This window comes from Cynoglossus semilaevis, chromosome 11 (genome assembly GCF_000523025.1).
Source record: "Cynoglossus semilaevis isolate Cse_v1.0 chromosome 11, Cse_v1.0, whole genome shotgun sequence".
Classification (NCBI taxonomy): domain Eukaryota; kingdom Metazoa; phylum Chordata; class Actinopteri; order Pleuronectiformes; family Cynoglossidae; genus Cynoglossus; species Cynoglossus semilaevis.
Window position 1 is genome coordinate 14,302,116 of NC_024317.1, and position 68,614 is coordinate 14,370,729.

The 68,614-nt window shown below is 40.9% G+C and overlaps 4 protein-coding genes across 6 annotated transcripts in view; 3 read left to right on the top strand and 1 right to left on the bottom strand.

Moving 5' to 3' along the window:
• dag1 (dystroglycan 1) overlaps window positions 1-8,334 on the top strand; it is a 32,837-nt gene extending 24,503 nt beyond the window's left edge. Inside the window, exons 3-4 of the mRNA XM_008320779.3 lie at window positions 3,300-3,776; window positions 4,418-8,334. Coding sequence (XP_008319001.1) covers window positions 3,300-3,776; window positions 4,418-6,244 — 2,304 coding nt within the window. The 3' untranslated portion in view covers window positions 6,245-8,334. The remainder of the gene's footprint in view (window positions 1-3,299; window positions 3,777-4,417) is intronic.
• Window positions 8,335-28,639: 20,305 nt separating this feature from the next.
• Window positions 28,640-56,433, top strand: pcbp4 (poly(rC) binding protein 4). 3 transcript variants are annotated; one of them, XM_008320778.3, is made up of 14 exons: window positions 28,640-29,215; window positions 41,661-41,944; window positions 42,032-42,055; window positions 43,051-43,083; window positions 44,620-44,736; window positions 45,195-45,326; window positions 45,564-45,692; window positions 46,103-46,177; window positions 47,281-47,352; window positions 48,792-48,833; window positions 48,933-49,011; window positions 49,727-49,782; window positions 51,965-52,134; window positions 53,044-56,433. In XM_008320778.3, the coding sequence occupies exons 2-14, from the start codon at window positions 41,798-41,800 to the stop codon at window positions 53,471-53,473; spliced, it is 1,506 nt and encodes a 501-aa protein (XP_008319000.1). In that variant the 5' UTR covers window positions 28,640-29,215; window positions 41,661-41,797; the 3' UTR covers window positions 53,474-56,433. The 3 variants fall into 3 exon arrangements, with proteins under 3 accessions (XP_008319000.1, XP_016892305.1, XP_024916054.1); XM_017036816.2 differs by lacking the exon at window positions 53,044-56,433 and adding an exon at window positions 52,434-52,813; XM_025060286.1 differs by lacking the exons at window positions 28,640-29,215; window positions 41,661-41,944 and adding an exon at window positions 44,293-44,324.
• A 3,070-nt stretch (window positions 56,434-59,503) lies between these two features.
• rbm15b (RNA binding motif protein 15B) lies at window positions 59,504-66,039 on the bottom strand. The gene is made up of 3 exons (XM_025060481.1): window positions 65,192-66,039; window positions 63,104-64,103; window positions 59,504-62,983 (listed from the first exon to the last, which is right to left on the bottom strand). Exons 1-3 carry the CDS (start codon window positions 65,737-65,739, stop codon window positions 61,961-61,963), a joined length of 2,571 nt encoding a protein of 856 aa, XP_024916249.1. The 5' UTR covers window positions 65,740-66,039; the 3' UTR covers window positions 59,504-61,960.
• A 65-nt stretch (window positions 66,040-66,104) lies between these two features.
• Window positions 66,105-68,614, top strand: part of LOC103386484 (DDB1- and CUL4-associated factor 1) — a 21,652-nt gene continuing 19,142 nt past the window's right edge. Inside the window, 4 exon segments of the mRNA XM_017036569.2 lie at window positions 66,105-66,722; window positions 67,772-67,935; window positions 68,019-68,095; window positions 68,202-68,275. Of these exon segments, the coding sequence (XP_016892058.1) occupies window positions 67,778-67,935; window positions 68,019-68,095; window positions 68,202-68,275 (309 nt within the window). The 5' untranslated portion in view covers window positions 66,105-66,722; window positions 67,772-67,777.

The window sequence follows — 68,614 nt, forward strand, 5'->3', positions numbered from 1 at the left end:
ATGACCGCGCAGCCGGTGTCCGCGCGTTGTGAGGGGTGGGGGGGGGGGGTGAAACTCACCCTGTGTGTGTGTGTGTGTGTGTGTGTGTTTTATATTTAGCCTCTGTGATTAAAATCTACTTATCATCACCTGCAGGTTTTATTGACACTCACTGGCAGTGATTGAAAGGTCAGAGGTCACGTGGAATTAAAGGCTAAGTTTGGATCTTTTTTCAGCTGTCACTACATGGCGTGCTGACACACAGCCACAGGTGACAGCGGCGAGGGCCGACGCCAAAGACGCCAGGAATATTTAAAAAATGTAAACACTGAGTTCAAACACTGACTGCCAGCTGGAAAACATCTGTTTCACAAAATATTCCACATTTTCTCTAAAAGTAGAATCTCCCACTGTGCGCACACACACACACACACACACACACACACACGTCCTCCTTTGTTGACGCTCCTTAATTTTTTTTCACTGCAACGTTCAGCATCGTGAGGGCGCCACTGAGACGACCGCTGTGAGCTCACCTTCTGGTCGTCCTTATCAAACACCACACACACACACACACACACACACTGTTACTATTCACATCTCAGAATGAGCGAGAACGATGGAGAGACATAGAGAGACAATAGTGAAAGTTTTATGGGTTTTACTGCAGGTAACATGGGCCTGTCTGCGCTCTACGTGTGTGTGTGTGTGTGTGTGTGTGTATTTTATAGCTACCACCTCATTCCACTATTGTACTTTATGGACAGTTTAAAAGGTGTGTGTGTGTGTGTGTGTGTGTGTGTGTGTGTGATTCGCCCACAGGGACGAATCAACAGCCTGGTTTCTTTCATTTCTGCTGCTGCTGTTGGGACTCACTGAAGAAACAGTTCCATTTCTATCAGTGGCTGAGTTCCACTCCCTTCACAGGAACCCTGAGTCAAAACAAGGACAGAAATAAAATATAAGGAAGCTGCAGGAGGAAAAGGAAGAGAGGGAGAGGGAATTAAGAGGGAGGGAGGCAGAAAAGGCAGAAGGAAAACGAGGAAGAAGAGAGGATGGTGTCATAGAAAAATAATAAATGAACCCAGGAGGTAGGAAGTGGAGAAGGGAAGGACGCAGAAAGAGGAGGGGAAAAGGAAAGGAAGAAGCAAAGGAAGGGCAAAGTGATGAATGAAGGAGGTGGAGGGTGAGATAGTAAGTCTGCAGCAGCTTCTTCCTCTCCTCTTATAAACATCTCTCCTTCTACTGTTTCCTCCTCTTCACATTTTCCACTGGAAACTCTCCACTCTGCCAGAGTCCCCCGTGCCCCCCCCCCCTTTCATCCCCCCTTCCCTGGTTTCACTGGTTTCCTCGTCTCCAACTTTTCCCCTTGACCACCACCACCACCACCACCAGGCCCATTTTACCCCGTTTACAGCCTCAGACCTCCACTCCTCTTCTCTCTTTCTCCTCCTGGAGAATATGAGTGTTATCAGAGGAGCTGTGCCATGTAACAATGGCCTCCTTTCTCCTCTTCTCTCTCCTCACTTCTCTCTTCACCTCCACAATGAGCTGCTTTCTTCCCCCTGAGGCTCTGCATGCCTCCTTCTCCTCATCATCATCATCTTTCTCCCCAACTCATTCTTGAATCCTGAAATTTTGAGGCAAAAGTCTAGAAGGGAATCATCCCTGCTAACCTTTAGCTAGTTCTGAGCTAACTCTAACTCACACTATGTTGTGTCCTTGGGTCCTTGTTCTCTATGGTTTACTTTAGGTTTTCAACCTTTGTTTTGCCTTTTGGCCTTTTTACTTTGGTCTAAGAAGTTTCTATTTTTACCCTTTTGCTAATGTCGGTCCTTCTTTAGCAGCATAATGGTCTTTGATGCTGCGTTTGTTCTTTCCAACCCTGGACTTTACAGTGTCTTTAACTCGTTGACCTTGCTCCTCCTGTTGAAGCTCCTGAGCAGAAATCAGCTGACTCCCTGCTCTTCCTCTCCACATAAATCTTCAGAACACAGCTTTCCTCTCTGGGTTTTTCTGGGCTCAGCTGTAGCTCTAACCTTGGCCCTGGCGGTTCCTCAGAACTCCAGGGATGAAGAACCTGAGCTCTGAAGAAGCAAGATAACCTTTAGGTCTCAAACATCTCCTCCTGTTGATGCCAGGAGGAGACCGGAAACATTTGACCTGACATTTCACACCATGTGAAATGTTTTTGTTTTTGACTCCATGAGGAGGTGGAAGGAACTGTGGGTTTGTTTTTCTTTTTTTGCCAATTAGTCTGGAAGCTTGACGTTATGAAACTGCTAAACAGGATCAGAAATATTCTGTTATAACAGTAGATGTTTTGATACTAATTAAAGGGACATTTTGAATCTTTTCTGTGAATCAGGATCATCAGAGTATTTTATTTATCTGTATTTATCACTAAATTTGGGCTAATTTCATTGTTTTTGCTCTGTTTTTAGCTCATTTTATTTGTGCTAAATTATTATATATATTATAAACATACACAGTGAAATAAGTGATTTAAAGTCCACCGAAATTAAATAACTCTAATTATGCATAGCTCTCTCTCTCTCTCTCTCTCTCTCTCTCTCTCTCTCTCATTCATATTCACACATAAATCCACACAGACGAGCAAATGTGACCTGTGCCGTTCGGCCTCTTCAAGTTAATTCTGCGGCTAATAAATCCTATGTGATAAATTATGCAGAGGGGACCCTCCCCAGACACATCATTAACACAGATACACACACACACACACACACACTTGCCAACAAACCACAGAGACAGACAAATAAACCCTTCCAGAAAACAAACATTTACAAAGTTCCTAATGAGGAAAAGGACACTCTCTGATGATGTCACCGGATGATGTCATGTCTCGAACAAAGGTTTCTAAATGCAGAACAGCAACGTGTCAACAATGATGTTAACTAAACTTACTTGAAAAAGAGTGAAACAAATACTAGCTTCGTGTAGCCTAGCCTTGATAAAAAAACATTTTTAAACTTGATTAAAATTACAAAAACTGCTCAAATGTCAGCCAAACGTTTTACCCAGGAAGGAGCTCAAGTATTGACCAGAATGTTAAGCCATACTGTAAATTAATGAAACGTCAGAAGAAAATACATTTTCTTTTTATTTCATTTAAAGTTTCACTGCATTTCTTTTTCTGTTCCCATACTCTTGTTTTATTTGTTTTATTAATACAGATGTGTTAATGTACATTATATATAAAATGTACATGTCCATATATATGTGTCTACCATATACAGTATATGGACTACTACCACATGTTTTTCAAACATCCCTGTACTTCCTGTTTCCTGTGTCTGCAGATCTCAGAGATGGGAAAAGACTCCCTTCCAGCCTGGCTTCACTGGGACTCCAGCACAAAGACCCTTCAGGGTCTTCCTCTGGATGAAGACAAAGGTGTCCACTACATCTCCGTCTCCATCTCCAACCACATCAAGTCCTCCTCGTCGACCGAGGTCTTCTCCATCGAGGTCCACCCCGAAGATTATATGGACGCAGACACGGCCCAGACATTGTCTTCCAATCAGACCTCATCTGAAAACGACAACTACAGCGACGTCCAACCGTTCATCTGCAGGAACGAGGAACCCGTGACACTGCTAACGGTGATCTTGGATGCAGATCTGACCAAGATGAGCTCCCAGCAGCGGGTGGAGCTACTGGAGAAGATGAGAAGGTTCTCAGAGGTGGGGCTTCAGCACATGAAGATCCTCCCTGTGGTCAACAACAGGCTCTTTGACATGTCAGCATTCATGGCCGGACCAGGAAATGCTAAGAAGGTGAGACACCTTAAAGCCACATATAAACTTAATGGAACCAGGAGCTGAAGTACTGGGGACCAGTTTGTAAAATTCAGTCTAACCTAAAGAACCTAGACGACTCTACAAGACAAGTTGCTGGTTTTCATAGCTATAAGTTAACAAATATTTTTGAGCTAATTAATCTTTTGATTGTTTGTGCTACTTTTAGCTAAATGCTAGCTGTGTTTGCCTTTCTTTATTTATATTTTTGATCTGTACTTAATTTGTCTTTTGCTAGATATAAATTACATTTTATTTTTGAACTATAACCAATTTATAAATTATTGTGCTGTTGATGATATCTGATTAGCATGTAGTTTCGGAAAAAGCTGTTTTATTTCCTCAGTTTTTGCCTTATATTTTTACTATTTTAATCCCATATTTGTCTTAATGTTTAACCTATTACTATTCTTACTTTTGAAGTAAGTGATTTATAAAGTGATTTATCTTCAAACTTACCTGCGGTTCTTTTAATGACCTCTACCTTTTTGTACCCTTTAAAAAAGAAAACCAAGTCCACCCATACTTGTTGTTATAGTTCATAGCAATCATGGATCTAATGCATCACTTACGGATAATTATCTGATGAGACATAAACCTAACGAATTGTTTCTCTTCAGGTGGTAGAAAACGGTGCTCTGCTGTCCTGGAAGCTTGGCTGCTCTTTGGACCAGACCTCGGTGCCAAATATCAAGAATGTTCAGAGTCCAGCAAAAGAAGGTACCATGTCAGCCAGCCTGGGCTACCCAGTGGTGGGCTGGCACATCGCCAACAAGAAACCCCACACGCCTAAGAGGGTGAGAAGGCAGTTGAACAACACTCCAACACCCGTTTTAGCAGTGCTGCCTCCAACAACAGCAGTGGAGCCCCCTGTCAGAATTGTTCCTACCTTGTCCTCACCATCCATTGCTGCACCCACTGAAAGCTCTGCTCCCCCTGCAAGAGGTCCTGTTCCACTTCCTGGAAAGCCTACGATCAGAGTCCGTGACCCGATTGCCCACACCCCAACATTAGGACCCCCTCAACCAACAAGGGTGATGGAGACCACTAGCACAATCCCTATCCAGCCAACAGTGACCAGACCTACCTATGTTGAGGCCACAGCTACACCATCCACACCTACCAGAAGACCTACCAAGAAACCCAAAAGACCCAAAACCACTCCTTTCCCAAGGGAGCCAAAGACTTCTACAGTGAAACCCTCAGCCCGTACCATTCCTCCTCTTGTCGTCATCCCTGATCCGTACAACCAGAAGCCAATCTTGAGTAACCCCTTGGACCAGGTTGATGCTCTGGTCGGAACCTACTTTGAGGTTAAGATCCCATCAGATACATTCTTTGATAAAGAAGATGGCTCGACCGAGAAGCTGCGTCTCACCCTGAGGCAGAACCACAACGAAGCAGTGGGAGAAGGCTCCTGGATTCAGTTTAACACCACCAGTCAACTTCTCTATGGCCTTCCTGATGTCCAACATGTAGGAAAACATGAGTATTTCATGTACGCCACTGACAAAGGTGGCCTTAACGCCATCGATGCCTTTGAGGTCCGGGTGAACCGCTGGCCCACAAATGACAAGACTCCAGTGACCTTCACGGCAAGATTTGATGGTGAACCACGGATGGTCACTCATGACATTCATAAGAAAATCCTCTTAGTGAAGAAGTTGGCTTATGCCCTTGGGGATCGCAACAGCAGCACAGTAAGTCTCCGGAATATCAGCAAAGGGTCCATCGTGGTTGAGTGGACTAACACCAGCCTCCCACAGCATCCATGTCCAAAGGAGCAGATTGCGATCATGAGCAGAACATTAGGCAATGCTGATGGAAGGCCCTCACAGACCTTCAGATATGCATTAGAGCCTGAATTTAGACCACTGGACGTAAAGGTCAAGGGAAGGGCAAGCTGCAGGATGTATTCGTTTATCCCACCAGGAGAGGTTGACCTACCAGAACCTCCTGCTGTCACCCCCGGACTTGGAACGAGTAGGCACAGCACAGATGACGTGTATCTCCACACAGTCATTCCTGCAGTTGTGGTTGCCGCCATCTTGTTGATTGCAGGTATCATAGCAATGGTCTGCTACAGGAAAAAGCGAAAGGGCAAACTGACTATTGAAGACCAGGCAACCTTCATCAAGAAAGGTGTGCCGATTATCTTTGCAGACGAACTAGATGACTCAAAGCCGCCTCCCTCTTCTAGTATGCCCTTGATTCTCCAGGAGGAGAAGCCCCCGCTCCCGCCACCTGAGTACCCCAACATGGCCACACCAGAGACCACTCCCCTCAACCAGGAACTACTGGGGGAGTACACGGCTCTGCGGGACGAGGACCCCAATGCTCCTCCCTATCAGCCACCACCTCCATTTGCTGCTCCCATGGAGGGCAAGGGCTCTCGCCCCAAGAACATGACCCCCTACAGATCACCACCACCCTATGTGCCCCCCTAAGACTTACCCAAGCCTCTCCTGAGAGAGGGGAGGATGGAGCGGATGCCTGACGGCTTCCATTCTGGTAACTGACTGGACATTTACAGGAAGTGACGACAAAGAGGTGCTAAAGTACAACTACAGCTACAAAAGTGGGAGGGAGGGGTTGGTCTGGGAGGGTCAGTGATGGAAATGGGCGGTGGGGGGGTTAAAGTGGACACTTGGTGTCATGGTTTCAGACAACTGGGTGGGACTACTTTTTTACGTGGTAGCCCAGCTGCTACAGTGGCCTAAGACAAACAAATTCTCGTCAGCACTGGCTTTCGGGGTCGACCACTTGGTCCGAAGCAACAATTCAAGAGATGTGGTCTCTCTTCCCAGCAGCATTTCACTTTTTGGATTTGGAAACCGGCTTTAATTTTAACTAATTTCTCTTCATTTTTTGGACTGAACCATTTGCCAAATAACTCCTGTTTTTTTAAGGAGGTTCTCTGAAAAGACACGTTTACCAGGAAGTTGGATCGGATCTGCAGATGGTGTGTTCACATGTATGAATGAGTGGGTGTGGTTTATCCAGATTCAGTATGTTTGCCTTTTAACACTATTATCCTTCGCTAGCAAAGATGAGAGTAAAAAGTAGCCTAAAAAGATTTAGAGTTAATTAATATTTGGTTTGTTTCACTTTATTTTCTCTATCTTTATTATTTACTGTATTTCACAAAGACGTCCAGATGGATTGTCCTATATTTTGTTTGGTGGTGGAAGAAAGGGATGGCGTAACCTTGTTAAACCTACTGGTGCTTTTTAATTTCCTGGTTTTCATTTATTTGGTACTTTCCAAAACTCAACTGCTGTCGAGGACATTTCAAATTAGATTGTTTGTATAAATAGAAAAAGGAGAAATATTTAACTTTTGATTTTTTCTGTTAAGACACGGACACAATCCCAGTTGGTTCCTTCAAATCTCTGTTTCCTTTTAAGTGACGCGTCCTGATGACTTAAATGCTTGTGACACTGTCGCCAAATTAATGAAGAATGTTACACCAATTTTAGTTTATACAAACAATTCATGCATCAATCCGTCCTCCTTCACACGGTGCTAACAAGAAAACTACAGCCAGCGTTTAGTTGCTAAATATTTATTTAACTTAGGTTTTGTAAAAATCACTGCTTCCTATCCATAAGAAACTTGTGGTTTCTGCTAACAACCCCCCTAACATGTTCATGATTGATTTACTTATGCAGTCTTTCTGACATTACAGTGTAGCATCAACAGTCCAGTAAGGGGCAGTAGTGTATTTTCTGGCTTTGTAACGACTACGACATGAGGCTAAAGCTAGCTGACAGGAAAATAAAGCAGTTTATATTCAGACAATATTTCTCAACACCACTTTTAATTTGTCTTGGCCTAAATTTGGTGACAGTGTTGCTCGTTGATCTAATCAAATATTTTTTTGATTTCACATAAAAAGTGTTACATCATCAACATATACAGGGAAAAAAAGTCCTGAGGTTAATTTTCTTCAGTGAGATATTTATTTTTGTAACATTTTCAGGCTGTTCTCTTCTCACAGACTGAGGGAAATTTTGATGTTGTTTTTAAATCATTTTAAAGGTAAAGACGAAAAGTACCATGAAATTTGTAGTAATTGGACCTCAAACATAACCATTTCATTTTTCTTTAACAATAATCCGTATTTAATTATTAAAAGTCACATTTAATGATTAGTCTTCAGTGATTTGTAAAATCGTAGGCTAGAAATTTACAGATTTTGATTCAATGATATAAACTTATCCTTTTGTCCTGGGTCACAAGTGTCACACGTTTTTATTTGATTGTATTTTATTTGACCTGGTTTGTGTTGTTGCATATGGAAACGTATCTGCACAGAGACTGAAAGACTGGTCTCTTCACCTTTTACACCTTTTATTTGACGCTTTTATCGAACCACCAGTTTCTACTCAGAGTGACCCTTTGCAATAACGATGATGACGTATGAACTTCTCTTGTCATGTTGTTGTTTGTTTTTTTGGAGGATGCCAAGGCTTTTTTTTTTGCTTATCGAGTGTTGCATTGTCATAATAAAACCCACTGGTACGAATTAAATAAACGCGCATCTACTTATTCCTGCTCACAAACCAACCATGTTTTAACAGTCGTACGTGACCTTAAGATAACAGATACAACGGCTGCTGTGATTATTAACAATAGTTGACCAGGGCTTAATCTGTAGGCATGAAAATGGTTTTAACTCTGTTATTTTGTTATAGCAAAACAAAATAAAAAACTTTGGATGAAGTAGCCAGAGTCCATTGAGAAAATCAGTGATTTAAGCTCACATGGAAACTGCTCCTTCTTCTCTGTGGGGTCTTGTGTGTCTTCACTGCTTGAAATATTTTGATCTGATTTACTTCGTTGACACAAAGAGACCACAGCAGTCTAGCAGCAGTCTAGCAGCAGTCTCCTGTGAGCTAAAATCACAGATTTTTTTTTCATGGATTCTGGTCTGTGAGCTGCCGTTTTATGAACGTCACTGTGTCTAACGGTGAGATGAAGCCGATGATTTTCTGGCTCCAGTATCTTCAGCCTAGTGCTGTGAATCATTTCACTACATTGTTACGCTCTCCTCTGCAGGATATTTTATCGTGAAGCACACATGATGGTCCAGAATCTGATCTCTGTTTTTTATGGCAGCACAGCAGCTGATTTTTATTTTGGGAGTATTTTGGTGGAAGCGCCGACATTCATTCAACCTGCACTTGGTGTCAGAGGAATCGTTTCTGAGGAAACAAAGAAATCTAAAATGACTGCAGCGAAGGAGTCATTAGAGGGGCCTGTTTTCAAATATTCACTCATCAACTGCGGGAGCACAGAGACACTTTCCTCCAACTGAGATGTTTCTTCAAGAGGTTTTACTGCAATAAAACCTCAGACAATCTCAGACCCAAGAGCTGCAGGGAAAAAGCCATCTGCAGAAAACGATGTTCACAAACTGAACAGCTGAGGCTCAGATGTTCACTGACGTGTCAGTGGGAGTATATATACAGTATATATGTACATATATATATAGCCGTCCCTTGCTGTATCTCAGTACATTTTAATATTTTAAATGTATTGCAGATTTTTCACTCTATCGTGGTTTTTTGCAGAATATAACACTTTATATATTATAAATGTAGGCATTTTCTAACCTAAGTAGAAAAAAACAGTAAAAATAAATTAAATAAGTTAATTGCAAGAAATAACCTGTACGTATGGGTAAATGAGATTTGTGAACATTTCGTTTTTTTATACATATATACAGTACATACTGTATATGTATACATATATAAAGATATATGTATACATATTAGTCACACTTAAATACAAAGTCCCAATTTTAAGAACAGATCTAAAAGCCAAAAAAACTCAGAACATAGTTTCAGTAGAAATTACTATACTCGTCAATTTCTATTATAATTAACTCAACTAAACGTTAGCTGCCCTTAGTGTTAAACATAGCTGCAGTACCAGCTTACACCCTGTGGTGTCTACATGAAGACGTTTCAGTTGCCTGCCATCGTGTCTGGCTTTGTCTCGTCGGTGTTGGCCCTGTTTAAGGAGCACGAGCAGCGCTGGGACTGAGCTTCTATAAACATTAGTAAAAGGCATCAGGAGGTCGGTTAGCTCTGCTCGCGTCACCGCACATCACATTTGTTCTTCTGCTGCTGCTGCTGCTGCTGCTGCTGCTGCTGCTGCTGCTGCCGCCACATCAACATCAACACATTGAGTGGAATAAAGATGAGACTGAGAGGCAGTGTGGAAGAGAAGGAGCAGATCTTAGAGCCACACAGCTGATAGAACTGCATCAGAACCCACAGAGCCTTCACCGAGTCAGACCACGGCAGAAGTCTGTGGCTCTCAGTGAGTGACAGTCTGTTGACTGATGGAAGAGGAAAATCCAGAGAACCACAGGTGCTTTTTACTCCCTGGCTAACATTTAGTTATATTTTACCTGAGGTTAAACAAACATTATGAGTTTAAAAAGCTAATGAAGCTATTCATGGTTAGCATTACCAGCTAATGAAGCAAAACTGTTGATGATTTAGCGTTCCTTTAGAACTCACTGCTCCTGGTCCTAGCTTAGCTAACAGAGCTGCATCGGTGTGGTAAATAAAATACTTTATTCTCTCTTCCCTCCTACATCCTCAGTATCATGAAGTTTATTTAATTTGAGTAAAATATAGAGAGTCAAGTCAAACATTGTGAGAGTTTCAGCTACCTACCCAACGTTAGTTAGAAACATTAATAAAAGGTGGTTTCCTTCTTTTATTTGTACTATAACGTATAAATGTCTTTGCTATACATCAGACAATTTTATTTTTACTCTTCATGACATCACTTCCTCTGAATGAAATGACTTCCTGTTGTTGTTTTTCCTGTTTGTTGGACCTGTGAAGCAGCTCTGATTGTCAACGGTAAAAATGTAAGTTTGGAATTGGATTTCACTCACATTTACAATCATTTATGAAAAGGTTGTATGTGAAAAAAAAACAGACAAACAAATAATTTGTGTTTATCAAAACACTGCACCTGCTGACTGCAACAACTAAGCCGCTAGCATGCTAATTATCACACACAAGTGATACGATAACAGCATTTCGAGGCAAAATAAACAAATAACGTTATTAACAAATTCTATTTTGACTGACTGGGGCAGTGGTGGCTTAGTGGTTAAGTGGACTTGGGTCCAGAAGTCTTCAGGTTCTAGTCCACCAGCTGCCAAGTCACCACTGAGGTGCTCTAAACATGGCCCCGTCCCCCCACACTGCTCCCCTGGTCCTTAAAGCTGCCCACTGTTCACTTTGGTGATGGGTTAAAGCAGAGGTCAGAGGTCACAGTTGGTTGTGTTTGGTTGCAGTGGTGAGCTGTGTCACAACGACAAGGAGTTCACTTTCCTTCCATTCGTTTATCTGGCTGACCTTGAGTCATGTTTGCTGACATTTAGCTTCTTCTAGGACAAATGGATACTAAATATTTTTTTATCCAGTCTAGAAATCTTCTTTTCCCCTGAACTTTAAACTGTTGATGACACACTGTTATTGTTGTTCTGTAGATCATTTATGTTGAAGGTGCTTTTAAGTATTTTGTTATCTTATGTTCTTTTTCTATTTCTTTATGGTTTCTTCATGAGGTTTCACCCTGGGTTTTCATTGTTTTTATGTAGCATTTGTAGACAAATATAAATATATGATTGTGTTATCTGAATATATAAATATATGAATAAGTGGGAGCAGGTTTGGAGCTGTAGCGGTTAAAGAAAAGAACACCTGCTCTGGACCAATCAGAAGAGAGGAGAGGAGAGAGCTCCTGAAGGAGAGACTCAGGAGAGAGGAGAGAGGGTTGGGGGGTTTATTTGAGGTGGTGTTGTGACTGAGCTCAGAGACAGAGATAAGAGGATGAATCTCCAGAGGAGGAAACTTAATTAAAGATTTTTTTTTTAAAAAGAGTGTTGTTGAACTGAGAGGAGTGAGGAAAGAAGGAGTGAGGAGGTGTGGGCAGGATGCCCAGAAAGAAGGAGACAAAGCTCGTGTTCCAGAGGGAGCAGAAAATATAAATGAATATAAATAAATCATTTAATTCAATGAAATAAAATCGTTGGTGTTTAGGTAGAAAGACCAAAGGAGCTTCTGGCCCACTGCTGCCTCCTGTGGTCAGTTTATGTCACTGAGGTTATTGAAAAAATATTTCCAGCTAGAAAGTCAAAATATAACCCAGTTTACCTTAGCGGTGGATCAACAACAGTCGTGTTCCAATGGGATCAAATCAATGTTTTTCTGTTTGGAACCAATGGAATCATTTTGTTTTGTCTCTTAAAACCACTACAAATACACTTCACTTGATTAACTACCATTATTGCCTCAAAGTCTATAGAAAAAAAATCAGAACTGACAGCAGGGGGGCAGCGTTGCGTCAGCCGCTCATGTGTACCTGTTAGCTAAAATCACTGATGTCACTGACTTTGGTGCGGCAGAGTGAGTGTTTTTTTTTGTTTTTTTTGATTATCAGTCATGTGTACCTGTTAGCTAAAATCACTAAAATCATTTGATGCTGAAAATGTCCTGATGATGAGATAAAATCATCAACAAATATTCACATATTTTTGCTTGAATTGAATTAAAATGACCCACTTTTTTGCTAAAGGTGCAGTGCAAACTTTTAGCTTGTTTTGATTAATATCAAGTACGTTTGGGGTAAAAACACATGTGCGAACATTTTCTTAAAATATCTATTTTAACTATATGTTGTCTGTCTAACAACTGATTCTTAGACAATAGGAAACTAAGATTCCTGACCTCTTGGCCCTGTGTGTTTACAGGAATTTCCTCCTGAAGTATCAGGTTAAGAAGTATTTGAGTATAAATGTATAGTCAGAGTGTGAGCTGTTGTTGACTCAGTGATTCACCCAGGACTGTGGTGACATTTACACTGTCAAAATGGGTTTGGAAGAAATGTTGAACTGGCTGATGATTTATGAGCCACTCGTAAATAAATTCTGAGTCAAAGTATCCCGCTGCTGCTGCTGATGCTGCTGATGCAACTGCTGCTGCTGCTGCTGCTAAAGGAACTGCTGCTGCTGCTGCTAAATGTTATTGCTTACTTTGCTGCTGCTGATGTTATTGATAAAGCTGCTGTGATGCACTGCTATTGCTAATGCTACTGCTGTTGCCAAAGCTGCTGCTGATATTGTCACACTTGCTGATGCCCTTGTGAAATTTTGCTGTTGCTCAGGCTGCTGATGATGCTGCTGCTGCTGCTCGGCTCATTATTTACTGCAAACGTCTCCATTAAAAACGTCTTTGCAGCTGTCACAACACAACACACACACACAGACACACACACACACAGTCCTGATGAAACTTTCTGGGTTTATTTCTCATCTCACATTTTGTGTTGCGTTATTCTGCTGAATTTGGGCTGAGGCCCAAACTTTCTTGTCAAACTGTAGCTCTTCTTCATCAAACATCAGTGACTTTAGCTCCCAGACCAAAGTCCATAGAGAAAATCAGTGGTTTGAACTCACAAACACACAGTTGATGATCCACTCCATCATCAAGTTCAAACATGTTATTCTGTGACATCGCTGTTTGAATTCCTTTGTCTAGATTTACCTTAGTGACTCCAGTTGACCACAAGAGGCAGCAGTGGGGTGGAGGAGAGGCGTTTTTTATCACCACCAGTTTTCTTTTTAAACCTTGTTTATTTATTTTTTTATTGGAACAAAGCATCCATTCGCTGAACTGCCTTTTTTACACTGAGTAGCAGCAGCAACAACAGCAGCAGGACCCGCGTGTGTTCCTGCTGAACTCTATTATCATGCTAATAGTAAAATTAGAATGCATTTGTATTAGTTTTGTATCTGCTCTCCCCGGCTCCCTGATCTGTTCTGTATGAATATGAAAATCCACTGATCCACATGGAAACCAGTGTCACAGCTAAAGTGATTATTCTGGTCTGTAAGCAGTAATAAAACCCACCACCGACTGAGATCACAGCACTGATTTACATACTGTTTACATTCTCAATGTCACAAACAGGTTAGAGCAGAACCAGAGGCACCACAGGCCTCAGTGAGCCCACAACAATGTTCTTCTGAGGAGTGTGTGTGTGTGTGTGCAGAAGGTGCTGCTCCAGAGGCCTTCATCCATTTTGTTCTTCATTAGTTTAATAAGGCCTGGGACTTGAACGTTTCATGGAAATAAAGCCGCAGCCAGGGCTAACTTCAATAAATGTCTAAAAAAGGTAGCATAATGTTGGCTACAGGAGCTCATCGTAGACCAGATGACAGTGTTCAAATCCAAAAGAGTTTTCACATGATACCTCAGTGACACAAAGTGGCCACAGGAGGCAGCAGAGGGCAAAGGCTCCTGGTTTTCTCTACGGACTTATGTTAGGTGGAGTGTTCTAAACATACACTCTGTCACTCTGCTCTCTGCAGCAGGGCTATAGAGTTATAAAGTTTTTGCACTCTGAAAAGTTCTGACACAGATCATACCCCAGTTTTTTTGGTCCAGTCGTGGTCAAGGAGAACCCAGGAACATACAGTTCCTTCACTGTATATGATTTTCATCTTCCTTATTTTTCCCATGTTATTTTAAAACAACAGCTCAAATTTTACCTTCCCAAATTAAAGAATTACTCACAGTGACACAATCTGACCACAGGGGGCAGCAGTGGGCTAGAAGGCAGTTAGGTCAAGTGTTCTGTATATTATACCGTTTGTTTTTCACTAGCACTAGAATGTGCTAACATCTTCAACCTCGGCTCCAAAGCCCTGGTGTCAGAGTTAAGACTCATTAGTAACTGAGCTAAGATGGTTTACTAGGACTGACACTGGCATTTCGACGTGTCAACCCTCTCTCACTTTCTGTCGGTGTCACTCCCCCTTCGCCGTGAGTGGTCACATGAGAAAACAGATGAAGCGAATGAAATCAATCATTCATCATCACATCTGTTGTTGATTCGGAGAAAACATTTTCATCGTCAGCGCTGTGGAGAAAATTTACTGCCGATGGAACCGCAGCAGCTGTACGCACTCACACACCTCTTTAATTAGCAATGGCTTTGCTAACTAAGCTAATTCTCTGCTCAAGGTTCGTCATCACTTGGCTTCTTTTATTTATCTATATTTCTGTGTTTTTCTCCACTCTTGAGCAAAAGTGACGGTTTTCGTTTATGTTTGGCAACAATTTGTTTTATATTATTTATTTTAGATATTTTATCCTGATGTTTGATTCGTCTGAATTTAAATGGCAACTCTCTGTCCTTTGGCTAAACATTGCCTGTCACTTAAGCTAACATCTAGATGACTTTGTTGATCTGGGCTCCTCTTAAGTTATCCCTTAATTTACCTTTCACTTTCAGTTTGCTATCACCAAATTGTTTTCTATCATAAGTAAACTTTTAGCTTCAAGTGTTAGCCACATTTGTCTTCTAACTTTGTAGTCTTTGTAGTCTTTGTAGTCTTTGCACACATTTAATAATGTATTTATTTTTCTATTTTTTCTTTTAGCCTTTTCTCTGCGTTTTGTCTTCATTCATTGTTCATCTTGCCTCGTTAGTTTCATCCACATCGTATCAAATGAGTATGAAAAACCAAATGAATATTAGCCACTGTGGTCTCAGGTTACTGCCCAGGAATACTCACAGCAGTATTTCCTGCTGGGTTGATTTGTCGTCTGCATCTGTTTCACAGCACACAGGGATTTTTTTTCTTCAGTGTGTGATGAAGATACAACACTGAGCAGCAGCAGCAGCAGCAGCAGCAGCAGCAGCAGCAGCAGCAGCAGCAGCAGTGAATAAATCTCTGCTTCATGAAAATCAAATTTCACACTGGTGTGAATAAAAACATTGAGGCTGATGTTCTATTATCACTGTTACCGTCAGATACGGAGCTTCATCAACAACATCACCATCATCTGTGTCTGTGTCTGTGTGTGTGTGTGTGTGTGTGTGGGTGTGTGTGATAAAGCTGCGATTCATCAATAAGCCATTTTTCCAGCGTCTCCATCCCGCCCCGTTCTTTGCAGCGGGGATCCATGATATTGAGTCGGTTCCTGCTTGAAGCTGGACAGTTCTGACACTGATCGGTACCACACTGAGATACAGTCTCTGTGGCCCAATAGAGTTCAAGGAGAGCCCAGGAACATCTAGTTCCTTCATCTCTGCTGGGCCACTCTGGTATCTTTACCAAATCTCAGTCTCTAAATGATTGAACTGGACCACAGTTGTGATCCCTGACCATCAGCTCAGTGGAACCGACCAAAGTACAGGGTTCTGCTGTGTGGAAGAGTTTTGAGAAAAGTTTTAAAAACAACTTGGAGGTTTGTGTTTGTGTTTGTGGATGTAGTGCACCTGTGTATACTCTCTGTCTGTGTGTGTGTGTGTGTGTTTATAAATGGTGTACTGTACGAGTGTGTGTCTGTGTTAATATGTTGTGTGTATGGATGTACTGTGTTTGTACTGTGTTTGCATGGTATGTGTAGGTACAGTATGAAGTGTTGTATGTACAGTGAATATTTGTTTGTACTCATGCTGTTATTTTAATATCCATTTTATTTCCAAAGCATTACTGCCACCTACTGGGCTGTAGTGTGTGCATCAGCGTTAGGGTGATACTGTAGCCTGGGTTGTTAGTGGCTATAGCCCAAAGAAGGACATGTACACTGTATATGACTATATAAATATAAATATATAGTAGCGTGTATTCTCTGTATTCTCTGTGTACTTGGACCACGGACCAGTGTCTGCGTGACTCAGACTTTAGGTCGCTGTGATCGCTGAGCTTCTGAAGATAATCGTGTTATCAGTCGACGGTGACCCTGCAGGACGGATCGTACGTGTTCTGTTTGCGGAGTTAATGCCAGTGATGTGTGTGTGTGTGTGTGTGTGTGTGTGTGTGTGTGTGTGTCCTGATAGAGATTCTTCACAACTGATGTCGTCTGCGGCTGAACTGGAGGAGAGGTTTGAGGGCAGGGCAGATTGACTCTTTCTGCTCTGACAACAAGTGACTGATATTTATTATTGTAGATTCCTATTTTCATCAGGAAAACACACTCTTCCACAGCCAGCTGCTGGTCCACTGCTGCCTCCTGTGGCCAGTCTGTGTCACTGAGGTAAATCTGAGCAGAGGTTTAGGAGGAGGATGGACGGGGCAGTGGTGGCTTGGTGCTTGAGGAAGTGGACTTGTGTCTGGAAGGTTTCAGGTTTGAGTCCACCACCGTCCCCCCACACACTGCTCCCCTGGTCCTTAAAGCTGCCCACTGTTCACTTTGGTGATGGGTTAACAGCAGAGGTCAGAGGTCACAGTTGGTCGTGTGCAGTGGTGAGCTGTGAGTTCACTTTCCTTCCTTTCCTTTTGTTTTTTGTGGCGTTTCACTGTTTAAAGTTATTTGATGTCATGAAAGCCTGGCATCAGCCCCTCACTCACCCCTGTGATGGTCTCCATCAGGTGCCATCACAGCACTGAACAGTGGGCAGGTCCTGTTCCAACTCTTGTTTGGTAATAAAACTCCACATGTCTGACCTGATGGGACATTACTGCCCCCTCTGGTCCACTCCAGCATCTGTAATGACCAGCGTTGGCTGTTCACAGCTCACTGCCTGGAAATGTTTGATGTTCCTGCTGCTGTTCTTCGTCCTGCTCACACACTGATCCACAGCTTCATTAAACACACTGTGGTTTTTATGAAGCTGCAGAGAAACATAACAGCGTTTGATTACCCCGTACTGTAAACCAATTCAAATCATGCTAACTCTGATTAGCATGTCCATTTATAGTCATGGTCACTGTGTGTGTGTGTGTGTGTGTGTGTGTGAACATGTTAATGTAAATTATAACAGAAGCTTTAAAGCAGCGTGAACCTTTATTTTGGTTTCATTTAAACTTTTCATTTTTTCTTTTAGTGAAATCTTGTCCTTACCTTTCTGTGACAAAACCCTTTTCTAAAAGACATTTTCCCACACCTGTCTCAGTGTGCTGTCCACCATCTCCTGTCTTCACATGACTGGCCGTAAACCTTTTCTGCTTCAACTCATTTTGTGTTGCACTGTGGTTTTTATCACGAGCCTCAGCCCCGAGGCCTTGACCTGTGACCCGTGACATTATTTCCACGGCGTTCCGGCGCATTCCTGTCCCTGGCTGACTCACCTTTTCCCTCGTCCAAATTCTATTTCCTGTTTTTGTTTCCAGGTCACTCGTCTCATTTGTCTCACGGGTCAGGAGTCTGTGAAAATAAGGGAAGAACTGGGTGGGTTATGTGTGTGTGTGTGTGTGTTTGGTTTTTGTGATGTTATTTAAGTTAAGTGTAAACTCCTGCTGTGATGGTGTTTGATGAGCCGTCACGTAAACATCGTCTACAAACAGGAAAATGCTAATGATTAGCATAATAATAACCAGGGCAGAATGTGCAAAAATCTGACAAATATTTTGTAAATATTGGCAACATTGGCATTACAATTATTAGACAACAACAGTACTGTACTGGTTACGTACAAATTAGCTTAACCAGTCACAGGTTAGCCATAGCGGGTCAGCAGCTCTTTGAAAGTTTTCTCATCCTTCTCTTGTTTCCTGCTCGTTGATCTGAGCTGAGAGTCGACGAGGCTCAGCTGCTGCGGACACCTGAGCTGCAGACACGTTTTCACCTCCTGCTGATTTATTCCTGTATTTTCTGACGGGCGGTTGTATTTCAGATGGATTATACACAGTGAAATGATTGTACTTTAAAAGTCAGTCACAGAAAATGATTAAACCAAGAAAAAGATTGAGTTTCAACACGTCATTAAAATTTATAGGGAAATAAAAAAGGGACAAAGCTGCAGAGACGGACCTTAGAAGAGATCCTGCCCACAGAGTGAAGGTCAAAGGGTCAGCGGCCCAGGTGTCACAGGGCCACGTCATTAACGCCAGAAATTCATTAACATGTAAATGTGCCCCAGTATGACTTCAACCACCCCGTCCTCCTCTCAGGGGAGGGAATCAAACACCAGAAGAAAACGTGACTGGGCTGACTCTCCATCGAGAAAATTGCGAAATTTAGAAGCTGCTGGTCCACCGCTGCCTCCTGTGGTCAGTTTGTGTAACTCAATTAAATTTGAAATAAGGAATTCTTGACACATTTGAACATAGTGTTGAGGGTAGCTGTGGATGAACCACTGTTTTATCCCGTTATCCCTGCAGTATTTCATGAGCCAATTTTTTTTTTTGTAAAACTATCTGGTTTATTTGCCATTATCAATTTATTCTGAAATTTAGAAAAACGTTTGGGTAAATATTATCACTGCTTTTGCAATTTGTTGGCTTCTTTAAAATCTTGTAGCTAAATCAGCCAAGATGGTTTATGATTTCTTCAGCAGATATCACACTTTGTCTGTCTTTAGTAACAGCGTTACTAAAATGCTGGACTAACAAAAGGTACTTTTGTCTAACTCCACACACGTTCTTTAGTTCCTCAGCTGATTTCGGACTCTGCCCAGAACTTTGAGGAACTGCTACAGTTTAGCAACCGACTCAAATCACTGCTCAAATATCAGCTGTTTTACTTGGATAAACAACGAGACTCAGATAAAAGAGAAAAACTGTGAAATGTCCTCCCACAGGGAGCGGTCTGCAGAGAGACGGGAACGTACAAAAGATCAACACGACATCTTAATTTCCCCTGTGTGTTTCCTGTGTCTCCTCTCTGGCCGACTCCTGCTCCATCTCCATCCTGTCGTCATCGTATCCCTGCCTCCCTCCCTGGTGTGTTGAGCCCTGGCTCAGTGTATTTAATATAAATCCACACTCTGGATCCTAACACTGTGTGTGGATTTATTTGACTCTCTAAATGTCAGCGTGAGTCTGGCTGCTGCTCCTCTTTACATCAGCTCAAATACCACTCACACAAATTTGCCCCGTGTGTTTGCTGCATCTGCCTGAAACATCGTCAACACCTCCACCACAGCCTGGTGACACCTGGACAAATAGAAAAGACCTTTAACCTCAATGCAGAGGTGCATTTTCACAGTCACTGCCCTCTAGAGTCAGAATGAACGGTGCACCTGCGCCTGAGGCTCTCACTGAGGCTAACTATATTCATAGGAAAGTTTGAAGGCAGTCCTGCTGTGAGACAGCCGGTTTGAATAGACCTGTGGGTTTTCTAATCCACTCACAAAATCAGTGATTCAAGAGCTGCTGCTTCACTGCTGCCTCATGTGGTCAGTGTGTATCATTGAGGTGAATCTAGCTATAGCTATTAGTTTGACTAAAGTAACGTGACATATAAAATATTTTACTTTTCTTATTAAGAAAGTTTTTTTTTTTTCAATAATATGATATCTATTTCTTTTTATTTAAAAGTTTTGGACTTAAAGTTTCCAACCACTCCTCCTGTAGTGAAGTCCATGCACAAAAATGGTGATTTAAGCTCAACTGGACTAAGTTAACGTGTAATCTTTTAGTCTTTGGTCTACACAAAGTGACCACAGGAGGCAGCAGTGATCCAAAGGCTAGACATTTTCTCAATGCATCTGTGTTTTTACTTTTAGCAGACGCTTTTATCCAAAGCGACTTACAGAGGACGATCAACCTTATCAAGTATGTGGTTCCTCTGGGAATCAAACCCAGGAGGCAAGCGTGCTAACCGCTACACTATGGAACCACTACCTACAGTATATTGTATTGAATGGAGAGCGGTCAAAAGTGTCTTTGACGAAGGAGCCTCAGGTTGAGTCAGTATGTCCTGGTCCAGTCTGGACAGAGTTTGTCTCCTGCAGGGTGAACAACAAACCGTTTTCAACTCTGTAGAGATTTTTCCACCCACTTGAATCTATCGCTAATTAACAGTCGGATTCATTTACTGTGCAGTTAAAGAGACTTCTATTTGATGTTTCTTCTGTCAAAGTTCCTCCACCACAAACAGAGGTAATCAGCAGCAGAAGAAAAAAATATAAATACATAATAATAATATTTAACATTATTACTGTTATTATTATAACAATTAATAATAGTTATTATCATATCTACTCTTATAATAACATCATTACTATAGGTACAATTATTAAATGTATGAATTAGTATCACAGCATATACCTTTACTTTAATATAATCAGACCTCAGGCTGTGCGATCCTCTCTTCATCAGACACACATGAAAAACCTGGAGTAAAGAAACATGAGGTGATGTCTTCAGACCTGGCTTGGGTCCTGCATCTCTTCAGCGAACACGTCAGCTGACGTGTTCTCTGAAGACCACAGTGAGGTGAGATCATGTGAAACACAGCTAGTCCTGCTCTGATGCTTCACCTTAAAGACCTAATCTGCTCAGAGGTGATCTTCACTCTGGGGTTTTCTTAAGTCTTCTGTTCTAATCACTTCTACGACCGTGACCTGGAAAAATGAGCAGAACAGAAAATGAGGCAAATCCTCCAAGAAGGACCTCACAGATGGGTTTTAAGGAGGTCAGGGTTCAGACAGGAGCTCTGGAGTCAGGAGGCACCGATTGTGTCTGCAGGTGCCCTGTTTGATCGGTTTTAAAGTTTACAGGTGGAAAAAAACATGGTGAAAATAAAAGATGATAATATAGAATTATAATAACGTTTGAATCTGAAAACTAACAGAAACTTACAGTTCATTTTACTCGAGTTGATTTCAGCTGATCCGAAACCTGCAGCAGTGGCTGTGGCTGCGTGAGCATGCTAACACACCAGGGAAAGGTCAGCGCCTGCAGACAGGAATCGAACGCCAACGTCCTGCAAGTTTGTCTCCAGCTGCTGCTTTGTGTCAGAGATTGAGCCAGAGTTTTTAAGTGCTGAGAGAGTTCAGTGTAAAGGTCACACAACAGTTCTGTCAGAGAGGAAGTGTGTGTGTGTGTGTGTGTGTGTGTGTGTGTGTTTACCACTCCTATGTTCCAGAGACTGTAAGGTCATTTTAGCATCATTGTTTCGCTGTTGTTAGCTATTAGTGGCTATTAGCTTAATGTCTGCTTCTGTTGATACTGTGGTTTAGGTTTTGGCTAACTGACCACCACCTTACTGGTGGGTCACAGTGTGACCTTTGACTCAGCCTTGATGACGGCTGGGATTGAATCCATCGCTTCTTGTGACCCTCACCGGACGGTCCGAGATGAAAGGATGGACGGACAAATGAATCAGCAGAGAAAGAAAGAGACGCAGATGTTGCTCAGACAGTCGTAAACAGACACAAAGAGAAGGTTCCGGAGGATGGAGTCAGAGAACAGCAGTGGAACAGAGTGACTTTGTAAAGACTGTCAATCACAGTGTGATCACAGTTTATTTGAAAAAAAAAAAAAAGGTTAGAGTGGAGACAGGAACGAAACAGAAACAGCAGCAGATATTCAATTAAAGTCCTGTTAAAATGTAATAACACACCCTCTATCACCCTGTGTGTGTGTGTGTGTGTGTGTGTGTGTGTGTGTGTGTGTGAGCACGCTCGTTTTTATAAGCTCTATTCGCCGCTTTATGTGATGGCATTGGGCCTGCATATATTTCAGCAGGGAAATGGGTCGTTACACTCAACACCAAACACACACACACACACACACACACACACACACACACACACACACAGAAGTGTGATGCTGCAGGTTTTAACAGCGACTATTGGAAACAGATTTCTGTGTTTATATGAAGGATCATTAAAGCAAAAACAAACACCAGCAAAACAAACACACGCACATTGAAGGAGGGTAGCTGAACATATCACACAGCTTAAGGTTAGCATATAGTATTGATACAGTCAGCATTAGCCAGGATCATTTAACTTTGGCCTAATTATTCAAATCAGAATTGGAGAGCACCAAAAAAAAACCCCACAAAAGATAAACAAAAATATATCAACATAACTGAAATACAGTCAAAAACAGCGAGTGTCAAAACCAAAAACAAAAGTTGTCGTGAGGTCAGATTTTCTAAAAAATACATTTGAATTCAACTTAAATACACATACACTTATAGGTTTGCATTTGGAAAAAGTAGAACTTGTTTTTCCCTTCTCGTCTCTGCTTTTTTGAAGGTTCATTATTGACCACCAGGTGAAGAGCAGACGCCGGAAACGTCACGTTCACGACCACATGATTTATTTCTGCTCTACAATGATGTGGTTCACATCAGGCCGTGAACAAAGAATTCCAAACAAAAACATCATCATCATTTTTTCCTTCCTGAATGTTTGTCACCCGTCCGTCTCTGGTCTCGTTGTTGGCGTCTTTGGTCTCAGCATCTTCTGGAAAGTTCTTCCACAAAGCCCTCTGTTGTTGATGTGGCCTTTACCCACACAGTAGGACACTGTTGTCGCCTCTGCTAAGACTGGAATGTCCCCCTCTGCTGGAATGGAGGGGCTGTGGGACAAAAACAGGCATGGAATGAAATGAAAAGCAAATAGAGTGGGAGAGGCAGAGAGGAAGGAAAGAATCTGAGAATCGGACAGAGGAGAAGGAGAGGGTGAGGAGGTGATGAAGAGCTCCAGGGACACGACAGAGTCCAGGAATGTGGAGAAACAGAGGGAAGGGAGGATTTAATGTCAATGTTGGCCACCAGGGGGCGTACGGGCTTGTGTATATGTGTGCATTCGTGCATGTGTGTATTTGCATGGACATGTGTGTGTATTTAAGAATAAGAAGTCCTTTATTTATCATCCAGAGGAGTTGTCTGCAAAATGTATTCAACTGCGTATGTGTGTGTGTGTGTGTGTGCATGGATTTGTATGTGTGTTTGTATATATGTATATATGTATTTGTTCATAGTCTAATCACCTCCTCAGTCAGAAACCCTCTTCCTCGTCTCATCTGAAACCTGTGTCTCTGTGCTGCTGGTCTCAGTCTCACCACTGCCTCTGGATCCGACTGATGTTTTCACCAGTTTGATCCAGACTATAGACACATCTGCTGTTTGTCTGTGCTCTGCTGTCAAACAGTCAGCTTAAACAAAGTGAGCATCTAACATCTCCAGAGCTAAGGGGGTGGGGGTGGGGGTACGGGGGGGCCATAAACCTCACCTTCCTCCACCTGTGTTTCTTCACGTCTGTTGTCCGTCCTCCCTCCTCCTCCTCTCACAGATGAGAGGTGACAGCTGCTGTCAGCACCTTCTCTCTTCCACCCACACTATCAGCCCTGCTCTCAGCTCGGTTAAAAATTCATTCCAAAGTGTCACCTCAGTCCAGAGAGTCCACTCTCTGCTATCTTCACCTCAAACCTTCGTTTTCTCGTTTTCATTTTCTTATGTCTTAAGACAAACTGACAAGTTATTATCTGTCACTCTACCTCCACACCAAAGTCCATGGAGAAAAACACTGTTCTTACCTCACAGGACGCAGCAACTGCTGGTTCACTGCTGCCCCCCGTGGTCACCATTGTGTCGCTCAAACAAGCAGTAATGAATTAGTGAAGTCGCAAAATAACACACTGGAAAGTTGAATGGTGCCTCCATTACAACGGTCCATTTTAGGATTTTTAACATTTCCAGCCATCCTGGCCTGTTACAAAAATCTATTTTGTATTAATTCAAATGTAGTTTTAAGCTCTGGGCTGGAAGCTCCTCCAGATGTGCTCCAAGGGCTTTAGGGTTGACAAAGTCCATCAAGTCAGCAGTAAGGGCTTTAGGGTTGACAAAGTCCATCTCAGCAGGGGTGAAGATAAAACTGTCATATAATAATAAATCCTCTGGTTGAAGCAGGACGACTGCAGACAAAAGTGAACCGAGGAGAAGAAATGATGTTGAGCTCCTTCTCCTGAGCAGAGAGGATGCAATGGAAATAATATCTTTAATGATAATGAGCTCTGGCTAAAGTACCTGGAAATGGGTTTGAGAGCGGCTCAGAGGAGTGTTAAAAGCTAACAGCAGCAGTCATTAGAACAAATGTATTAGAACAAATCCATTATAAATCCTTATAATCTGCAGCAGGCTGTAAGCAGCTGGCTGGAAGTGTTCAGGAAACCCCACAAATGTTCAAATACAGAGGGAGGAGAAGCTGCCCATACTTTTAACTTCATTGATTTCAACTGTGAAATTTGTTCCCAGGCTGACACCATGTTTTCACTGAAAAAACCTTTGCTACAAAAGGCACATATTGCATTCACCTGGGGGCGGCATGTAGCCATCGTAGAATTTAAAATTGAGACTCTGAAAGTGTCTGATTTACAGGAGGCAGATTGTTCTTTGTGACTACATTAATGTAGCACTGCCTCAACAGCTCCTCAAAAAGTCCTTTCACCATTTTCTGCTCTCTGACTTTTCCAAGACTGTATTGATCCACTAAAATGACATTTTTTCTTTTATTCCCCTCGGTTGGCCACTGTAGTGCTGCACCTCCAGCCAGCAGGGACCAGAGTCTCATTCAAAGACTGTTTCTGTCAAAACAAAGGTTTCGAACTCTGCCCTTCAGGTTGAAAAATGGCCCCCCGTCTGCCATCACCGCTGCCTTTTCAATTACTTACTGCTGTGTCTCTGCAGGGCCGAGGCTGAGCCTGGGTCTGGGTTAAAATGAGCTCTGGGTCTTGGGCTCAACATGAGGTCAGGGGGAAAGTAGCGGACAAATACAGGAGGAAGAAAAAAAAACTTCAGGTGGAGGTGAGTGCACAGCCATCAGTGCACTGACTGAACCAAAGAGTCCAACCACTGGAATGAATGCACAAGTCAAAGAGCTACGAACCAGGAGTCAGGTATTTTAAGCAGTCAGAAGCTGTTGTTAGCGGTGCTAGTGGTCAGTAGAGACAACTAAAAGTCCAGGAAGACTAACTAGGACAGCCAGGCCTCAATGTCCATTTAAAGTCAATGACTAACTTTAAGACTTTTAGATGGGAAGCAAACGATTGCAACTGCTGGAAAAATTGTAATATTGCTAAAGAAAACGTTTAAAGTTTATATGTAAATATAAAAAGGAAAAACATCTAGAAGCTACAGGCAGCTACATACTAGCTACAGCATTTGGTGAGACATAATGAGTGAGCTAGTTGTAATGAGCTAGTTGTTAGCTATTGGTATTTGTGTATTAGTGTCATGTTAAAGTGTCTGGACAGCATTACAATGGTTGATTTATAAAATTCCATCAACAGAACAAACAAAGGTGATAACGGCTAGCTCATCTGGTATTGGTTTGTTCGCTATGATCAGCAGTAAAAGTAAAGCTGTAAAAGCATGTAGCTAAAGTAGACTGTATTGGTATATATCATATTTCATGCCTTCAATGGTACCTTTAGCAGTTAACGCAGCTACGGTAGTTGTTAGCAGTTATGCTAATCTTTCCTCTTGAGTCCATTGACATTGAAAATTCACCAAATGATATGTTTAAAAAACATGCTCGATTAGATGCATGAGCTGTAACGACTCAGACATCGTCAGGTCTTAAGAAGCTAGAGATAAGAGAGCTTTAACATTAAAGCATCAAAAACAAGGCTCTTCCACCTGGTTCTGCTTCCTGCACAACCTGAAAGAGTTGATCTGCGTCACAAAGACCAGCAGACAGTCAACACGTGTGCAGTCGCGTCACATCTTTGAAGGAGAAATAATGAGTTCATAAAGCTTCAAAAATGAGAGTAATCAGCAACAAACATCTGAGGATCTCCTCTGTTTGATCTCTGATCACACTTAGATTCTACAGAATTATTTCCCCTCAGCTTCTTTAGCTCTGCTTCTGGTTACGTGTTGTTTTGAAACATTCAAACTCAGTTTCAGTATTTAATCCTTTTCCATTTCTGGACATTTCTGGACACACTTTTATCTCCTAGCTTTCGTTTTTGATTTCTTTAAATATGTGTATTATTTTTGTGTGTTATGACGTTTTTTATTGGCTTTTTTAAATGTGATATTTTTCCAGAGCCCTCACTGTGTTTGATGGATATTTGACCTTATTTTCCTATGATTTCCTGTAGGTTGTGCCGTAGTGAAACGGGTATAACACGTGCTATCTTTTTGACATCTACATTATTCCAAAATTAAACTAGGACGCATTAGGTTGGCAGTACTAAACCAGACCGTGTGTTTGGGGTGTACCCCCCCCCCCCCCCCCACACACACACACACCTTTCAGCTGAGTAATTTTCTAAAACCATTTTTATCTGGTTGTTATCGTCAATGAATCCTGTTTCCTCAGACATGACAAATAAATTCTTTTTTCCTCCTCCAGTTCCTGCTCTGCTGTGATTTACCTTCTCTTTGTTCCTTGTTCTCTTTAAATCTTTCTTGTTTTTGTTTTGACGTGTTGACATTTCTGTAATTTGTTTTCTCAACCGCTGTGTTTGGAGATGATTTTTTCCTTATATTTCCATTTGTTTCCCACCTGTTCAGACAGATAAATAATCCTTTGTGCCTCCTTTGTTTTTCTGTCTTTTTGTTTTATAACCTTTCAAATGATGACTTTTATTTCTACACAAATGCACGCAGCCTTTAACTGAAAATGTTTTGTAAAAAAAAAAAAATCAACAACTTTTGACTTGTAACCCCAAAAGTTTGCTTCCTGTAACTGAGATAATAAATACCCTGTGATAAATGCACTTCCCTCTGTGGGAATTGCAGGGTTGGGAATTTTAGACAGGGGTTTAATAAATCAGCTGACAGTGGCAGTCAGGTCAAGAAAGCAGTATGATGCTATCTATCCCAAGGAGAAAACTGTCCTACTACTGTCCTCCAGGGGGGGCATGGCAGAGAATAATTGAGGAACACTCCTTTAACCTATCACCTTAGTGAGCAGGGGGCGCGTAACTTCCTTAACCACCAGTCCACCACTGCAACGCCATAATGGAATCGATTGATATCAGGATCAGAAATGAAGTGTTTGGACGATACTGGCATATTGAATATCAGATGTTAATGTCCTTAATTGACATTCATAAACTGACCAGAAGAGGCAGCAATGGACCAGAAGCGCCTGTATCCCTGTGAACAGTGAGTAATGTGAGTCATTTTCTTCATGGACATCGGTGTAGAAGTTCTCTGACATAAAACTTAGCAGTTTTATGTCAGAGATCACTGTATTTTTGATTCTATCACAGACTTAGACTTTACTGCTTTGTGCTCTCAGGACATTTACAGCGCACCAGCTGCTGCCGTGTCTCTGTGAGATCAAATCGGTGGTTTTCTTTATGGACTTTTGTATGGGGAGGTGGTTCTTAGTGGATAAAGTAGTCTGAAGACTCCTGACAACACGTCAGGGTGAATTATGTGACTGCATTGTTACCACCGTCTTTAGTCAAACACTACCCTCTGCTGACAGTTAACTGAACTTACACCCTGCGTTAAATGCGTTTGTGTTCCCGAGATGTTGCAGATCTGCTGTGGATGACGCAGTAGTGGGATCAATGGATTCATTCAAGAAAACAAACAAATCCAAGGATTCGCCAATTTCATTCAGGAAAACAAACAAATCCAAGTATTTGTACAGTAGTATTTTTTTTTTTTTTTGGGGGGGGGGGGGGTGATTTTACTCATTTCATGTATATTTTAACTGAATGTGATTAAAAGACATTTTAGGACTTAGGAATATTCGCTGAGTATTTATTCTTACTGCGCATGTGCACACGGGAACGGGAAGATGGACCTATAATAAAGGTATTGGCACGGTGCTGAAGACAGTGAAGTTAGTTATCACGGTAGATCTAAGAAGAGGAGGAAGCGCACAGAAAAGAAAACAACGTCTGAATCGATTCTATAAAATGTGTTCCTTACTGTGTCATGATGACGCCTTATGTGAGAAATGACCAGTGCCGCAGCCACGGAGTTCACTGTTCATTTCTCACGTTTTCAGACATAAGACAGAAGTAAAGCATTTAATCAATAATATGAAATCATCGAGAACAAAGTAAAAACAAAATTCCAGTTCTTTTTACTCTTTGTTAGAACATCTTAGAAGGATATTGCCTTAAATATGAACTAAAGACTTTGCTTTAATTTCATGTGTCCTCTTTACCTGTAGGTGGCAGCAGTAGCTTATGGAGCACCGAGAAAGCTGCAGAGTAAGGAGTAGTGGAGAAGTAGATAATGGAGGAAGAGTTATGTTAGGAACTAATAAATTAAGGGAACGGATTGAAGAGAGGAAAATGAACAACCACAGCTCGAGGCCATTAGAAGAAAGGAATGAAGAGTGAAATGTATAAATATATAATCAAGACAAAATGTCATCGTTAAAGGGAGTATGGATAAAAGAAAAAGGGAGGGTAGAAGACGACTGGTTTGATAACGACTCATAAACAGGGCAAGAAAACAGGAAAAAACTAAGGAAGAGAGATGTGGAGGACGGGTGCATTAGTTCCAGTCCGTGTTTATTTCCTGTAACAATCGATGTCTCTGGTTGTGATTGGACAGACTGGATCCCTCCTCTCTCTCTCTCTCCCTCCTTCCTTCACAGCAGTCTCCTCCTCTCTTCTCTCCTCTCCTCCTTTTCTTCTCTCCCCGCTTCCCAGGGTGTAAAGATGCTTCCTCCCCAGACTAAGGATTTATAATTCTCTCCTTTCTCCTCTCAAGGTAAGCTCCACGAGCCCTTCTTCCCTCTGTGTGTGTGGGTGTGCGTGTTGAACTTCCACAGCTCCTCGTTGTGCCACACGCACACGCTCAGCCTCGGTATTTTAAATGATGTTGTAAACGTCCTGTTTCTGTTTGTTCTCCTCTTCCTCGGAGGTTCTGTCAGGTTCACTCGTGTGTGTTTACCCGAGCGAGTCACTGTTTCTCCTCATCAAAACTCAGTCCGATCCTCAGACTCCGTTCACTCCTGGCAACTTTCTGACTTATAGTTTTACTTAAAAAAAAATCAGCCAAATTAAGGTCATGTGGTCTACAGTCCTTGTCAGTCATTGGTCCATATTGGACATGTTAATTGCCATGTTTTTCTTCACTGTTTGGTAGACGGTATGTTTTCAATGGTTTTTAGCATCTTAGCTAGTCTGGTTTTTACTTTTTTTTTTTTTTTTTTCTAAAATTCCTCCAGCAGTTGCAGGAAGGTTTAGGTGGATGGAAGCTGTTTTTAGTTATCATCATGGTAAAGGTTTTCATCTTATTAATGGACAAACTTCATTTCGTCTTATTAAGTGTTAATTCATTTCTCCAAATTTAGCCGTTTGCCAATTTATTTGTCGTTTTGCAGATGTTTTATGGCTTCATTTGGTAAAACAAAAGTAAAAATGTTTTTACAGTTGAAATTAATATTTGGAAATTTTTAGGAAATATATTAAAAGAGACTTGGAGTTTTAGAGTTTGATGGAACAATTTCAAACATCATAGAAATTAATTTAGCTCAAACCATTACATTTGTGTTTATATTAAGATGTACACATTTTCCCTGAACTGTTCTCAGTGTCTACATCTAGTTTTATGCAGGAAATAAACAATTAGATTTTGTAATGATGATTATTTGAGATTGATGCTGTTTAAACACACATAAATCTTACATGAAAGATACACACAAATAAATGCACACGTACACCTCAGATCATTTAAATTAATGCTAATTTATTCTGTTTTTCGTAAACACTGAGTTCAAAGATGCTACCAGTCCCACAGTGCTCTCTCTCTCTCTCTCTCTCCATTTAACCAGAGGCCAGCAGTGTGACTTCTCCAATGCTAAACAAATTACCTCAGTCTATTTTTTTAATGAACCTGAGTGAACTCAGCGCTGCGTCACATCACCAAAGTTCACAGAGAAAATCTGTGATTGTTATCATCACAGAGAATACGCAGTTGTTGATCCACTGCTGCCTCCATTACAAAGATCAAGTGTGTTGTTTTGTGACATCAGTGTTTGAAATGTATTGTTGAAATTTACCCTAGTGACACAAACTGACCACCGGAGGCAGCAGTGGACCAGCAGCTGCTGTCTCCATTTGAACTAAAATCACAGATTTAGCTTTAGATAGACTTCTTCGACTATGCTTCCAGGTTTCCCTTCTATTCCACTTCAACTATCCCACTGCTTTGGTTTTTTTAGCTTAAATGTATCTCCTAGGTTCAGTTCCATCCTGGGTCTTTTTTTTTAAGTGGACCAGTCTTCATTTATTTTTTTCTTTTCTGCTCTATTTTCATGTGATCCTTCATCTTTCATCCCACTCTCCTTTGTTTACATCCTGAGCTTTTTATCTTTACTTCCCCCATCTTCCTAGTTTCCTCTGCCAGCCACTGCCACGGCACTGATTTTCATCCTTTTTACTGTGTCCCTCCTCCAGACACACACCCTATTTTCATTCAGCCTCCGACTTCACCTATCCTCCCCCTCCACTCCATCTCTGTGTCCGTCTCTTCTCTCCAGTCTTCCCCGGAGACCCTTAAATCCATTAGGATAAGAGCTTCTCTATCAGCTCTCGAGGATCCTTTACTTTAGTCTCTCTCTCTCCCTCCCTCCCTCTGAGACACACACACACACACACACTTAAGGATCAGTCTAATCTCCTTGTGCATATATTGCTACTCCTATAATCAACCAGAGTCTCCCTGAGCCGGAATCATTGTTTTTCTCCATAGTATTTGGTTCATCAGCTAACTCTGTCGCTCAATGGCTAAAAACATTTTTCTGTTTTCTCCTGTGGGACCCATGTGTTTACTGAGATGAACCTTTTCAACAAAAAAATACAATTTGCGAAAAGGTCCCTTCACACAGACGTCCATAGAGAAAATCTGTGACTTTTTTTATCCTGCAAGGACATCGTAGCTGCTGGTCTATCGCTGTCCCCTGTGGTCAGCTTGTGCAACTAAAGTAAATATGTACTGAAGATGTAAATTCTTTGAACTGAGATGTTGATCCACTGCTGTCGATGCCTCCGTCAGCAGGAGCGGATTGACGTTTGTTGTTCCTAAACTTTAAGTGTTTTTCCATGGACTTGTTTTTCCATGGTGTGGACGAGGGAGTTGGTCACACACTTCTATATCTGTGGTCTCACAGCGAGGTGTCACAATGACCGTGCTATCAAGATATGGAGCCAAGAATAAGTTTTAGCTTTTTAGCTAGAATTATTTTTTAGCTCATGTGACAAATGTCAGTTCTTGAGATTATCATTCAGTCTTGAATCCTGGCCTGAACTCCGTGCCGCCTTAATGACATCACTCTTGGAGACAGACAAATGTGTCACATGTTCAGTGTAACATGTGACACAATGCAGATTTCTTGTGCAGCGCTTTCTTAGCTGAACAACAGAAGCTTTGTTCAGAGGATGCACACAGAAAGTAAACATTCTTTTGTGCCTCATCTCCTGACTTTGTTGTTTCTCTCCCACAAATCCAGGTCGTTCTTCTTGGAAATTGACAAACATTTCAGTTGTTTCATATTTATATATATATTTTTTTTGTTTAAAGTGATTGTGCCTCACTGGAATTACCATATTCTCTTTTCCTCCAGTGGAGTTGTTGATATTTCCTTTGAGATGTTTGCACAGAGGCACAGCTTCATCCTCATTCTGTCACACATTTATTTACAAACGGCAAGTTTAACAGATGATGCTACAGTTTTTCTTTTTCGAGGCAAGAATTATGAGAGTCTTCTTCCAAAGATTTCTGTGAAATAGTTTCTGGACATTTGTCCCCCAGCAGAGAGGACAAGGACATAGATTGTGGAATGAACCAAGCCCCTCTGTCTGTTCTGTGGAACAAAGCAACTGCTGTTTTCTCCACACAGTGATCATCAGTGAGCGCTGCTCAACTGACATTTGTTTGGAGCGTCTTACATCTCATGGTCTGAGTTTATGTCACAGCAGGAGGTTATTATACTGGAGTTTCTGCTTTCACATTTGTCTGGGACGGAACCAGACAGAGTTCTGTGACGGCATCGTTTAAACAATTGCTCTATTTATCATTGTACATAGACATTCGTAACACAAATGTGCAAAATCACTGGTTCTTTCTTCAACCCAACAACTTTCACTTCACAATTAAGTTCTTGATTTGTGAGGTTCACAACCCTTCGGCTAACCTTACGTACTTGTATTACAAATATTACAAATACTTTTTTTTTTCTCCGTGTATGTCCTTCTGAGATAAAAAAAAACACTGCAAATAATGACATGATTTCTCACATTGTAATTGTTTTTACTTAAGCATGTCTTATCTTATATTAGCATGAAGTTGTTGATGTGAAATAGGAAGTGTTTGTATTTCATGTGACAAAAGCGCTAAAAAAAAATTGAATCAGTGATTCAGACATGCAGAGTAGAATCAGGTCTGAAGACGTCTCCAAAAATTTCAAATAAAAGGCTTTTGGTTTTGAAAGTCTCCAAAAAATAATAATTCTCATTTCTTCTCATCTTCTTGTGAGTCAGGTTTATCATTACAATCCTAATATTACCATGATCCTTTCTTACAAAGGCTTCTCTGTTTCTGTGAATGCCAGTCTCTGAACCTGATCTTGTCAGGACGTCAGCAGAACTTCCCTGTAAACCAGCATAATCTAAGCCTGCAGTGAATATTTTTTATTGGCATGTAAAGAGATGAAAACGTTGCTCTGTTTTTTTTTTTTCCCCTGAGCAAACATCAGACCAAGCTTCTCCGCTTCCTGCTGCTGGCCTCATAAAGCTGTCATGCGTGTCATAATAGATTTGAACATCAGCAGGGCCTTGTATCTATAATGGAGGAGGCGGCAGCAGAAGCTGCAGAGACCATGAAGAAGTGGGTCAAACTGAACAACGTCTCAGGAGTGGAGCGGCTTTAACGTTAGGGTTTTATCTGTGCTCCCAGAACTGACTGAGTCACTGAAAATAATGTCTTGCTGTCAATGTGTCACAAACATCTTCTCTGTTAGTGCCGCAAAACAGGAAATAATTCATCACAGTTGGAATCCTGACTGGAGGTCTGTGCTCAGGTCTGTTCAGACCAACGTAGCTAATGTAGCTCTGGTGTCTTTTTGTGTTGTTCCTCATGCTAACGTACCTTACAGGTACGATAATTTGGCTACCCTAGTTAGATCGTCATGCTAGCAACTTTACAATCGAAGGTTTTGCCTACTTTAGCTACATTCAAAATCTAGTCTTCTGTCATCTGTTAGCAGCCTACATATCAACATGTTTATCCTCAACTTCTTAGTCATTTTAACAGTTGTCTTATACTCAGAGGGTTTTCAGCCTGATTCCAGACTTAGTAAATTCTATGCAAACCCCAGGGAAATGGGATAAGGGTTAGGGTTAGAACTTGTAATGCACTTTGTGTGGTCACCAGGTCTAGAAAAGTGTGACACACGTACTATTGAACCCCAGGGGTTCGGCAGAAGACACACACCCGACTCATATGATTCGTGATGACACGCCCCCGCTTGGCCATCACCGGTGAATGCGCATATCAAACTGGTGGGGTTCAGTACCTCCAACAAGGTTAAGAACCACTGCAGTAAAGTGTTACCACTGTCTCTGTTTCCTTGATGGGATGAATTCAGAGGCAGCGTTTGTTGTGGGTATATACGGCTGGATGTGCTGGATGGTTGTGTGATAAAATGAAATACACAATAGATGTGAGAAAATATACATTTTAGTTCATTTACCTCAAAATAAATACTACTCCTCGTCTCCTAAACATTTTTTTTTTACAAAGTCAACTCAAGTTGACCTTTAGTGAGAAGTTTTCCAGCCCCTCTTTCTCCATGTATATCATCATATGTCATGAATATTATTGTCATTTCTCATTTCTATCCAAGTTTCAAAGTTGGTGTCACATCACTGATTCCTCTTGCAGTCGTTTGGAGAACAGAGCTTTGTGGAATCTAATTCTCTTTTATTCACTTAAAACTTGGGACTGGACCAGTTTGGCCTACAAGCAGAGCACTAACCCTAATGTAATGGCAACTAATGCTATTATATTGAAAGGGATGAGGAAAAGACCTGAGAAGCAGATCATGGACCAGTACAGAACTCCCTCTGTCCTTCTGCTGCCACCGAATGACTCCATTTTCAGAAAGAGCTTGCGGCTGTTCTTCTGCAGACAGAACACCAGGAACGTCTCCACCTCTGGAGTCTCCTCCAGCAGGTGCTGCTTGAGGTCGCCGCCGTATCTCTTGTGGAGCTTTTTGAAGATGACCTTTGCGAACGGCTTGGCCTCCGAGACAGGAGGAACATTCTTCTCGCTCACCTTCGGTACACCTCTCCTGGCCTGGTTGACAACACGGCAGATGTGCCGCGCCATCTCTTGTTTGGAGAGTCCAATGAAGGCGCCGGCCTTCCTGTAGACGTAGAAGATGGCGGTGGCCAGGAAGAGCAGCGTCTGCTTCTCCCTGGGCTCCAGAGACGGACCTGCGCTGACCTCCATCTCCTGTCTTGTCATGCACTCAACCAACAAAATATAAAAATGCTTCAAGTTGCTCTTTTCACAGAAAAGTGAAATTCTTTTTGGTCAGTTCCCCCTCTGTATTATGGTGTATAAGGTAAAACTTGAAGATCAAAGGACACAGATGAAAGAAACAAATGACATCACCTTTGTTTTGACCTAACTTGTAGCCGTGAACTATTTTAACATGTATTATGATTGTTATATAACAATGTAATTGTTATTAATACCGTTCTGCTGTTATAAGCAGCAGCTGGGACAGTTGGCCTGTGGTTTCTGAGGTTTCAGCTTCATGTAACAGAAACGTGTTCAGCTCTGACTCCTCTGGGTGAATTTCTTAGGCTGAAACAACTGTGACTCAGATGACGGCTGACGTAACAACCCAGATTCTTCAGACAAGAATATTTAAACAGTTCCATCACTGCAGCAGGAGCAGGAGTAAAGGAATTATCCTGACGATGTCACGTCCCAGCTGGGCTGATGGGAAGGAGGAAAAAATGGACTGACCCTGAATGTAATCTGCACCTGCTGCTGTCACTAATTCATCACTGCCACGAAGCAGCCCTTTATTTACCCACAGTCTGAGAAACGGCCATTTTCAATCAGAGCGAGCAGCGCACGGTGCTGTGTGTGTGTGTGCACGTGCCTCTGCATTAAGTACGGACTGTGTGTGTGTGTGCGTGTGTGTGTGTGTGTGTGTGATTGACCTGCAGTTGACACACACTATGCGGACCTACATTTTCACAGTAGTTCCAATCGTTATGAGTGACAGGTACTTGTGTGTGTGTGTGTGTGTGTGTGTACTGGTCAGTGCTGTCGTGAGCTCATATGAGAAACAGCCATTGATTCAGCTTTTTAATTAGCAGTGTTCTTGAGTGCAGCAGTACTTGTTTGTTTGTGTGTGTGTGTTGGCATTTTAAAATGTGTGTAAATAAATACTAACCCAGGTATTTGAGGGGTTTCTTGATGCTTCAACTCTTCCACACACAGAAGTCCACAGTGAAACTCTGTGATTTTAGCTCAGAGACACAGGAGCTGCTGCCACCTGTGGCCACAATATACCAATACTGTATTGATATTTTAGGCACTGTATCGATTTTTTTTATTAACAGTTAACATTCAAATATTCATGCTGTTGGTTCATCTTATTTTGTTTTTATTTCTATATCGCAATATCATATCATTGCCCCTGTATTATGATACGTATCCAAGTGCTCAGATTCTTGCCAATACACACCCCTAGTCACTTATGTAAATCTGTTCTATGCACCATAAATGAATAAAATAAAAAGCAAATGTAAATGTAGTGAATGAGGCAGAAGGAGACGCAGCGGGGGAGGGGGAATGACCGCAGTTGTCAATAGAAAACATTTAGTTGATTAAAGTTGGTTGTACCACACCCACCCCATTCCTGTAATAGATACATATATGTATATATATATACATATTTTATTTGGTGTTTTCTAACACACTATATATATATTAGAGGGTTCTAGCATTAAGTTGACCCCTGCTTTATTTTATAAACCTGCTGATAAATATTTATTTCCTCATATTTCTCTTTGGTAAATCTATCAACCTGTGAAAAACAACTTCTGCCTCTCACCTCCCAAAGTCTTAGGTTAATTTTGATCTTTTTTTACTGCTAGCATTTTGCTCTTGCAGAGCACTGTGTTCATATGATGGCAGTAATAATTTGTTGACACTCCCTAAACCTCTCCACTCTTTCATCATCCCTGCTTTTACGCCTGCCATCCTCTCTTAAAGAACTGATGTTAGCGGTGATCAGTTTAACAGCATCCATCAGCTGCGGCTGCCAAGAAAGACATTAGTGGATTAAAAACAGAGAGGGGGAGAATAAGGGAGCTGTAGAGACGGCCAGAAACAGTACAGAAATGAAGAGCAGGAATAGGGAAATAAAGAAAAAGTAACCAGTGATTTTAGCTCACGGACACTCAGCAGTTATTGATCCACTGCTGCCTCCTTCACTAATTACAAATATGTTTTTTTTTTCACTTCATTAACAGATTTGTTTAAAAAGATTGAATTCCTTCAGTGATATATGTTGACCACAGGAGGCAGCAGTGGACCAGCAGCTCCTGTGTTAGTTTATGCCTTCAGAATGACGACCAATTGCACTTAAAAAAATTCTTCAGCTCGTGTTTTTTCCGCTGCGTCCACAGGTTTTTATCTTTACTTCTGCACCGTGACTCAGCGGCAGCTCATCATGACTCCACGTTGATGCAGCGTCTGTTCCATGATGCAATTCTTGACTGCTGCTGATTGTTAGCTTGCTTCATCTAGAGTCAAATTCCCTTTCCTCAATCCCCCTCTCTTTTTGTGGACAAAACTACCCAGCATGGGGAAGAAAATAAGGAGATTTAGGCAAACTGAGGTGCATTATGGGTAAAAATAAGAACAAAATGGGTCAGCGAGAAGAAAAGAAGCCTGGAGCTTGTTGATGACACACTGACAGAGTTTGTGTGTGTGTTTCATGTCAAATAATGAAGCAGCTTCTGTTTCAGAGATGATCTCTGCTCCGCTGCTCTCTTGTCTCTCTGTTTTTAGAGCAGAACAAATGTTGATGTTGGGAAATTTGATTTAGACTCAGCTGGATCAGACACTTTAAAACACACACACACACACACACACGCGCGCGCATGTTATCCAATAATAATAGAAGTAAGCTAAAAATACAGCAGAGATCGTCAGAACTGAAACAGTTTGATGTTTTCAGAAGGTTCAAAAAGACGACAGTGATTTAGGGTTGACTGAATGAGGGTTTGTTTTTTTTTGTGTGTCTCTTGATCAACGAAATGATTAGAACCGGGTGCAAAACATTAAACTTATAAAATAGAATACAAATAACACTGTAAATACTGTTGTGTGTATGTGTACGAGTGCGTGTGTGTGTTTGTGCGCGTTTTTTGTGTGTCTTTTCCCGGCAGTTTCCTGTTGAAAGCTATTGATCCGTCCCTCCCTCTCTCTGTCCCCCCGTCCCTCCCCCTGTCTCTGGGGGGTCTCAGGTTCTCTCCATTATGACTGTATGGAGACAGATGGATGGAGGCTGTAAAGAGTGAGAGGATCATATGACCTGCCTGAGGGAGGAAGTGATGGAGGAAGGACGAGGGATGTTTTAGGATGGAGGAGCAGGGGTGATGGGATGTACAGAAACAAGAGAGAGAGGTGCATGATGGGAGTAATGTAACACCACAGCTCGATGACAGCTGTCGTCCTTCAGGCAGCCACCGAGGTCAAAGAGCTTCTGCTCCAACACAAATGTTTTTCTCTGTCTCCTCACTCACACTGGATCTTTGGACTGATGTTCAGCCTTCTGTTGTGTGGAGGCAGACAAAACCTGGGTGCCCAAACACTGGGGCGTGGACCAGCACTGGGCTGTTGGTACTTAGGTACCAAATAATTTGCATTTTGTAAATCTTTTAGTAAAAAAAAAAAAATAATTGAAAGATTCTCATCCAGTTACAAACATCTACTGACTGATGGTAGAAAATCAAAAATCAGTCAAAGTAATCCATTCAAGACAACAAATCAAATTGTCTTTAAATAGCAATATTTGACAAAACTGTTTCTTTTTCAGCACTATTTCATTGTACATTTTCATCAGTCTATTATATTCACCCATTACTACAAACTCAGAGTACATTTGTAGTTGTTATATTCAACAACTGCGGATGTTTTTGACTCTGACTGAATCCTGTCACCTGTTCTGCTGTGGTCTGGATACCACGTTTGTCCATACGAGAATTGTTGTACTAAATGTTAGCACTGCTGTGTGAACCAGAACCATTGTAGCTAACATTAGCTCTGGTGTCTGTACCAGGGCAGTTGTAGCTAATGTTTGCTCTGGTGTCTGTGCTCACAGCAACATATTTTACACTGAGTTGATACTGTAAACTTAAAAAAAAAAATCAAAATAACGCATCATTTTGAAAACTTACATTGATTGGGGAGCAGCCAATTAGGTAAAAAGATCAGGAACGGAGTTGAATTAAAACGACCGCCCTGCATTTGTGCACCTTCTAATGTAATAAAAACTCCATTACTTCCTGCCTTGTAGCGCCCAGAAGCCTCCGCTCTCTGCTGCATCTGCTGCCTGCACCAGCTGCTTCCTGTGTACAAAATGTTTATATTGTCTTCTTTTGTTTTAATGGAATTATTATCCCATAAGTAATCAGTCAAACTAAAATGTCTAGTCAGGAGCAAGTGCTTTGTGTTCTAATTCTTTAAGACACTTTCTAGACCTGAATGGATTTGCACGATGTACAGTAAGGGCCGAAAAAATGGGTTGGCAAAAATATGATCCATAAACGGGCTAAGCATTTACAGTAAAGGCTGGTTGAGGCTGGAAACGGCTCTTTTTCTTTAAATAGATTTCTAATCACGAAGGAGGAATCTTAAATAAGAATTTTGGAAATTAATTTAGTTTGAATAAAAAAGGTTAGAAAAGTTAACAAGGATTAAATTTTAGGAAACCAACAGAAAAACTGCAGCTTTAGCCTCAGTGTTTTTGTCCTTCAGTGAGAGTCTTAGCATAGCATCCTAGCATTAGCACGTCCATGTAATTACAGTAATTATCTACAGCACTGCTGGGACGACTGGAAATGTCCTCTGTGTCCGTCCTTTTGTGTGTCACGCCCCCTCCCTCTTTCAGCAGATTCACTTTGTTCTTAAATGGAGGCTCATGTAACACACAAACACACACACACACACACACACACACACACACACAAAGAGATGATGATGATGCCACTCCTACTTGCTCTCTCTTTATCTCGGTTCAGTTTTTTCTACCATGACATCATTGACTGACACTTTCAATTGAATCTCAACTGGTGTGTGTGAGTGGGAATGTACACAGGGACACCGTGACTGCTGCTGGTCCACTGCTGCCTCCTGTGGTCAGTTTGTTTCAGTCACGTTAATCTAAACAGGTCATTTGAAACGTCAAAGTCCATTTTAAACTAAATGGCGCAGCAGGAGAGTGTCTTTATGAACCATTGACTTTTCTCTCTGGAGTTTGGTTTCCTTTCAGAAAGATCTGTCTAACAGTAACTGTTGTGGTTATATATTCTCATGTATTTGATTCTCTTTAGTCTTTTACAAAGCGGTTTAATCATCTGTTTAGCTGTTGTTAAAGAGAAACCAACTCTTCTGATTGATTTCAGCAGCAGGGTTTGCTCACAGACAGTGGATGTCGAGGATGTTCATCATCAAACGACAGCTATTAAAAAAACTGAAGTACTTCTTTAAAGTATATTTGAAATAGTCGCGTGCTGTGTCTCTCTCTGCTCTGTTGCATTTGTGTGTGGTTTCAGTGCATGAATTATGAATCTACCTTTATTTCTGCTAAAGTGCATAAATGTGTGTGTGTGTCTGTCTGTAAGAAGATATAAATTATTCAGCAGGATGTTATGCACTTTGGTTTAATATCCCTCCATGAGTCACATATGATCAAACACACACACACACACACACGCTCTGGCTTTTATGCCTTGTGAGTTCTTCACATTGACTTAATGGATTCCCTAGTTCTTCCTCAAACCTTAACTGTGAGAATTGTCTAATGTAAATCCTTGACCCAAAGTTAGTCTGACCCATATTTAACCTCCAAACAACACCTTCAACCTTAAAGTACTCTCTCACTCTCTCTCAGTACAAAATATCTCCAGAACAGAAGGATGTTAGTGTCCCCACAAATATAGCTATACCAGGTATACACACAAACACACACTTACTCAGAGACAGGGATGAATCACTGGTGCTTGAGGTCAAACTGAGGCCAAAAATCTGTTCCTTCAAACTGTAGTCAGTGACAGGTGATTGGGCGGAATCAGAGTCTTTCTAAAGAAAGACGCAGACGTGACTGTAGAACAGTGCAATAAAGATAGTAGAAAGAAACTGCAAATACTGTTTAAAAATAACCTGTATATTAGCCCTGAGATTGAAAATGTTAGCCAAAATACAGCTGAAAGATAGCATTAAATTGCATCAAAATGTAATCAGGCAGATTAGTTTAGAAAAAAATAAATCTAAATGTTAGGCAAGAAAAGTACAACTGGGCTATAAGCATTACAAAAAGTATTTTGCATTAATGCATTCTTAAATTAAAAAAATGTAGAGGAGAAGAATAAGAGGAAAAACAGATTTTAGTTCTTTATTCTATAAATAAATCACTGTAATGGTTCTATGACCTGGTGGGTGGGGCATGTTGACTCTGCCCGGCGACTGATCATTTTTCACAACCTGATTGGATTAAACACTGGGGCAACAACTCATTTCTCTGACATGATTAGATCAGGGCTGAGGCCGAGATTTAAATCACGTCACTGCTTAACAGTCCATGGTTGTGTCAAGGTGGACATGAGTGTGTGTGTGCGTGTGTGTGTGGAGTGGTCTTGTGTCATAAAGCACTGATGATGTCATTTCCTTACTACCCGGGGTTTTGTTAATCAACCAAAAGCACCTGCTGTAGTGCTTTCAGCTTAACGCAGATTACTCCCTCCCCCCGCACCGAAGTCTGTACAGAAGATCAGTGATTTTAGCTCACAGACCAAAGTCTGTACAGAAGATCAGTGATTTAACTTCACGGAGACACTGCTTCAATGATTGACCATATTCTCAGTGTTTATGATTATTTCCTTTTCCTTTTCCTTTCCTACAGAATAGAAAGTGAGTTGGTACCAAGGGTGGAATCTTCTACCATCACCACAACTCCAAACTCCAGGAATACAGCGATTAAAGAACTTCCGAAGTCGGTGTTCTGAAAAGCTTCACTTGCCTTGGGGGCCTCAGACCTTCATGCGTCTCCCAACGACAGAGTCCACCCACACCTCCACCATCTCCACCATCATCCACCAGACATCCTCCACCATGAGCTGTGACAGAGAGTTCGGAGATGGAACCACAGGAGTCACACTCACACTGAGATTACTCATGCACGGAAAGGTTCAGCACTTCCTGTCTGCTTTGTCCCCGTTTTTCTTTTTTGTACAGTTTTGATCCTAACAATGTTAATGTCATTCTTCCTTACAGGAAGTAGGGAGCATCATTGGAAAGGTGAGTCTTGAAAATGGATCTGAGTTTTATTTATTCAACAATACAGATTTATTTCATTTGTTTTTTTGATTTATTTTTACATACCTCTGCTTTATTTTATGCTTGTCTTAGCAGAATTTCATTTTTTTTTCTCCTGTTTTCTTTTTATTCTGTCTACTGTAATAAAACAGGATCCTCTCATTACATGTCTTGTAAGACATTTTTGCAGCATTAAAACATTTATATGCTCAGCCCTTCCCCCTCAGTCCTCTTCCATCTACAACCTGCATATTTAAAAGTCCAGGATTTTTTATATTTAATTTTCCCCACATCAGTATGCTCCTCGTGCCTGTGCTGCCTCTAATCTCTGCTGCACAGAGATAGAGATATTTAAAGTTGGCGTGTAATGTGTATTAGCTGTGTGTAACGTTTCCTGTCAGTTCAATCTCCACTCACTGAAAAGGAGCCAAATGAACAGGAGCGTGTTAAATGAGAAAAATAAAACCCGCAGGATTTTATTTCTAATCTAAATCACAGCTGAGTGGAGTCTGATAACCACCCTTTCAGCTTATATTTAGATTTTCCTCCCCATAATTATCACCATGAGTGTGCACTAACTCTATAGAGTGATCCAAAGAAAGAAAAAAGAGAAGAGTTGGTCTTAGATTTTCTCTGGTGTATAAGACTAAAATAATAGCTGAAAAAAGGAGCTGCAAATTGTCTGCAAATTCAACAAGAATATCTGAACCAGACTAAATGTTAGATGAATGTTTGACAAAATCAAATAAAGGCTAGCACAGAAATTGTGATTAGTTTGTATTTGTAATTAGTTTGACTATAGTAACTAAAGTTTAATAACATAAAAATAGAAAATAGCCATTTTACGTGATAAAAAAAAGATTTAAAAAATCCACCCACAATCCTATTGCTAGCATTTGCCTTTAGAGCATGTTCTCATTTGAAGCTCTTTTAAAAAAGTCACTTTGACCTTCAATGTCCATTTGCTGTTTCCACAGAAAGGTGAAACTGTGAAAAGAATACGAGAAGAGGTAAAATCCACCTTTTCATTGTTGTCCTCTGTCTTTTCTGTCCTTTCATCCTTTGCCACATTTTCTGCTGATTCGTTTATATCTAATGGCCAAGGCTAATTGAAACACAATGTCATGTCAATGCTAACTTAGAATAGTCTTTGAGGTCGACATGTTAGAGTTTTAAAAGTGTATTATTTAGCACTTCTTTTCTGCTTCTTGTCAGAAAGACAATGCTAACTCACAAGCTTGCAATAGTTGATTTTATTCTGTTTTTCAGATTAACATTGGCATTGTAAGATCAGCTAGATAGAGAGAGAAACATTGTGTTATAACCTTCTGTTAGCACCTATCCAGCTCGCCTGTTAATGTTTTGACAAAAGAGGATATTACTAGCCTGTTAGCTGGAGAAGGAAGCAGACAAGAAAAACCTTTACAAATCAACTTAATGTTTAAATGCAAACTGGCTGTTAGCTTTTTATAGCTAGCTTTACGTTTGGTTTAAAAGTGATAACTACTGACTATTTGACTCTTTATCTGCAAACTAAAAGTGCTAAGTAAAGATTGACTTACTGTCCGTTATATTTATACTTATGCATATTAGCAAACCTAGTAAAATAAGGATTAGACTTTTTAGGCTTTGTTAGCTCATTTTGCTGTTGATGCTAACAGGCAGGGCCATTAAAGTTGTTAGCTTTTTACTATTTGAAACCAGACTAGCTGCAATAGAGTTTTGAAGGCTTTAAACATACATGAAAAACACAGCAGTGGATCTATTAGCTTATTAAGATAATTATGAATCAAGAAGGTTCCCTGTTGAATTATCTGTTCATTTTGGTTCTGGTCTATATTCTGCTCTTAGTTCTGATGCTAGTTGTGGTTTTGGTCTTAGTCCTGGTTATATCTCCATCTTCTTATTTCTCTTCAAATATTTGCTCTACCTTGTCTTTCTCGCCCCTTCTCTCCTTCCACTCATTTTCTATTTAACAAATCTATCCCCTACTGCTTCCTCTCTCCTATCCTCCATTTCCTGGACTTCACTCATCTCCTCCTCCTCATCCTTCAAATCATTTTAATCTCTCTCTCCTGATAATCTCCACAAAACTCATTTTCCTCCTTCTCTACATCTTCCTCCCACTTTCTTAAAAACCTTGATATTCTCCACCCTTCTTCCACCCTTCCTTATATCCTTCATTCCTTCTTCCATCTTTCCTTCCTTCCTCTCTCCAGCTCTACTGTGATCCCTAGCTCCTGCATCACAGGCATCTCTCCTTTAGTGTCAGTTTAGTTTAGTTAAAGAGAAGGCAGGTTCTATTCCTTTTGGTTGTCCTCTTCCTCCTCCTCCTCCTCCTCTACTAATGTGTTTGCTCTCTCCTCCCTTCATCTTTTCTTCTCCTTGTGTGACTCACGTCCTCTTCTCTCATTTGCCTCCCGTACCTCCTCTAATGGATTGTCCTCATTTTCCTCCCCTTTCGCATTTTCCCATCCTCCCTCTCTCCCTCCTCACTTCTTCGCCTCCTCCTCCCTCCTTTCTGTGACTGCTCCCACTCTTCGCAGAGCGGCGCAAGGATTAACATCTCTGAGGGCTCATGCCCGGAGCGCATCATCACAATCACGGGACCAACAGAGTGTGTGTTCAGAGCCTTCACCATGATCGTCTTCAAAATGGAAGAGGTGAAGATTGAAAGTGACAGAACTTGTCACGTAGTACCCTAGTGACCTCAAGAGAAAAGTTTAGGTTTGATCTACTTGTATATGGTAGATATGTGGCTGCTGCCTCGTGTGGTCATGACAGAAAATAATGTCACCTTATGTTTTGGTCATCTTTCCAATCACATGCCTGTTGTTTCCCACTAAGAAACTGGAAATCCGCAGAGCACTCTCTCTCTCACACCAAACCTTATAGAGAAACTCTGTGATCAAGGCTCAAAGGGACACGGCAGTTACTTATGCCTCTGTCACTAAATGTGCAACTATTATGTCATGACTTTCTCTGTTCAGCTTTACCTTAGTTACAACAATGACCACAGGAGGCAGCAGAGCACTAGCAGCAGCACCAGTTTCCCTGAGGTCTGGAGAATGAGTGGTATACCGATTTCAGTTCTTCCTTCTCTTTCTCTCATCCCACTCAGGACCTGACGGCGTTAGTGGCCAATGGCACAGTAACCAGTAAACCTCCCGTCACACTGCGCCTTGTCATTCCAGCGAGTCAGTGCGGTTCGTTGATTGGCAAAGGCGGCTCAAAGATCAAGGAGATCCGAGAGGTGAGCCAGAGATGAAGACTCAAAATTGCAACTCTGACTTGAGTCGCACTTAAGTCACACACAGAGACTCCAGACTTGACTTGGACTCGTGCTCAAAAGACTCCAGACTCGCCCAGCACTCCAATTTCGGGACTTGTGAACAATCCTTATGTTTTCTATTTTTGACCTATTAACATTGATGAAACTGAAAGTCTGACAAGCTGACTTCTTCTTTTGTGCGTGCGTGTGTCCGTGCAGTCGACAGGTGCTCAGGTGCAGGTAGCTGGAGACCTCCTCCCGAACTCCACGGAGAGGGAGGTGACAATATCAGGGAGTCAGGAGGCCATCATTCAGTGTGTGAAACTCATCTGCAACGTCATCTTAGAGGTATCACATTCTCACCCTTTCACATCAAAGGACATGGAAAAAATCTGTGATTTTACACTCACAAGGAGGGAGGGGCCACCTTCTCCACCTTCACTCACTCCCTATCAACATAAAACAATTATAATTTTTTTTAACATTTTCTTACAGTATTAGAGTCATTTCACACTGCAGTGTTCTCAAAAGAATCTGTGATTCTCACACTTATCAAACCTTTTAGACAAAATCCGTCCTTTACCAAAGACCTTTTTACATCATGGCAATAGTTTCAGTATTTACCTCACTGACACAAACTGGCCACTGGAGGCAGCATTAGACCGGAAGCTTCTGTGCCTGTCTGAGCTCAAATCACTGTTCTAAATCACTGTTAGCCTTCTATTCTATGACGTTTTACTGATCACCAATCTCTTTAGTCTCCACCTAAAGGAGCAACCATCCCGTACCGACCCAGTCCAACTCCTGGGACGTTGCTGTTGGCAGGAAACCAGGTGAGTGGACAATGTTGAATGGTTAAAACGGCTACGGCTGAACACACTTCACTGCCATCAGAACATCTGGGTTCATACATCTGAGACATGTGAGGACCAGGAGTAACGAAACAGTCAGTAATCAAACCATTGAACTCATTAATCAGCAACAGAACAAGTTCATTGAGTTGAATTTTGTGGCTTTTGCTTTTGTGGTTCTCAGTTGCAGTACACATACCCTCAGGAGTACTGGAAGATATACATGTAAACATACCACCTATTGAAAATAATATAAAACAGGTATTTACTACAATTCTTCAGGTCGGCCACATTGTGCCTGTGTGAACAGAGACTGTTGGTTGCCTCACAAGAGTTTACAGTGTTCAGTTTGCTATTATTGGTTTAACAAACAGTTGTTCAGTGTGTGACCTCCCCCCCCCAGTCCCCTGCCTTTCAGTTGTCATACATAAGCCAGCTGTAGCCAGTCTGTCAGTCTAGACTCCAGGTGCCTCATCTATCAAACCATGTGTAGAAACAGTTCTACATTCTGTTGCATGGGTTCTAACTGTAGTTTCACTGTTCTACCACTAGATTTTGTGCATCCACATGGTCTGAGCTGTGCCTACATTTCTATGCACAAGTACAAGTACAAATTCCATACTTGGAAAAGTTCATATGCACCAACTACGTACACTTCTGTGCAGTTGATAAATGAGGCCGCAGGTCGTCATCATCATCTGTACAGTCTGTGACAGTGCTCAAGTGTGGACAGCGGTGATGTCTCTGAGACGACAGTGAAGCTCAGCGTCCGCTGTCCTCATATCTGTGGACAAATCCCACTACAGCTAATCGTACTCCTGATCAACTTGCACTTGAACGAAAAAATGACATATCTCAAATTGTCCTTGTCTTGATCCTAAATGTGTTAACTTAGCCAAATCTCTGCAGATTTATGGATGTGTCATTTCTGTTTGTAAATATACTGGAGAGAACTGTTGTGTTTGATTTTTAGGTTCTGTGTTTTTATAATGATCCTATTTCCCCGTTCACAGACCAGCAACCAACACGAGGTGATAGGTGGCGCTCTGACTCATGCTCTGCTCTTCTCTCTGTTTTTCCTGCAGGTGTTTGAAGCATCAGACTTCAGCTCTCACCCCTTGTTCTCAGTGGCTCAGGCAGGAGTTGACCTGCAGCAGGTCAGTGGCTGCCATATTTATATATATTTATTGTAAGTCTACTTTGATGAAATCCCTCTTATTTTTCCAACATCCTCTCACTGCAGCCATCAACAGATCAACGAACTTTATCACCGCCATCATTTAATAATCTCACAAACAGGGAGGTGTTTAAGCTGTCACATTGGCTTGCGCAGCTTAATTTTATATTCTTTTTTTAATAAACAAGACCATTGTATCTGCACTTTTTTACTATAGGGTCCATTGTATCTGCACTTTTTTACTATAGATTCGACAGATGACAGATTCGACTTAGCTTGTAATGTGTGGCTACTTTACATTTGTTCATGAGGCAAATAAACCAGTGAACGGATTTGTCAAACATTAGAGATGGAAATGGAGAGAGTTTAGTCTGGTTCTTATTTCAGTCTAATTATCCATTGGATGTTGATAAATATTCATGTGGTAATGAACATGTATTACATGGATTACAGTGGTCATTAATGTCTGAGCAGCAGGCCTTTTGGAGGCTCTGTTTATATATTGGTGCTAAAATAGGCAGGCTTCATTTAACAACGTTAGATCATTGAACATTATAACAATGAGCTCATGTTGCTTGTGTTAAGCAGTAGCTTTTTAGGTCCAACGTGTGCTCATCAGGCTTAGCTGCAAATGCTGACCTAAGAAGAAGAGCTTAGCTGCAAAAATGACCCGCTGCAGCTAATCGTAGTCCACACATTTAGCTTTGTTTTCTTACTCTTGAACGCTAAAAATTACATATCTAAAATCTTTCCGGTCAGATTTACAACTGTTAACTTTTTTTTTTTTATGCTACTGGAAACATGTCTCTAATTAGCCGTGTCCCACCACAAATAAATAGCAGTGGGGGACAGGGACTGCTCCTCCTCTACTGGTTAATCTCTGTTCTTTATCACATGGTAAACATTTCTGGAGAGAACACTGGAGAACCTTTCAAAGTTCTCATCACACGCCTGCAGCCAAATGTTCCTCCCCCAACAGCACATCAAACCGCTTATAAATATTCAGTGGAGGAGATGAGGAAAGAGGAGGAGCTGCAGCTCTGCTCAGGTCACGGTCCTAAAACATCTCCACCTACACTGTTCCTCAGGGCTCAGGTTTTATTTAGCGTCACTGCTGTGCTCAGCCTCACACCATATGTGTCCAGTAGAGGGCATGTCTTTTGTCCTTATGTCTGACAGGATGTGGTCTCATCAAAGTGTCAACGAAGCTTTAGTGTCTCTCAAGGATGTTGTTTCAGGGCAGGTAGGGAAATACTGCCGACCTGTTTAGGCTGAGATTTCTTTGATATGACCGGTGTTTTGGACACCACATGGGGCCACTGAAGATAAATAAATAAATTAATAAATATATTATTTGTCGTAATAATGTTCTACACCAACCAAAACCCTAAACAGCAAACATTGTCTTTGTGTTTTCAGGCGTATGCAGCCCATAATCACTACAGTATCCAACATTCAGAGGTGAGAAAAAACAACTCATCATCTGTATTTACTGTAAATCTGTTTCCATTTTTAATGAAAAGTAGAGATAAGTGTACTTCTTCTTCTTTCTTCTCTCAGTTAGCGAAGCTTCACCAGATGTCGCTGCAGCAGCAGAGTCTGGCCTCCATTGGCCAATCAGCTACGCCCATGCTGTCTGGTATGTATGTCAACTGCATGGGTGTCCATCTTGAATTGTAAACCGAAGAGCCAAGAAGTTAAAGACATTAGCTAAGGAGTGAGCTAGCATATAATTAGCAGAACAAAGTTCATGAAGTCATTTAGTTTTGCGAGTTTTGCTAGAACTAGTATTTGAATTTTATACCTGGTCCATAACCAGCTAGCCTCAGGTATTCCTAACTAGCAAAACAAAATTTTATAATAAGTTCTGAAACTGTACAAAGGCTAGTTTTATTGTAAGTCAGAGTAGCTGCCACAAACTAAATCGAGTGTGGGTGGTTGAGATGGAGCCAAGCCCAGCTGTCAGCAAGCAAGGGCGGTGTTGGACAGTTGGCCAGTCCACACGTATAGAGACAAACCACCAATCACGCTCACATTCTTACAGATGGTTATTTTAGAGTGAATGACCTAATCAGTATGTTTTTGAGCTGTGCGAGGAACCCGTAGTACTTGCAGAAAACACACAGGGAGAATATGCAGTCTTTAATCACAGGTTGAACAGTGAGTCAGTGATTTTCTTGTTGTAAAGGAAAGCATTCAACTGTGGCCCCACAGATACATGTAAATGTCATGTCATTTTTCTGTGTTGGGAATTCCGTGTTTATCTAAGTGTTTTCACCTAAATGGCAGCTTCATTTTTTTGTGTTTTGAGGTCTTTTGAATCATACAACTATATATTTTTTTCAATGTCTCAGGTGGTGTTGAAGCCCCTTCTCAGACATCATCACAGGAGCTGCTCATTCCAAATGATGTAAGTGCTGATTGATTCTGCTGAATGAGACAAATCTGTGTGACCATGTACAACTAAAAGAAACGAAGAAAAAAGCCAAAAAAAATATTAAGATTAATATGCATTTGGACCAACAAAAGCTCTGGTACAATCTGAAAAACCTGGGTTGAAACACAGTATAGGGTAACTTTCATAGTTTCAAATCATCCCTGAAAAACCTTAGCCTGTAAAACAAACTGCTAACAGCACTCTGCTCAAAGCCTGCAAGGTGTTTCCAGGCCCTGGAGCGGAGTTGATGACAGCTCTCTGACTTCCTCAGGGACACTTTAACATGCCTGCAGGTCTGAGCCATGACCTGGAGTTTGTACGAAGAGCAGTCCATTCTCACCTCCCATACGCCTCACACTCTAGAGCTGCCCTTAAGGTTGCAGTAAATTATCCTGTCACTGTCAGCTGTTGGGTTGGGCGCCCTCCTTAGGGTGTAAACAATAAATAAACAAATAATAAGAACCATAGCTGAAACAGGAGTAGCTTTTTTTAGGACCAGGAAAATCCCAGAAATAGTGTACAATAGTGTACATGTACAGAGGAAATTGACATGGACAAATGGTTTAAAACTGAACCAAAAAAGAAGGATGGACATTAGCTCAGAAGACGATTTGACATCTGCTACATCTGACAATGACATACTTACATAGCAATAGACATCTTTTTAACACTTAGAGTTTAGGAGGTGTTGTCTTGCTTATTTCTCCAAGTCTTCTTCTCTTTGGTTCCTCCCATAGTCCAGTCCTGAATGCTAGGTGCTACACACATACTGTATGTATAGGCTCTCTCTCTCTCTCTCTCTGTGTGTGTGTGTGTGTGAGAGAGAGAGGGAGAGAGAGAGAGAGTCAACACTGGTGTAGTGAAACACATCAGTGGTTCATTTAAGCTGCTAAATGGAAGTGTATGATATGTTTGTTTGTGTGAGACCGTGAGCAGCTTAGCGACACCCTGCTGCTAGCGGTAGCGGATTTAACCACCAACAACTCTACAATAAACCTGTCAGCAGAGGGGGATCCTCCCAAAAATAGTCCTGACTCTGTCCTCCTCCATCAGCCTCCAGATACTTTTAGCTAACAGTTCCCAGAACCACATGCAGGAGTTAAAGGGTGAAAAAAAAAATACAAATACAAATACATATTTGCAGCTTCCTACCTTTAAGATGATATGATGAGAAGCTATCGTATGAGCAAACACCTAACAACTGTGCAATAGTGTAACAACATTATCAGTTACAGCTTCTACCTATTTATCACGACTGGCTGAAAGGTTTTACTCAGTATTAGTTAACCACTAAACCACTTAACTAAACCATGGTGTTTTAGGTAACTCATTAACATTAGCCCCTAATGTTTACCTGTTTATTTTCAGGTTTGCACAACCTACTGGTATTAGATGTGGATTTCACAACAACCTGGCTATTGTCAGCTCACACTGTTGTTTGCTGTCACGCATATTTATCAAACACATGCTTAAAAAAGCACACACATACTTGAATTATCGGTGAAGTTTCCATGAATAATCCCCTTATCACTTTTAAGACTAAAAGCTCTGTGGTCCACTGTAGAGGAATGTTTGTCTGGTTGGCCCACACCTAAAGCCCAAAGAGAATAGCTCTAATTTTAGCTCACACAGACACAAGAGCTGCTGGTCCAATGCTGCCTCCAGTGGTCAGTTTGTGTCACTGAGGTAAATCTGAACAGATTGTAACAAACAGTGAAGTCACAAAATAGTACTTCTGGACTTAGTGATGGAGGCAGCAGTGATTGTTGTGTCTTTATGGGATAAAATCACTGCTTTTCCCTTTGGACTTTAGTGTAGAAAAAAGTGCAGATTATTATTCTCGGATTATAGGTGTCATTTTTTAGGTAAATCAATAGTTGTCCCTATGCCTTTCAGGGACGTCTCAATAACACCAGAACCAAACTGGCGCCTTTAGCTAAGGCCATGGAGAAAATCAGTGATTTCTCTCATTTGCCTAAATGATTCACTGCTGAATCCATCTGTTAGTTCTTTGTGACCTGTGAAAGGAAGTAGTATTTGAAATTGCAGAACAACCAGAAACAAAGATTTGTATAAGCCAAGGAAATACTAACTCTCTAGTCTCTCTTTGTCTCTCTCTCTCCCTCGCTCTTTGAATGTGTCTTTTATCTCAAAGCTGATTGGTTCAATCATTGGACGCCAGGGCACCAAGATTAATGAGATCCGCCAGGTTTCAGGAGCTCAAATCAAGATTGGTAGTCAGATTGACGGCACCACTGATCGCCACGTCACTATCACCGGCACACCCATCGCCATCAACCTGGCGCACTACCTGATTACTTCATGGTAAGCTTTTTATCATGGCTTTTCATAATGCTAATGATGACAGGAAGCGTGGGAGCGTGTTCCCTCTTAGAAACTGAGGACAGGATTTTTTTAATGTCTAGGCAACAGCTACTTTACTGAAATGAAATTTGCTAGCCAATAAAATTATATTTTTGTATTACTTAACTCTTTACTTCAAGCTGTGCTCTTTTAGGCTGTTTTATTTTTATGTCACCAAGAGTTTTTTTAATTTTCTTTTGTCGAACAATGTTGATGCTAACATTTCTACGATTGTTTGGTTTTGTCCTCTTCTCCCTAAGCCCCTCCCACAGCCATCATCCCGACTTAAACAGCACACCTTCCATCCGAACCGCGAACTCCCTACGATAAAAAAAAAATAAAAATAAAGATAAATGTTTCACACTATAGAGGATTTAGAGCCACATGGAAACATACCCAGACTTTCGTCTTGTTTTTCTGAGATTGGGAAGAGAAATTCAAAACCATTCTGCAGTCAAAGCCAGGACTTTGTTTTAACTCTCATAATTTGGATTGGTTAGACATCTGATATTAGCATTTTTGAAATTTTAAAATGGTGATTTTTTTCCCCATAAAATCAAACTTTTCTGACATTTAAAGTCACAGATTGTGATACTTTTTCTCAGAGTTTTGATGTTATGGTTGCAATTATGTGTAAAAAGAAAAAAAATTAGAAAAAAAGTCTGGACTTGGGAGTGATCCTGTCTCCATCTGCTCCTGATCCTCTTTTATGGCTCCAGTTTTATTTTCCAACGTTTCCTCTTTGGTTGAATTATTATTTTGAAACTTTCTTTGTTAGACATGTCTTTGGTTTAACCCTCTAACCCTTCTCCATCCAAACCTCCTCCTCTTTTCTCCTCCTCTTATCACTTCCTCTCCCTCCTCCTCCAGTTTAGAGACGGCTAAATCAACTGCCCACTCCTCTTCCTCTTCCTCCTCTTCCATGCCGCCTCCTGTTGACCTCACCATGAGCTACCCTGCCTCTGCCTCGTCCTCCTCTCCTACCTCCTCCTTTTCCTTCTCTAGCTCCTCCCCCTCCCCTTCACTGGCAGCCGTGGCAGCCACGCTGCCCCACACTCCTGTCCTGGGTTCTCCCTATGCCTTCCCGTTCTCCAGCCTCCTGGGAGTCAAGTCCATCCCATACCTGGCCCTTTCTGGCGCTCCTGCTTCACCGGTAATCCCAGGATCTGTGGCGGCTGCAGGAGTCCCCGTTCAGGCACACGCCACAGCTGCGGCAGCACTGGCGTCCTACACAGCCAAGATTTCCTCCTCATCTAACGGGATGAAGAAGCCAGAGCGACAGAAGTTTGCTCCGTACTAATGCAGGAGGATGGATACAAGCTGTAGATGTCACCTTTTAAGAAAGAGGGTTTTTTTTAATTATTATTGTCTGTGGTTTTTAGGTCACTTTTTTTCTCTTTTTGTATTAGATTTGTCTGAACTGTTAAAGTGGGACGAGTGGAAAATACAGTGGAAGTTTTTACCATTTCCTTTCCTACATTGAATTGAAAGGAATTCTTCATATATACATGAGTTTTTGGCTCTTATTTTAGTCTTTCAATGCTTACCACAAAACATTTGGTGTTATGATGACACCACTTGATGTTTCCTGGTAAAAATATACATATATATATTTTTGGGTTTTTGTCTGATGGACATTCAAATTTGTTTGTGCAATTTTGCCAGTTTACAATTTTGTTTGATTTAAAGTGCTGTGTCTGAGTCACAGCAGCAGTTAGTAGATAAAAACATTTGTTTTTCATTTTGTCGCTGTCATCATTTTCCATTAGTCCCACTAAACCACGTTATTTCGTTTTATGACGTCGCCCTCCTCAGGTGTTTTTTTTTTTTTTTTTGCAGTGACACTACAGTGGTAAATGTTCAGGGGTTGAAGCATTTTGATCAAAGCCATAAAGACTTTTGTGCTTGTTTACTCTCTTATATACACAAAAATATTTATGAACTAATATTTAAAATATTCTCTCAGAGACTTTGAATCACTGTCACTAACACTGAGCGGAGACAGAGCCATTTCTATGACTGTTTCCTCTCAACATCCTGTCTATCTCCTTTTTACTTCCTACCTAACTTTTATCTACTTTGTCTCTCTTGTTTATATATGTTCATGTTTTTTCTTCATTTTGGTCACACTTTATATTAAGGTAAACATTTTAACCATTGAAAAGTTCTAGCCATTTTTAATAGACTTTTATCAGTTCATTTCAACTTTTGTGTTCTTGAAACATCAATTAGTAACTATTCTATGAGCAACTCTTATTTTCTTATTAGTTACATTTTATTTTCTGATTACTGTGATTAAAATATGTGAAGTTTTTTGCCTTGTTTAAAGTTTGTTCTGGGCTTACTTTTATTTATACTGATGTAGATTTTTATTTGTTTTGACCTAAACCAAAAAAAAAACTGATCTATGGTTGGCTAACCATACGCTTTATCTAAGCTATCTTTTATACGTCTTTTTTGTAAAAAAAAAAAAAAAAAAAAAAAAAAAAAAAAGTTGATGCTTATCATGTGAATCTAAATATAAAGTGTTACCTATTTAACAGGTTTAAACATTTTTTTTTTCTACTTCTACTCCATAGTTTTGGTATTTAATTTGATTTTTTTTAACTTATTAATGCAATATTATATTAACAGTATTGGACAGATTTATGTTTTGCCAGCACCACTGCAGATGAAAAATCTCTAAACTGGATTTTTTTTGTGTGGAAATATTTATGACAATAATAATATAATAATATAATAATATTAATCACTGTATCATGAATGCAAATTATGTTCTGAAGAGCTGTGTTTACACACAATCACATCTTTTGTGTTCTTTGTTGTTTTTTTCTATTCTTTTCTTTTTGTTATACTGTATTTTTGCACATGTGCGACTTGAATTATTGTCTATGCAAACACTGTGTTCATGCTCGGTTTCTCCAGGCTAAAAAAAAAAAACTATGTCACAGATCCGACCAACAAGGCCTCTTTGCTGACCCTCAGTGACACCCGGTCTAATACAATCATACAATGTCTGGAAAGTAAATATTTAAGAAGAAAAACTAATAATATTATGAATTAAGTGTACTCTATTTGTTAGTTGATGCAAGAATGTCATTTTAATTAACTAATTATGCAGCTTGCAAGCTAGCTAGTTTTTCTGACACTCTTAGCTGTTGTTTAGCCACTGTGAAAAGCACCTTGCTAAATTTGGCTAACTGCCAATGTGTAAAGAAAATAGAGAGGATGCTGAGATACACAGTCAGGATAGTAAAGATAATAGTTAACTAATTAGAATAACCTGCTGTAAAACTAATATCTAAGCTTTTGCCTTATGATACTGACTGGTTGATTTAAAGGACAAAGTATGCTACAATAAACAATTGGGCTTTTTATTTAATGTGCAAATTAGCTAGCATCTTTACAACCATTTGTTTTTCAGATATAGAATGTTTCTGTAATCAGCTTAATAATCTACAGTTGTTCCCAACTAGATGGCAACACAACTTTTATTTAAATGTTATGAGGATATTAGTGGGCTGAACAGCCACTGCATTGTTGTAGGTAATTTGATGCCAGATTTGGAGCATTTGGCAAACTATCAGACGTATTCCTGTCACCACCTGAGGCAGCAACAGGCACATATCATTTCACTTTCGCAGTGATTGATATTTAATTGCACTTGAAAAATAATACGTTTTTTTGTTGGCATGCCAGGCAAACATTTTTTGTTTTTACATTATTAAACAGTGAGTACAGACATGTAGTCATGTCACGTTTTATTTAATACCTAAACATAAATAAAATACTAATCAATTGTCAAATCGTCTGCTTCCGGTTTCTTCAACATATCACTTCCTGTTCCTGCACCGCGTTTGAAATGAATGAGAAGCAAGTGGAAAAGAAGGTAAGTCACGTGATATTTAACATTAAGGTGACTACTTTAGAAAAACGAACGGAGGACAATGTGTGAATATCTTCAGGCGATGTTCTTTGTATTATGCTTTTGAACTTTTGTGTTTTTAACTCAGTTGAGTTTGCGTTTCCTGCAATTCACAAATGGAAGACGATTCCTTCCCCGTTTAATAGCAAATCTACAGAAGAAAGGGACTTAGAGGGGTAATCCAGAGTATAAACTAAAAAAGAAAAATAATAATGTTAACAAGAATGGATCGCTGAATCGCCGGAAATAGAAGCATGGGCTGACGTCGTCAGCAAACCGCTAATAATAATAAACAATGAACTAAGATGGGATGTTTTTAACATAATCTTGATCAAATTAGGCTACTTATAATTTAAAAATGTACCTTAGAGGTTGCTGACAATAAACGATGATGACAGAAGAGACAATGGAGCATAAACATGAATAACTGGCGAGGTACTCTGAAAGTTCGTCTTGATACCAAACTTCACTGCATGGTAATACCCTCTGGCCCTGAATCCCATGGAGCTGGAGCTTTTTATCCTCTGCTGATTGAAATGACACGCCTTAAGGCGTGCAGCTCCTCAGCCCAGTAACGTTCTGTGACGTCAGTTTGTCTCATTGAGGTAAAAAATAAATGAACAGAGGACTTTAAATAGTATTTGGTGTAGAATTTCTGTTAAAAAATAACAATTTGGTCATTGCTGTGGCAGATTCGAGATGTAAGAAGGGATAAAAACATTCTTTTCCATGTTTTCTAATTTTATCCTCCTCTCCCTTGGCTTCCTCTCCATCGAACATCTCCTGTACGGCTCTAACTTAAGATTCTCATTGCACTTTTCTTCCTACTTCAGTTCTTCTTCTTCGTCCTTTGGAAAATAATCCCTCTCTTTTTCCCACTGTCAAGATTATACCCATCCTATAATCCTCTTCTAACTGTTGTGTTATTAAAGCCTCCTTCCTTCTTGTCTCCTTCACATTTTCGTCTTTCCTTCTTCTGTCCGTCTAATTTTTTTCCTGACTTCCTTACTCTATTCTCATACTTTCCTGCCTCTTTTTTTCCTTTATTCACTGTTTCTTCTCTTTCCTGCCCTAATCATCATCTTTTTTGGAGGAATGGGAAAAAGGAAAGGTAAAAGTGAAGAAAGAAAACGAGGTATGAAGAAGGAATAAGAGAAACGTTGGATAAGTAAGAATGAAGATACATGTATAGGAAGGGCAAAGAGATAAATGGAGGTAGATAGAAAGATATAAGGAGGGTAGAGAGGAAGGAATGTAACAATAAAACAAGGTCAGCATAAAAAAGTTAGGAAGGAATGAGGAGTCCAGAAGGAAAGGAAATGAAAGAGGACAAAACAGATGAGGGTTTTGTTCATTTTCTTAATACTCTCGGTCTCTATTGACTCTCTCTGTCGTGTGTGTGTTCTGATATAGACCTTCAGATCTTTTGACCCTTCAAGGTCAATGAGGTGTAGAGTTTCAGTAATTCCTGTAGCTTCTAGATCTTCTGTCTCCTCTCATTGATTGTTATGAGCCTTTCCATGATTCTTCATTAATATTTAATCAGCATTCCATTTTCGGACTGTACGTCTGTAAACAGAGAGAAAGTGGGGTTGGTAGAGAGAGAGAGAGAGGCTGTTTACAGCTAGAAGGGGTGGTATCTGGAGAAAGAGTAGGACTAAAAGAGATAGAAAGGAAAACTGTTTTAATCTTCATAGGTCAAATACTCAGGAAATGTAATGAGTTAAATATTTATCATCAGAACACATTTAACTGTAGTGATGATACAGCAGTGGATGGCATCTGCTTTGTACATGTTAGCATAGACCCAGATTTCCTCTGTGGGTTCCAGAGAGTTAGTTATTTATTAAAACCTCCCCTGTCCATGAAGTCCATTTTGTTAATATATTCCAATGGTTAGATGGTTGCTTTGTCTCACTCTTTCTGAAACAGAGGTTTCTGCAGGGGTCAAGAAGTCACAGCCAGGAATGTAATGACATTTTGGAAATAAATTGACCATGTTTTAGATTGTGTATGCTGTTACAATAAAACATAATGTGTGTGTAATCTATGTATTGTTGAAATAATACAGAATGAATGTATATGTATGTATGCATAAATGCATATAAAATACGATTATACGAGCCCTGTTTAATATACTCTATTTTATACTACATATTGCATTTTTTATTGATAAAACCCCTATGGAGCCTTGATTCACAAACACCGAATACCCCTTAATGATTATCATCTTTTTTGGGTTACACTGCCCTCTTGTGTTCCGGTTTGATCATCTTTATCGGCAAATGTATGAGTTTAGAGCTTTGGTACAGGCTTTTCTTAACACGACAGCAAACTGTAAATATAATAGAGACGTTAACTGTTTAACTCTATGATGTTCCCATCATTTTTGCTTTTGACATTTGTTTTTCAAAGCAAATCTTTTCTAGTATATCAGTTATATTAGCTGAATGAACCAGTAATTTGTCTCTGTGAGGACGATTTTCGTCTTTGTACTTGTTTGGGACTCATTTATTCATATTCTGAAAATGAAGCTAATGTACATTTGAGTAGGTTAAAGCCAGTGAAAACAAGGGCACTCGTGTGTTTCTACCTCTTTCCAGCCACAGGAAGCACACATACACCTACCTGTCAGCAGCTATCTTCAACAACCTACACAGCAGCATCAGCAGGTCAGCTCAGATGAAGAGTTGGAACTTGACTTCAAATGGATTACAGTGAGTAATCAACTACTGGGATGTTGTCAGCAGTTTGGTTGGCCTTTTGTAACGTTTTTTCTTTCTTTCTTATTTTAGCAAACTATAGCTACAGTGAGTGGCGAATGCTACCTAATTAGCTTCTTTCTTTTTTTATTTGTAGTAGTAGGATAGCACATTGCTTGGAGCAGATCTTTATTTGTATTGGCTTTAAATTACATTATTATATTGTGCTTAGAAATGTTGTAATTGTGATAAGTGTAGTACTTTATTTATCATATGCCACAGGGTCACATTCTCCAATGAGATTAATTCTTGCTCTAAGGCAGTTATAGTTCCATCTAGCTACAGTAGGTGGAGCTACAATTCCATATCGGTTTCAGTCTAAAGCTACCTAGTATTTTACTCAAATTTACCACTGAGTGCTAAGGCAAAAGTTTTCGGTCGTTACCTGGTGCTAAACATCATCATCCCAAACTATTAGTGTTTATTTGAAGTAGCTAGGCAGCCCTTAATAAAGCCAACACTTCCCTTTAATCTGCCACTAGCCTCTAGGGGAGAGGGAGTCAAACTCCTGACCCATTGGAGATTCTACACTGATGCCCTGCAATAAAACCACAATGGCAGCAGTGGGCCTCTGCTCATCCTAGACCCCTGTTCTAACTGTTGGTAAATTATCTGAGGTTATAAAAATGACACTTTTCAAACGTTTTACAAAGAGCATAAATGTTTATTACATGTTGTCTTTTTGATGAAGAATAAAATGGTCTTTTGTCAACATAAAAAAAATACAGCAGGGAAATGTGTTTACAAAAACAGATTGTCGCCAAGGACTGTAGATTGTTTGTTTAGTAAGGGTTTATCAGACCAATGACCATCAGAAAATCTTATGTACAATTTAAAAGAAGACAAATATACATGCTGTAGTTCAAAATGTATGGAAAGTAACTATAGATGAATGATAGTTAATTGCTGCTGTAGCACATTGCTAATAGTCACCAGTGTGCAATAGTGCCCCTGCTGTTGAAACATTACATCAACTTATGTTTACAATATCAATGTTTGCACCACTTTATCGCTGTTAGACTTTCACATCCAGAAACCTAGATTTGTAAAACCACTCACCCTCAGGCAGCAAGCGAAAATCAGTGATTTTAGCTCAGGGGGACAGAGGCGTTGTTTATACTGAATAGTTTAGATTTACCTTTAATGTCACAAACCGACCACAGGAGGAGAGAAAGGTAGTGGATCAGCAGCGTCTGTGTCTCCAAACTTAAATCACTATTTTTTTCTATGGAATTTGGTTTGGAGAGATTGGTTTTAAAACATCAATTTTCAGTTGTAAAATATGACTTAGGCTATTGGTGATATTGTGAACTTCTGTCATGTGAACGACCCACAACGCAGCTCAAATAACAGTTCCAAGCGATTGTGTGTGTAACTGATTAAATACCAAAAAGTGTCCCACAGAAAAAAATTGTAGTTTTCTCAGTAATTGAGAAGAAATTAAAAAAAATAAGAATGTTTAAAATAAACAAGTGACAGTATTTATCAGTTGGCACAACCAGCAAATGTTCAAATGTCCTGTATGGTTGTCACATCTGTGAATTACAGCAGAGCAAACACCTGAATGGGTTTGTCATGGAATTATATCATATCACAAATATGTTTACAGTAAGTTTTATTCTTCTTTAACATTCACTCCTTTATTTTATAAAATGTTAGACTTTTTTTTTTAATTAAACTGACAACAGCACATGTTTTTATAAGGGTTACAAAAGTACTCATCAGGAATTCTGCATTCACTGATTTACTGCTAACAACGAATATAAATTTGTTATTTTGTCCGATTTGTTTAAAATTCTCCATTCAAATTTAGGCTCCTAACAAAAACTGCTCACAGGAACCTGCACTAGATGCTCCTGTCCCAGTGAATTTTAGTCACTTTTTTTGTTCAATAGGATGTGAGAAAATGTCCTGTAGCACTAACACCTTTTGAGGTCAGTAAGGAAATAACATAAAATTTTACCAGATACCATGTTTGTGTTTTTACCACTGGTACAAAAATATGAGTGCAAGCTAAAATAGTTTCTTTAAATATTAGGGTTTTGACAAATTTCTGAAGGATCTGCAGATTAAAACCTGGATACAGTGACATCAAACCATGCACCATCTGAATGGGAAGCAGAGAATTCAAAGGAACTATTTTTTTTTCTGCATGCAATGATTAATACAAACTTAATCATAATGTATACCCTGGAATGGTTAAAATGATTACATCAAAACTAAACAGTTTGTTTTTGTATGACTGCTGACCATTGAACTGCTGCTTTCTACCAAACTGCAAACACAAACATTTCGTAATGAACACGACCGTACAAATACAGTACAAACACAATCTCAGTTTGGACAAATCTCCGTGTAAACAGACTCATTTTAGTGTCATGTAAAAGCTGTTAAAGACCAACAAGATTTTCTTTCGGTGTAGTTCCATGACAAATGGTAATCTGTAGTTGGAGCTAGAAGAAGGAAAGACTAACTTTAACTAGTCCATCCAATTAGGCCACTTAGTCACTCTTAACATATTCTAAACAGAACATCACTTACTCTTAAACACAAAAGATTATAGAAGAAATCAGCGACTTTAGCCAATCAAGACAGGAAGGTTGCTGGTTTACTGCTGCCTCCTGTGACCAGTTTATGTCAATGGGGTAAATCTGTATAATGGATTTCAAGCACCAAAGTAAAAAATATTTTAATGCTGAATGCAGGGATGAATCAACAACTAGTGTGGTCTGTGCTAAGAAAATCACTGATTTCTCTATAGATTTCAGTTTGAAACACTTAGCAGTGTCTGCGTATTTTCTTTTGGTCCCCAAAGGCCGCCATATATTTCGATAGGGCAAGCCTTGGTGTTATACTGATTCTCAGCATAAGAATAACTTGTCAGTTCCTTTTTAAATAGTTAAAAGGGTGAAACATGCAACTTCACTGATCTAAACAAGGCAAAATACAAAAAGAGAAAAGTTGTGTAGTGTAATCCACCATGATTCAATAAAATGTCAGAAAAACAAAAATAAAATGTTTTTTTTTTAAAAACATGGAAGTTCCTGTGGTGAGTCTGTACATCGTTTCTACACTTCTATTGAACCTCTCGGTGTCATCATCAGTTAGTGTCGTTGACAATCACAATCACCATATGCTCTTCGTCCACGCTACCTACAGTCCTTTTGGCGGCCTGCAGGTACTGCTGGGAGAACTCTCCCGGAGGGAAGGCGTACAGCATTGCACCAGATCCTCCCTCTTTTGAGGCAGGAAGACTTACAACCCCGGCAGCCTCCTTGTTGCGCAAGTAGGTCACCAGGTGACGTAAAAGGCGTACCTGCAGTCCAGGATCTGAGGATGATGCCTGGCGGTCGATGGGCCCCTGGAGCGCCAGAAGGATGGCAAAGCCATCAGGTCGTCCTAATTTGATACGGCGAGACACTTCATCGAGCCGTGTCTGGTCCATGCGTAGCCTCTGGGCAATCTTGAGCTGGGCAGGCTGGTTCTGGCCTGCCTGTGGTTTAAGGATCTCTTTCATGGCAGTGTTGAAGAAAGTGGAACCGCCCTCCAGCAGGTACAGGTCTGTAGGAAAGCTGCTGTTTTTCAATGCAAAGAATCCGTGCCATGATTTGGAGAGAGAGGCTTGGGCAAACTCAGAGAGTGTGCTTGGAGATGAGGTGTGGGTGTCATGGATGTTGACAGCAGGAGAACCAGCAGCTGGGGCCTCGCTGTTTCTGTGATGGTTTGCATGGTGGATGCTGGAGGTTGACCTCTTGCTGTGATGGCGACCAGAGGGTGGATCATCTTCACTGGAGGCGGTAGTAGAGGCATGACGACCTGCACTGTCTGGAGAATGGTCCCTGGGTTCAGTAGTGGAGTCTGGTGCACGTACCCTTGCTCTGTCTGGGCTCGCATCAGGAGAGTTCACTCCACCTACACCTCGAACCCTGGTTCTCCCCCTGTCCTTGTCCCTTTCTCGCTCTCTCTCCTCTACCTGCTTTTCCACCGAAAGGCTGCGGCTTCGCCTCTTGTTCCTCCTCTCTTCCCGCCATCGCTCCCTACTCCTGCTACGGCTCCTTGCAGATCTTGCACTCCTGCCAAATGCCTCCACGCCCCCTGCTCTTCTCTCCAGGCTGCGGGTGGGCTGGAATGGTTAAAATCTGTCTACTGCCCTGTCCCTCTCCCTCTGTGAAAGGAGGCTGTGGGAGGGTGGGGAAGATCGGTCCCTGGTGCCTCTTACCTCTCGCTCCAGGCTGCGGGTGGGACTGTTAGTAAAGTCTCTGTCTACTGCCCTGTCCCTCTCCCTCTGTGAAAGGAGGCTGTGGGAGGGTGGGGAAGATCGGTCCCTGGTGCCTCTTAACTCTCGCTCCAGGCTTCGGCGGCGACCATAGGCATCACCTAGGATGTCATAGCTTGTGGGCAATGCAACAGAAGGCTGGTATCCAGAAGGAAACTGTCGTGAGGGACTTTCTTCTACTTTAGCAAAGTCCACTCTCAGTCGCCGGTCAGGACCACCTAGAGGGAAACCCCTCATCTGGGAGCAGGCGGCCTGTGCAGCATCCAGACTTTCATACTGAACATAAGCAAAACTGTCACCTTTAACATAGTCAATATTCCTTATACTTCCAAAACGATCAAACTCTCGAACTAGAGCAGCAAGGGAATTTCCAGGTCCTATTCCACCAACCCAGAGCCTGGTGGTGGGATTGGCCTTACCATATCCAATTTTTATTGGGTTGCCACCAATGAGGCGCCCCTGCATGGCCACTTTGGCCCGATGGGCCATGTCTAAGTTCTGAAACTTGACAAAAGCATAGGCCCCACCCTGTCCTCGGGCTGGACGCTTGATGACAACGTCCTCAATAATGCCATACTTATCAAAACCCCTCCGCAGCTCTGCCTCTGTAACATTGCCATCCAAATTTCCTATAAACAAATTACTGGTTGCCCTCTGGTCATCTTCAGGTTTTAAATCCTCCACCACAGGCATCGCAGGAAAGCCGTATGGCCGGCCTCTCTCATCCAGCATACCATAATAATCCAACAGCCGCTCCCTCTCTCGGCTGAGACCCAAAGTGTCAAGAGCATAATGTCTCACTCTTAACTCCCTCAGGTTGCTCACACCAGGACCAGGCGGGGACATGGAACGCTGCCTATATGGGTATGGTGCATGCAGAGGTAAGTAACCAACATCTGGGGGTGTCACGCTCCGTCTCCTCACATACATGGGTTCGATTTTTAATTGCCGCTCACCCAGCATTAACCTAAAGAAAAGAAACAAAATGTAAAATTGTAAAAGTGTGCTAAACAAATGTAGACCATGCACACATTGGCACAAAGTTCAATTCCAACCTGTGTTGCCCTACGACGAAGTTACAGCTGTCCTTTTTAAAACTCTAAGTATACCGTATGTAAAAATTAGCTTTCTAAAGTTCAGTATATTTTGAAATATTCTGTGATATTTCAATCAGTAAACATTTAATTAACATGTTATATATGATTATAATTATTGGTCATATTTGCGTTTTATATGACAATGATAACTAAATAATAACAAAATCTGGAAAATGTCAAATATTTGTAATATCTTACTGGATAATTGTATATACCTGAATAATATAGAGAAACAACCATTATGGTGTAACAGTTAAGAATAGGTAGTAAAGTCTTACATTTTTTATGGTTCTATGTCCCATTTAAAGGTTACTTGTCAACACCTCTAGGTTTACGTATCTTGACATGATTATACAAACCTACGTTACAGTGTTACAGAATCTGAAGTTAGGGACAGAAACTATAAACTATAACATTCTGGCGAATATTCTCTGAATACAAGTCAGGTAGTACTTGTAATATTTTTTTATTCAGCAAATAAATAACACCACGCGGTTCAGGGACAAATGAGGGAAAAGCATTTGGTGATTATTTTCCCCCTGGGGGTCAATAAAACATTTCTGCCTCTGATACTGTTAACCAGTGGTAAAATTAGATTTTTTTATTTTATTTTAATTAAACGTATAACCTTTTTTGTCATTATTTTATGAAAACAATTGCCTTATTTGCTAGATGTAACAGCTTTAATACTGAAATGTTTTTGCATTTGTTTGTCCCCAACATGGCCCATTTACTGGATGGTATTATCAAACAGAGTGGTCTATACTGAAAGGTATCTCACCAGTAGATTTCGCTATTTCCAATGCAGTTATGAAGAGGGCAATCAGACTGCCTTAGTTTCTTGAAGACGTTTAACCTCGCCAGAAACTGAGACAGTACAGTTAAACTATATTTAACTGCTTTGGATAAGATGACCTGAATCACTGAGAACATACACAGACATTTCACTATTTCTCACCTGGAAGACTTCGCGTGTCGCGCCTCCTTGGCGTCCTCTGGGTGTCTGAAGTTGACGTAGGCGATCCTGCCCAGCTCCGGCGTATGGGAAAGCTTCACACTGACATCGCCGAACTTTTTAAAGTCGTGAAAAAGCGCGTCCTCCACGTCCTCGTCTGACACCTGCGAGCCCAGGTTGCTAATTAGCAGCGTCTTGTACTCCAGAGTCCCGGGCCTTGCAGCTGGCAGCTCTGCCGTAGCCCCCGCTGCTGCTGCTGCTGCTGCTGCAGTGGTAGTCCGCAGCGGTGGTCGGCCAAGGAGGCTTAGTTCGTGCCGGTGGTGCAGATCCAAAGTAACGGCGGCGGCCGCAGCTGTCCGCTCCTCCCTCATCCGTGGCTTTTCTCGCTCTCTGCTGCGGCTCCGGCGATGGTATCCACGACTCTCTGTCAGCAGCAGAGCAAGCGGTGGTGGTGGCAGCTCGTCTCTCCGACCACTCTCTCGTTCCCTCTCGCGCAACCTTTTAGCGGCGGCCCTGGGCGGACTGCTGTCTCTGCCGGCTTGGCGTTTCATTTTCACACGATGATGGAGCTCAAACTTTTCGGTGCCTGCTGAAGCTGCAGCGGTAGTAGAAGAGGCGGTGGTGGCTGTGGCAATAGCAGTAGCACCGGTGGAAGAGGGAATCAGATCCGGAGAGCGATTTTCTGAGTTTTTGCGAGAGTAAGGTGGTACAGGACAGCACCGGTAGAGTCGAACTCTCCACCCGGACGCTTAAGATCGACTTGTATATTAACGAAAAAAAGGCAATGCCGTTTAAAAACATGTCGGCATCACAGAAGCTGCACCACTGCCGCCATCTTGGACAATAGGGATGTTTGTGCGCTTTCGATTTAGAGGGCGGAGATTGTAGTGACGTCACTGTTATGAACGTCATGACGAAACGCTTATGTAAATCTATGTGCATCTTAAGGCGATAGATAGATAGATGGATGGATGGATGGATGGATGGAACTTTAATGATCCCTTGGGAAATTAAGGCATAGTTCCTGCCAAAACTGATGGCTGATGAAAAATGTTAACCGCTTAGGTTAACATTTTTCATTTTCTCAAAAGACCCCAAAAAAGTAAAAAAAAAGTAAACGTGATGACGTGATGTTTTGAAATAATCTAAGCATTCTAGAATACCTTAAAAGAAAAGTGGCCAACAATCGAATTTTTAATTTTTAATCCCAGAATTTTGAAATAAATTAGAATTCCCAGAATTCTCTGAGCCACAATTTTGGTTTTCCTGTTATTACTATTAAAGTGTTAAATAAATTGATTGTTCATTACCACGGTGCACCACAACTCCCATGATGCCAAAGTGGGTTGTCGTCATCAGCCATCGACAGCCGCTTGGTGACGCAGCGTGCAGCTGCCCGGACAAGTTTAAAAAAAATAAACCTCAAACTTTTTTTACCTCATACGGCGGCCGTTGTTTTTCCGCTGTAAAACCGGGAATAATTACATTTTTTAACAAAGGACACGTTTGAAAGTAGGCCAAAGAAGAAGTGGAGGTGAGTGACGGTTTAAATGTAAGTGACATGAGGCGGCTGTTCGTTTGTCAAGAGCACGCTGTAGCTGTGAATCTCAAATAGAGTTTGACAGTTTAAACACAAAACTAACGCGTACGTCACCGCGTTACCTCATACAAAACCATCAGAAAACAGCGGTTCTGGACTAACTTGAAAAATTCCGTCATGAGATAACAAAAAGTGAGGGGGCAAGTACCTGCAAATGAGCACAGGGCACTGTAATTTTGTGTGTTACCACATTGGGAATTATTAGCAGGAGAAAAAAAAACCAGTACCAGCAACTATAGACACGTGTGTAGTGAATAAAAATGACATTCTACAAGCGAGTTTCTTCTTTGCTCCAATAACTTTTACAAATCCCGAGGAAAAGAACCTGGGACTAAGACTTTTATAATTGCAGGAACTAGAACCAGATAGTACTGACATAGAGACAAAAACAGCCACTCATTGTTACAACTATAATAAAGACGTACACAGGGTATAGTTCCAAGAACTAGAGCCAGGATCTGTGTGTGCTTCATTAATTAGAACTAGTGCGGTGCATAAAACCTGGATCCAGAAACCAAGTGTTGGCCTAGTCCGGAGCTATTATCAGAATCACGGAGCCAGAACCATCATGAGTTTATATAGTTTTTATGAAGCACAAAAACGAGTATTTTTAGAGCTACACAGTTGCCTAATAATAACGGAAGCATTAGCCTAGCGATAGCTAAAATTTAAAGGACTGTAGTTGAAATTTTCCAGATGATAAAAAAATCTGGATAGGTGAAAAAAGAATATAAAAAAAAAAAATTAAAAGAACAATCCAAAAGAGAACAACAGTTTTTGCCTACCTTGGGTAAAAGCTACCTAAACAAGAACTACAACAGTTTTTGCCTACCTTGGGTAAACAAGAAACAAAGTAAAAAGAGTTATTTTTAACTATTGATAGCAAAAAGGTGACCTCAGATTTAGCCTAAAACACTTTCTTTGTTTTACACTTGAACTATATTTTTAACATAATACATAACTTGTATTTTTTCCTCATCCAGACTGCAATGTCTTCCGGAGATGAAGAAACATCTGGTGATGTTTCATCAGCTTCTGCTGCTACTGCTCCTGCTGTGGATTCAAAGGCAAAAGTGGTCAAACTGCTGGACGAGTGGGAGAAGTCCAGACGAGGTGGCACGGACGGTCTGTTGTCTGTCTTAACAAAGTAAGTGATGCTCCTCTAATTATGTCCTGGCAGTTTATGGTTGTTCAGTCACATGACCTTGTTCTGCTTTGTGTTTTCTACAGAATGTCTGAGGTGATTGAATGGGAAACAGCAGAGTATCACAAAACTGATCCTGATCCATTTGATGATCGTCATCCAGGTAATGAACCAAATGAGACATATATAAAAAAAAATGCATGAAATGATTTGGTGACAGTGGTCAATAAAATAGGTAATTGTTTGAGTTTCTTGTTGTGATGTCACAGGTCGAGCAGATCCCGATGGGATGCTGGGACAGATTCTCAAGACGATCTTCTCCAACAGTGACTTTACTGATGCTGTAAGAACTAGGGATGTCTGATGATAATGTTTTGACTATATGCCCATATTGTCCAAACACTTATAGGAATTAATAATTAAATAAGCTGCAGCACTGCCATCTAGAGACTTTCACTTTAATATACAGCTGTTTATCCCCAAAACTATTTTTAGGACACATCATTTGGGAAATGCAGGCATTGAGTTATCAGGTTTTCATTATTAGAGAAAAAAGCGATGACGATTCTTAAAGATATTACATAATATGCTAATATCGGTTCGATAATATCAGTCTGCCGATATTATCGGACATTATAAGTATTGTTTTTAAAAGTGTGAGTTATCTGACACAATAACCAGG

Excerpts from the sequence above, each read along its gene's own strand:
- pcbp4 (XM_008320778.3), top strand. The coding sequence starts at position 41,798 with ATGCGTCTCCCAACGACAGAGTCCACCCACACCTCCACCATCTCCACC. Across the intron at positions 44,737-45,194 it reads TCGTCTTCAAAATGGAAGAG|GACCTGACGGCGTTAGTGGC; the intron begins GTGAAGATTGAA and ends CATCCCACTCAG. Across the intron at positions 48,834-48,932 it reads ACAGTATCCAACATTCAGAG|TTAGCGAAGCTTCACCAGAT; the intron begins GTGAGAAAAAAC and ends TTCTTCTCTCAG.
- rbm15b (XM_025060481.1), bottom strand. The coding sequence starts at position 65,739 with ATGAAACGCCAAGCCGGCAGAGACAGCAGTCCGCCCAGGGCCGCCGCT. Across the intron at positions 64,104-65,191 it reads CGACACGCGAAGTCTTCCAG|GTTAATGCTGGGTGAGCGGC; the intron begins GTGAGAAATAGT and ends TCTTTTCTTTAG. Across the intron at positions 62,984-63,103 it reads ACAGAGACTTTACTAACAGT|CCCACCCGCAGCCTGGAGAG; the intron begins CCCACCCGCAGC and ends TAACCATTCCAG.